This window comes from Triticum aestivum, chromosome 2B, assembly GCF_018294505.1.
Source record: "Triticum aestivum cultivar Chinese Spring chromosome 2B, IWGSC CS RefSeq v2.1, whole genome shotgun sequence".
Classification (NCBI taxonomy): Eukaryota; Viridiplantae; Streptophyta; class Magnoliopsida; order Poales; family Poaceae; genus Triticum; species Triticum aestivum.
In genome coordinates this window covers 56050628-56122120 of record NC_057798.1, presented here as the reverse complement: position 1 = coordinate 56122120, position 71493 = coordinate 56050628, and the positions used below count along the sequence as shown (strand labels likewise).

At 44.6% G+C, this 71493-nt stretch overlaps 4 protein-coding genes across 4 annotated transcripts; all 4 read right to left on the bottom strand.

Annotated features, from left to right (window-relative positions):
• Nucleotides 1-16821: 16821 nt before the first annotated feature.
• On the bottom strand, nucleotides 16822-18067 carry LOC123040386 (two-component response regulator ORR42-like). The gene is made up of 3 exons (XM_044463249.1): nucleotides 18005-18067; nucleotides 17255-17476; nucleotides 16822-17155 (listed from the first exon to the last, which is right to left on the bottom strand). The coding sequence occupies exons 2-3, from the start codon at nucleotides 17468-17470 to the stop codon at nucleotides 16967-16969; spliced, it is 405 nt and encodes a 134-aa protein (XP_044319184.1). The 5' UTR covers nucleotides 17471-17476; nucleotides 18005-18067; the 3' UTR covers nucleotides 16822-16966.
• An 11159-nt stretch (nucleotides 18068-29226) lies between these two features.
• On the bottom strand, nucleotides 29227-32592 carry LOC123043444 (thylakoid lumenal 15.0 kDa protein 2, chloroplastic). The gene is made up of 6 exons (XM_044465894.1): nucleotides 32282-32592; nucleotides 31446-31549; nucleotides 31073-31163; nucleotides 30243-30311; nucleotides 29545-29654; nucleotides 29227-29459 (listed from the first exon to the last, which is right to left on the bottom strand). The coding sequence occupies exons 1-6, from the start codon at nucleotides 32553-32555 to the stop codon at nucleotides 29367-29369; spliced, it is 741 nt and encodes a 246-aa protein (XP_044321829.1). The 5' UTR covers nucleotides 32556-32592; the 3' UTR covers nucleotides 29227-29366.
• Nucleotides 32593-33039: 447 nt separating this feature from the next.
• On the bottom strand, nucleotides 33040-50705 carry LOC123043443 (vacuolar protein sorting-associated protein 54, chloroplastic). Its single transcript, XM_044465893.1, has 19 exons — nucleotides 49877-50705; nucleotides 48763-48825; nucleotides 48500-48579; nucleotides 46955-47072; nucleotides 45929-46003; nucleotides 45304-45460; nucleotides 45123-45211; nucleotides 44781-45031; nucleotides 44443-44614; nucleotides 44264-44347; nucleotides 43400-43749; nucleotides 42953-43106; nucleotides 41891-41972; nucleotides 41088-41167; nucleotides 40807-40968; nucleotides 35047-35114; nucleotides 34220-34300; nucleotides 33813-34057; nucleotides 33040-33532 (listed from the first exon to the last, which is right to left on the bottom strand). The coding sequence occupies exons 1-18, from the start codon at nucleotides 50654-50656 to the stop codon at nucleotides 33922-33924; spliced, it is 2982 nt and encodes a 993-aa protein (XP_044321828.1). The 5' UTR covers nucleotides 50657-50705; the 3' UTR covers nucleotides 33040-33532; nucleotides 33813-33921.
• On the bottom strand, nucleotides 38141-39498 carry LOC123043445 (uncharacterized). Its single transcript, XM_044465895.1, has 2 exons — nucleotides 38841-39498; nucleotides 38141-38559 (listed from the first exon to the last, which is right to left on the bottom strand). The coding sequence occupies exons 1-2, from the start codon at nucleotides 39496-39498 to the stop codon at nucleotides 38513-38515; spliced, it is 705 nt and encodes a 234-aa protein (XP_044321830.1). The 3' UTR covers nucleotides 38141-38512.
• Nucleotides 50706-71493: the final 20788 nt, after the last annotated feature.

The following is a 71493-nucleotide window of genomic DNA, read 5'->3' as shown; positions in this document are numbered from 1 at the left end:
CTGCTCGCACGCAGCCCGCCGCCGCGCTCCCGTTGCAGACTGCCGCCGTCCTTTCGATGGCTTGCTGCCGCCGCCACCGCCCCGCTCGCTGCTGGCCACCTTGCTCGGCGCCTCCCAACGCCACCTCCCCTGCCTCCGTAATGGCGAAGGGTCCGGTTCCATGGACGCGGATCTGGTAGAGTGGTAGTGTTGAGAGGAGACCAAAGAAGGAGTAGGCGAATCAAGAAGTGGTAGTTGCATCAAGTCTACTCCAAGTCACAGGTACACTAATTATCTGGATTTTTGTCAATCCTCCTGATCGTGCTTACGCATTGGATGCAACTTTTGCCTGGCCAGGTGAATTGAAACTGATTTGCGACTGGAAGTAGTAAACCAATATAGCTTCATAGTTTTGGCGTACTCAGATGAAGCGACGGGTTCAGCAAACATGCAGTTGCAGAAGTTTCTTGGCTGCTGGTGGTGTGGGGTTAATTAGCGCATGCATTGGCACAGCCATCCAGCTGCAACGGCATGCTTTTTGTTTGGAAAATTTTCTTTGGTCAAATATGAGAATGCTCTTGGTGACCAAAATGCACTACTTCTCAATCTCTAGCTGGTTTACCTGTGTGATGTGTAAGTTTAGCTGACATGATGTTTGTTAAACCCCAGCGGGATTATATGACTGTCATATATATAGATGAACTGTTTGTTAAAACACACGCACAAAAGTGGAGCTTCTTAGAGGAAGTCATTATCTAATATATATATATATATATATATATATATATATATATATATATATATATATATATATAATATTAAAGAAATGTTGCTACATTGCCGTTTCACACACAACCATTAATGCAAAAACAATTTAAAAACCAAGTGCTGAATCAATTTCAAAACCAAGCCATTAATGTAATTAGTTAGTCAGGCAGTTAATTATGCGCAATTAATTAGGTCTATTTAAATAAGTTTTTTTTCGCGCTGAATCAATTCAGAAACCGGATCATTAATTCAACTAAATAATTATACATCCGGTTAATTAGGATTGTGTACAATTAGAAATAGGGATTTTTTTTTGAATTATACAAATAATTAATTAAATAGGCATGCATGCAAATAATTAGGCATGTTATTAATTAATTAGGCAGGCAGTTAATCATGCCGAATCAGTTTGAAAGCGTTTGTGGGCGAGGACGGCCAGTAGCTAGGCTATCGCTGCCATTGGTGACTGCCAACAGGCTCTCAACGACATGGTTGGCCAGCGTTTGCCAACATAGATAACGGCCACCACGCCTCGTGACATGAGCGACCAAGCATTCGTAAAGATGGATGATGACCGTCGTCCATACACTGATGGTTGCCGAAATGTTTGTGGACGAGGATAACAGATGCCATAGAACAAGGTCAAACGGTCGCGGGCTTGAGGACGCCCAAGCACTAACGGTCGAGGGTTCCGACCGCACCCTATTAAATAGTTTAACCCACTCTATTATATCGTAAACAAGAAAATTTCATCCTTACTGCAATGCATGGCGAAGATGAGTTGAATGTCATCTGCTTTTAAAGGAGGTGGCGCCAGTGAGAGAAAAAATGAGAAATGTCTCGCTACGGCGGAAAATCGGTCAAGAATAAGAGGTTTCAACAGAAAAAGGAAAGGTGCGTCATTGGATAGAGTTTTTTTGTTGAACCCGGATGTTACAGATATTGCAAATAGCCCGTAGCAACGCACCGGCGTTCTGCTAGTGTGTGTGTATATATATATATATATATATATATATATATATATATATATATATATATATATATATATATATATATATATATATATATATATATATATATATATATATACACGTAGTAGAATATTATTCTGTTACCCTTTTTGAACTGATGAATTTCACGGGTTGAACTGATGAATTTGAGACGGTTGAACTGATGCTTTCGGCTAACAGAACAATAAATCCCCCCTCCGCCTCCCGCCGACCACCTCGCCCGCAACTTAGCCGCGCCGCCCCACCTCCCCGCACGAAGCTTCCGGCGGAGGCCTCTACCAGTTCCGGCGCTCCGCTGTCGTGCGCCGGCACACAAGGACGTCGCGGTGTCCAAGGCGGCGGGCTGGCGGGTTTGGCTTTTCCCCCGCACGCGCGCGGTGCGTAATCGCTCGCTCCGGCGACCTCCGCCTCGCCTCTTGCTACTTTTCTAGAAGCTTCGACGAGGTTCTACAGCTCCCCCCGCTGAGCTTCTGGTCTCATTCTAGGTCACTGAGAGCAGCTCGCGCCGCGGAGCGCGCTAACTTTTCCGGAATTCCGGGAATCTCACGCACGGGCTAGGCCTGGAGCTCCGTTTTGTTTCCAGGCGATTGGTGGAATTGTTTGGGAAATTCAGTTCCTCTCATGCCCGAATTTTGTTGGTGGAATCGGTTGGCCAGAGGAGCAAGGTAATGCCCCGCCTTCTAGAACCTTCTGGAGCTATCTCGATGTACTGTATGCTCAGCTCCGCATCTATGTGTGTGTGTGTGTATGTGCGCGCCCGTTCAGGTTAGGCCAGTGATGGGAAGAGAGACTGATCGCGATGACGTCCCTGTCGCGGACGCTCTCCCGGGGTGGCCCGATGCAGCCGTCGGGGCCTCACCGGATTCTGAGGGCGCAGACCACCGTCAACCTCGGTGAGCCCATCTTCGACAGTGAGGTGGTGCCGTCGTCGCTCGTGGAGATCGCGCCCATCCTCCGTGTCGCCAACGAGGTCGAGGCGGTCAACCCCTGCGTCACCTACCTCTGTAAGCTACCATTTCTCTCCTCTGCTTTTTTCAGCACTGCTACACGGATACTGTCAGTCAAGACAACACTCTGATAAACTGTACTACCTTCTTCTAGCGTGAAAGTTAGTCTGTGTTACGAATTTCTTTTTCTGTAAAATGAGTGCAGAAACCTAATCATATTTCGTGCCTACTTATGTCATGCCTCAATAGTCAATACTAGTCATGTCCATCAGCTTATTGGCCTACAATTGCTCATTTTTTATATAAAGCTCTACAAATCACACACAACTTTTGGCAAAATTACTGCTAGAAACCCACATTTCTCTTTCCCGAAGCCACACTTCTGAACTTGTGGTACGACACTCTTTGAACTTCTTGAGCGCTGCAGCGTGGGGTTGTTGGGGCTGAACGGCTTGAGCGCTGCAGCCTTGAACGGGCTCTGGTGACCATGGTGAACGGCCTGGGGTGGCGTAGGTGAACGGCCTTTGCACTGAGGCGGCGACATTCCGAGGAAGCCGTGGCTCACTAGCCTGTTCGGGTCATTGAGGATCGATGTTTGAACTCGCATATGTAGAGCATGTATAACGTCCATGTGCAATGATCTGAGCTATTTCACGGCTGGAACAAACAGAATCAATCCTCGCGTACGTAGTCGCTTGTGATTTTTGAAGAAACAGAACCAGTCGAACTTTAGCTTTCATTAGAAGCGAACGTCACCTGTAAGTGAATAGATACAGTTTTCTGCAAATCTGGCCAGACTGCAAATTTGGACACAGGAAGGCTGGGCCAAAGAACTGACTATGTTGCTTTCTTTATTATAGTTTTTCTGGCAGTTTGGGCCTTTTCTAATTAGGAAGCTCAACTCGTACTGTGCATGTTATTTATCCCTTTTTTATATCAAAATAAATTTATCTCTTTTTGTGTTCTTTTTCAAATATAATCTTGCAGCACATTGTGCTAAATAGAAAAAAAAGTGTTATAATTTGTTTCCCTAATTTTTCAACTTTTTTGTGTGGCTGTGGCCGTGGGATAGTTGTGTGAGAGGGCAACATTTTTAATAAACAATAATTTTTTCGTGAAGTTAAATTTTTTAACACCATTTTTTCTGAACCTTAGAACTGTTCCACCTAAAGAGTTCAAACGTTTGCTGGAATTGAGCAAAAATCTTTTTTCAAACTTTTCCAACGCTTCAAATAGAATCTTTTTTTATTTTGAACTTACTGGGATTTTGCATTAAAATCTTTTCAAAACACAGAACTGATCATTTTTTAATTTCAGACTTCTATGTTTCTATTTATTGAAATCGGTTTTTCTTGTTTTTAATTTGAACATATCATTGTTTTTAATTCAAAATGTTTCTTAATTCGAACTGGTCATTGTTTTTTATTTGAACTGATTATTCTCTCTAATTTAAAATGATCATTCATTTTTTAATTCAAACTAATCATGGGTTTTAATTCAAATTGACCATTTGTTTTATTTCAAACTGATCGTTGTTTTTAATTTGTACAGATCAATGTTTTTAATTCAAACCATTTTGTTCATTCTTGTACACACATCAAACTGTCATGTATACCTTCTTTCAAGAAGTAGCAATTATATCATCAGACAGAAAATTTTCCACATATACACCGCACATACCGCACATTTTCATACATGAATGACATAACATGCTCCCTATTGTTCAGATTGATGCGGAATTTGATGCACCATAGTGTACATGATGCACCTTCCCTACTGTTCAGATTAGGTAGATCGTTCGGATCCATAACACGCTCATCCACGCAGCGCACGGAGGCAGACACATTGGTCACCTGGAAGGCAGAGCAGGAGCAGCTGCGCAAGGCGGAGCTCGGGAGGACGCCGCGCCCAGCGGACCGTGGGACGGCGTGCCTTGGGGGGCGGTGGGGTGGCGCGTCGCGGGTGCCGGCAAGTGCGGCTGCAAGTGGCTTCTAAGGTCTGACCACCTGCAATAATTAATAATGTATTAATCCTGCACTCATGTATCCAAAGTGATTTTCTCACAAATTACTGGAGTTCGGCTGCTCCCTTACATAGCAAGACTGCTACTACTACTACAGATTAAATGTTGTATACATGTAGCCTATACTAACATAGAAGAGATTAAACATTGTCAATTTGTTGTAATTTTTTTTTGTTCTATGTACTGACATAGCAGTAATATAAGGCAAGACATTTGAAGGACTGCTCACACTAAAATAAGAAATTGTACTGAACTTAAAATAAGATTTGCACTGAACTAAAACTAGAATTTGAACTGAACTAAAATAGATCTTTGTTTAGGCATTTAAGCAAACACCTGACGGCAAAAAAAAGTGACTTACATTTAGAAATAAAGACGATGGTATAGAAAAAATTCATTCAAGAATGAGAAGTGCGACTCCGACATTTTAGCAACAAACAAATGACTAGGGTAGCAAATGTTCAAACTGAAACAATTGAACTTGCAGCACATGTGGACAGTACGGACTAGAACATTGTGTTTTGTGCACCCGCTCGAACTGAAACAATTGAACTTGCAGCACATCTGAATGTGGACACGGAGGCAGTGATCCTGTGGGTGACAACAAAACCTCAGCGTCACCACAACAATTCAGAGATGAGGCAGCATCATGAATTAATAGAGCTAGAGAGATTTGAGAGGAGCAGCAACATCATGCAAGAGAGAGAGAAAGCAGAGGAGAGCAGCAACCGTGCACATGATGGAGGAGTACAGGAGCCGTGAGCTGCACTGGCAACCGGAGGCGGAGGCCTACTAGGGGCACTGGCAACATGCGCATGTTGGACCTTTTATATTCTTCTTTCATATTTGAACCACTGCTTTTTGCACAGTAAACTTATATATTGCTAAATAAACAAGAACTTGATGCGGTTTATTTGTTGAACTTGCCTGGATTTAATACTTGAACTCCAGTCCCCAATTCAAGAATCATGCCAACAATCTGTAAACATAGAAGATGCAGAGTTTAGAAACAAAAAGGTTAAAACAAAAGTTGAAACAGCGGACAAACTCTGAAGTAAATAGCACAAAAATGTTTTGAAACTCTTTTCCTGAACATATGAGGTTTATGTCTTTAAACATACAAATTTTTCAAAACATGTACTTCACTTTTTTTTCCTTGTGTGTGTGCTCGACTTGGCCGGTTGCGCAGTGCTAGTAAAAATGGGCGACCACGCAGGAGCTTCTTTGTACTGAAGCTTCTCTGTATTGAAGCTTTTCAAGAAATCATATCAATGGGTTATTAAACACATGCAGGAACGTCGAAAGAGGAACACTAGAAAAAGAGGATGCCGCTATACAGGAGCTATAGTGGACAGACCAACAACATAAATTCTCAAGCAAAGCTCACAATCTCCATGGAAGATGCCTATGATTTCACCATGGAAGGGCCTCCCACTCCCCTACTCTATCTGCTCCGACTCCCTGCATACACACACGGAGCAGAGAGAGGATGAGAGGGAGATGACAGAGGCGGATCGAGGACGGAGCACCGGGTGGCCTGCACACACCTCTTCTCGTGACCGGCTGGGGAGCGTGCTGTTGTACTGACGAGGCAAAGGTTCAGATATATCACCTAAATAAGTTCAAAGATTTTTACAAAAACAAGCAGGCAACAAAGAGAAAAGTCATGTATGGCTATCAGACACAACTTCTATATGTAGGACTAGTAAGGGTCTCAGGAATCGACTACATTATTTCAGTCAACTCGATCTTCATCAGTACTAGAATGACTGGACAAGAAGTTTAGATTTGTAGCAGCACACGCACCAAAATTACAGAATTTTCTTCAACTTTTTTAGGTGATTGCATCAGTACTAGTATGATTGGAAAAATATTTCAGATTTGTAGAAACACACACACAAAACTTACAGAATTTAATGGAAATGCACGAGTTTTGATTTATCAGTACATTTTTTAATGGAAATGCATGAGTTAACTTCTTCTAGGCACTATCTGGACATGGTGAAGACTAGCTAATGTAAGGATAGGCAGAGAACACTTAGTATTGAGCTCTTTTCCAAGTATGTATTGAACTGATATTTTTTTGTCAATGAACTGTTGTATTATAGGTACTAGAGCTACCAACATCTTTATATATATCATGATAAAAAGCAAACGAACATGCATCATCTCCACCAGACCATTCTCTCATCATCTTCAGAACATACATACTAGAGAAAATTGAACTGACAATAGAAGAAATTTATACTTTTTTGGGACTGATATCATGTAATGCCACATCCAGAAAGCATGCCAAGCAAAATGTATATTTTTTTAGTTGAAGAACTAGTAGTCTTGCAGCACAAGAGGCACAGCATGGTGCTATTAACTAACTTACAGTGATTCTTTCTGCTTTGTAGTAGTACCTGAGGTTACAAGTGTCAGAAATTTACCATTTGGCGGCTTTCACGCCACTAGCAGCGCCGGAGGTGACCTCATGTCTCCTGCTGTCGACGGGGAACAGGAGCTGGATCCACGGGGAAGAAGGTGGCAGGAGCGCCTTGTCCGTCCGATCTCTCATAGGAGGGCAGTGCTCGACGTCGAGGTGCAGGGCGGCCAAGGAGACGGTCACACGATGAGGAGGAGCGGGATGGGGCAGAGGTGGTTGTTGTCGACGCTCCGCCCTCAACCGGCGACCGCCCCTACAGCGCGTCGTGGGAGATGGGAGGAGAAGCCATGGCGCGTCGCCGGAGGTGGAGGCTCTACGTTTATGTTAATAGTACCATAATATCATCGCACAGTAGTGGTTGTCAACTGAATCTTGCAAGTCCAAACAAACCCATAGTTGAACTTGAAGCCTGACGAAAAAGAATAAACTCACACTGAAAAATGGATGAATTTAATCTAGAACACCTTTCTCCTTTAGACGGTTGATTAATGCCACACACATGGACAAGACAGTGTGCCAAGAAATCAAACTGCACAAGCCAGAACACACAAATTAACACCATGATAGCTGCTCTTGTCCACGGAATGGACGGAAGCACAAGACGATAAAATACAATAAGAATTGGCTTGAACTTAAACCAAAATGATAATTGAACTGAACTAAAATTAGATACTGGACTGAATTAAAATAAGAAACATATAGCGAAATTAAATTCTATAAACACAAGCATTTTCAGCAATCAAATTTTCCTCTTGAATATGTAGAGGGACACACCTTGTTTTTTCTATCAGATTCCTACATCCAGGCAAAGAAGTGGGTATAGGACAAGGTACATCGGCCCAAGTTTTTGTACTTCTCGTTGCATTGCTTTAGTTTGGTTCCAAGAAAACTATGCTTAAGTTTCGGTTGCAGACCTAGTCGTCACGGCGTGCGGGGACCATGGAGGAGGAGGATCTGGAGCAGAAGCTCTCACACGATGAAGTTGTGGATGGCGCCGAGCACGTCAATGGACGCATGTTCGGTGAAGTTGTAAAATATCTGCAGAACTGAAGGATATGCTTTTTGTATTATCTCTGATCACAATGAACAAAGTATTTAGAACTGATGCATATATAATACTCGATCAATACTAAAATGGACAATATTTGTTAAGTTTCTATGTATGAACCTACCAACTTTCTAAACATGAACTTCTCACTAGGGTTATTCTTCGGTATTGAAAAATGTTCAGGCAGAGCACAAATATCAGTAATAGTTATATCGAGAGGGTTTACTTCAACCCCTACATTTTCAATCAGTAATAGTTATATCAGTAACTCGTTATTCATCAGTGCTAGTACACCTGGACAAGAAGTGCAAATTTGTAGCAGCACACAGATTGAACTTACATAAATTTTCTTTGAACTGTTTTTTAGGTTATATAACTAAAACTTACATAATTTTGAAACATGTACTGATGATATTTTTGACTACATTATTTCAGTCAACTCGATCTTCATCAGTACTAGAATGACTGGACAAGAAGTTTAGAATCAGCATGTGTACCTGTGACTAAGAATAGAAGTCAAAAAGATTTTTTTTTTGGAGTTAGAATAAGATGTCGGAGATCAGGTGGACGGGCTACACCTCCTCCTCTGGACTGATTGCTCCGGCCAAGTGGAGCTGATGGAAGCGGTGATCACGAGCAGCGCTAGGTTTGGCCGTTGAAGGGAATCTATCAACGAGCATGCATCATAAAAGCAAATGTTCAAAGCAAAATGAGATGGCTTTCTCACTGTGTGGGTGCTCAATGGGTGCAGCGCTTGGAGGCGGAGGTCATGAGCGGCGCTAGGATTTGGCCGTTGGTCCTATTTTTTATACTCGCAACGGAGATACTGAATCTGAAACAAAGGGGCTAACCTTAATAACAACTAGTCTCAACTCTGACCTTTTCTACAGCGTTTTGTTGAACTGATAATGACTGGGAGCAGGACATGATCGGGGGGTTCAGAGGAAGTTGAGCAGCATCGGATCACATGTTACATTCAGAGAGCTACACCCATCCATCCATCTATCCATTGAACAGAATATGCACAAGAAATCCGCCAACTCCATCTCTGATCTAATAACAAATCAAGAGAAGAGTAGAATCGAAAAAGTGAACTAATGCCTGTTTACTGCCATTTTTTCAGATAAAGTACTTCTCCCTCCACTAGCACGAACGGAGGCTACATGAGAGATCCATAGGAGGCGACCTTGTCGCTGGGGATGGGATAGATGCGGGGCATGCCAACAGCAGCGAGATAGAACGGCCGGGGATTGTGGCATTGAACTTCCTGCACGCGGCAGTGGCGCATCGATACAGTGCGGGCGGCCATCCTGGCGCAAAGAGCTGCAGGGGGTGGAAGCACGGGGTAGCCGCCGGCGTTGTTGGGGAGGAAGGCGGCAAGCGGCGGCGTGGGGAAGGGAGGTGGCGGCCCGCGGCATGGAGGCGGAGGCGGCGGCCGGAGGAGTGGGGGCGGAGGCGGCGGCCGGCGGCGTGGGGGTGGAGGCGGCGGCCCGCGGCGTGGGGGTGGAGGCGGCGCCCGGCAGCATGGGGGGCGGAGGCGGCGGCCCGCGGCATGGGGGCGGAGGCGGCGGCCAGAGGAGTGGGGACGGAGGCCGCGACCCGCGGCGTGGGGTGGAGGCGGCGCCCGACGGCGTGGGAGACGGAGGCGGCGGCGGTGGAGTGGTGAGTTGCGAGGGACTGCAGGAGTGATGCGAGGGTTGCGGGCCTTTTTCTTTCTTTCTTTTTCGGTGCATAGTGTTTGGGCATTGCAAAAACGGATTGGGCCCTATATAGAGCAGGGAGTAACAGAATAATATTCTGTTATGGGTAACAGAATAGTCCAGCCCTATATATATATGCAAATTTTAACAATTTGACATTAATTTAATTCAGATAATTAACTAAAACTAATTCTAAAATTTCTAACATTTCTGATTATATAACTAACATTTCTATAACATTTCTAATATTTATAACATCTATAACATTTCTATATAACTAACATTTGTATAACTAAAAAACAGAGAAAAAAAATTATAACATTTCTATATAACTAACATTTCTAATAATATTTCTATAACTACAAAACAGAATAATTTCTAACATTTCTATAACTAAAAACAGAAAAAATTCTATAATTAAAATTCTATAATGTGTGTGTGTGTAGTGTGTGTGGGGGGGGGACATGGCGGCCGGGGTGAGCTCACCGGCGAGGCGATGACGAGGCGGCGACGACGGGGCGACGGGACAGGGCGGCGACGACGGGGTGACGGGACGGGGTGGCGACGACGGGGTGGGCCGGCGATGACGGGGCGGGGCGCGGCGACGGGGATGACGGGGACGGGGACGGCCGGGGCGGCGATGGCGTCGATTGGGGCAGGCGGCACGTGTCGTCGACGGTGAGAAAAAACAGAGAGGGAAACTGAATTTTTAGCAAGTGTTGTATATATAGGATGGACATTTAGTACCAGTTGGAGCCACCAACCAGTACTAAAGGTCTATTTTGGCCAGGCCAAGCGGCGGAAAGCGCCCCCCTTTAGTACCGGATCGTAGCACCAACCGGTACTAAAGACCCCCTCTTTAGTACCGGTTGGAGCCACGACACAGTACTAAAGAGGGTGCGCTTGCTCTAGGCGTTGCTTAAGTTTAGTCGCACCTCGCTAGCCGAGGGGCTACCGCACTGGTTTCTAAGCCCCAGTGTGGTAGCTCTCTCGAGCTCCTCTCCTAAGCAGGACTACTGGGCCTACCTGTTTTGTGCTACCTTGTGGGCCTACTGGGCCTTTGCGGGCCTGCATCCTGGCCCAACAAAAGGTTGGGTTTCTATTCGTATGCAGGCCGCTTTGGCCCAGTAGGCGGGCTTTTTTATTTTCTTATTTTTTTTGCTTTATTTATTTTTGTTTTATTTATTTTTGAGTTGTTTTTTGCTGTATTAGAGTTTCTTTGTGAATATTTTTGCTTTAGGTACAAAAAATTACAAAGTTTCTGTTAGTGCCGATAGTTTTCAAATTTGAATAGTTTAAATTTTGAATTATTTAAAATTTGTGTGAATCGCTAGTTTGTGAATAACTTAACTAGTGTGTTTTATCATTATATTCAATTTAGTAATGCTTAGGTTATTTAAAAAATGAAATACCTTTGTAACAGATAAGTTTTCGTCCGAAACCCTGATACTTCGAAAGAGATTGTCCATTTTGTACACAAAGTGTATCTAGTTTTTGCCGTAACCCTCTCTACTTTTTTGCACATTCTCTGTGGGAGAATTTATGATACCATGCCAACTTTCAACCTTTTTCGAGTTCATTTGAAATGCTTTTCAATTTCAGGGTCATTTAGCTGAAAAAATCAGTAAATGCATGAAAGAATTTGTTTGCACATAAAATTTCTTCGCGTTTCAAATGCCAAAACACATAACTACCCTAACTATTACAGAGATTCCCTCCTGGGTGTGAAACACAGAAGAAAGTGATGATAGTGAAGCCAATCACATCCCAGATCTTTGGGTGTGAAACTTTTTCTTCGTGTGTGTCCCTTTGCGCCGTAGCCATGGAAAATCTTCATCATTTAACTGGATGCTCGGGTCAATATTCACTGTGAATGGAGCAATTTCATCAAACTTTTCATAATCTTCTGACATGCCTGTCTTGTCATCCACTCCCATGATGTTTCTTTTCCCTGAAAAAACTATGTGGCGCTTTGGCTCGTCGTATGATCCATTCACTTCCTTATCTTTTCTTTTTCTCGGCCTGGTAGACATGTCTTTCACATAAAAAACCTGCGCCACATCATTGGCTAGGACGAATGGTTCGTCTGCATACGCAAGATTGTTGAGATCCACTGTTGTCATTCCGTACTGCGGGTCTTCCATTACCCCGCCTCATGTCATATTGACCCATTTGCACCGAAACAAAGGGACCTTCAAACCACCTCCATAGTTAAGTTCCCATATGTCCTTTATGTAACCATAATATGTTTCCTTTCCCATGTTGGTTGTTGCATCAAAGCGGACACCACTTTTTTGGTTGGTGCCCTTCTTATCTTGGGCGATCGTGTAAAATGTATTCCCATTTATCTGGTACCCTTTGAAAGTCATTATATTCGAAGATGGTAACTCGGACAGCGAGTACAGGTCATTTTGAATATCGCCATCATTCATGGCACGTTTCTGCAACCAACCGGCGAAAGTCCTCGTTTGTTCACGTGTAATCCAGTCGTCATACTTCTCCGGGTGAGTGAAGTGTAGAAAATTCTTGTGTTCCTCCATATACGGAGCCACCAAGGCAGAATTCTGTAGAACTATGTAGTGTGCTTCAGTGAGAGAATGCCAGTCCATACATATTATTTAATGCCCTCCTAGTGTGCCTTTTCCATCCAGTATGCCCTTATGCCGTGATTCAGGAACACCAATCGGCTTAAGGTCAGGAATAAAGTCAATACAAAACTCAATGACCTCCTCATTTTCATGGCCCTTCGAGATGCTTCCTTCTGGCCTAGCACGGTTATGAACATATTTCTTCAAGACTCTCGTGAACCTCTTAAAGGGAACATATTGTGTAGAAATACAAGACCCAAAACGTTAATCTCTTCACAAAGGTGAACTAGGACGTGCGTCATGATGTTGAAGAAGGATGGTGGGAAAACCAACTCGAAACTGACAAGACATTGCACCAAATCATTTTGTAACCTTGGTATGATTTCTGGATCGATTACCTTCTGAGAGATTGCATTGAGGAATGCACATAGCTTCACAATGGCTAATCGAACGTTTTCCGGTAGAAGCCCCCTCAATGCAACCAGAAGGAGTTGCGTCATAATCACATGGCAGTCATGAGACTTTAGGTTCTGGAACTTTTTCTCTGTCATATTTATTATTCCCTTTATATTCGACGAGAAGCCAGACGGTACCTTCATGCTGAGTAGGCATTCAAAGAAGATTTCCTTCTCTTCTTTGGTAAGAGCGTAGCTGGCCTGACCCTGATGTATGCCGTCTTTTCCGTGCATACGTTGCTGGTCCTCCCGTGCCTCTAGTGTATCTTTTGTCTTCCCATACACGCCCAAAAAGCCAAGCAGGGTCACGCAAAGATTCTTCGTCATGTGCATCAAGTCGATTGCGGAGCGGACATCTAGGTCTTTTCAATATGGCAGGTCCCAAAATATAGATTTCTTCTTCCAGGTTGTCCGTCGGGACTCTTTCCAAAGATTACCTTCAAATCCTTGACCATATCATGTACATCAGCACCAGTACGGTGGTGAGGCTTTGTCCGATGATCCACCTCACCTTTGAAATGTTTGCCTTTCTTTCTTACGGGATGCCTGCTCGGAAGAAATCGATGATGTCCCAGGTACACATTCTTCCTACAACTATCCAAATATATACTGTTGGTATCATCCAAACAGTGTGTGCATCCGCGGTATCCCTTGTTTGTCTATCCTGAAAGGTTACTGAGAGCAGGCCAATCATTGATGGTCATGAACAACAACGTCTTTAGGTCAAATTCTTCCTGTCCGTGCTCATCCCACGCACGTACACCTGTTCCATTCCACAGCTGTAATAGTTCTTCAACTAATGGCCTTAGGTACACATCAATGTCATTGTCGGGTTGCTTAGGGCCTTGGATGAGCACTGGCATCATAATGAACTTCCGCTTCATGCACAACCAAGGAGGAAGGTTATACAAACATAGAGTCACAGGCCAGGTGCTATGGTTGCTGCTCTGCTCCCGAAAAGGATTAATGCCATCTGTGCTTAGACCAAACCATACGTTCCTTGGGCCACCTGCAAACTCTTCCCAGTACTTTCTCTCGATTTTTCTCCACTGCGAACCGTCAGTGGGTACTCTCAACTTTTCGTCTTTCTTACGGTCTTCTCTGTGCCACCGCATCGCCTTCGCATGCTCTTTGTTTTGGAACAAACGTTTCAACCATGGTATTATCACCTTGGCAGGAATCATCTTCCTGGGGCACTCACCCTCGACATCACCAGGGTCATCGCGACTGATCTTATAACGCAATGCACCGCATACTGGGCAAGCGTTCAAATCCTCGTACTCACCGCGGTAGAGGATGCAGTCATTAGGGCATGCATGTATCTTTTGCACCTCTAACCCTAGAGGGCTGACAGCCTTCTTTGCTTCATACGTACTCTCGGGCAATTTGTTGTCCTTTGGAAGCATATTCTTTATCATTACCAGCAACTTTCCAAATCCCTTGTCAGATACACCATTCTCTGCCTTCCATTGCAGCAATTCCAGTGTGGTGCCCAACTTTTTTTTGTCAGCTTCGCAATTCGGGTACAACAATTTCTTGTGATCCTCTAACATGCGCTGCAACTTCTTCTTCTCCAAATCACTTGCGCAGTTTCTCTTTGCATCGGCAATGGCACGACCTAGATCATCAGTGGGCTCATCTGATGCCTCTTCTTCAGCTTCTTCCCGCATTACCGGCTCAGCTTCTTCCCCCATTGTTGTATCATCGTATTCAGGGAACCCATGGCCAGGATAGCCGTCGTCGTCCTCTTCTTCTTCATTGTCTTCCATCATAACCCCTATTTCTCCGTGCTTGGTCCAAACATTATAGTGGGGCATGAAACCGGACTCAAATAGGTGGACGTGAATGGTTCTTGACGTAGAGTAATTGTGACCATTCTTACAGCCAGCACATGGACAAGGCATAAAACCATACGCCCGCTTGTTTGCCTCAGCGGCAAGCAGAAAAGTATGCACGCCATTAATGAACTCGGGAGAGCATCGGTCATCATACATCCATTGTCGGCTCATCTTCATTACACAACACCGAATAGACCAAATTAATACAAGTTCATACATAAAGTTCATACATAAAGTTCATATACAACACTTAATTAAATGCAACATACAAAATAACTCTCTAGCTAAAGAATTTAAATGCAACAACAAATGCGATCAAGATCACAACTAAGGTAACAATTGATCCAACAGCATAATGATACCAAGCCACACTATCAATGGCATATTTTCTAATCTTTCAAATCTTCAACCTCATTTTCTCCATCTTAATCTTGTGATCATCGACGACATCGGCAACATGCAACTCCAATTCCATCTTCTCCCCCTCAATTCTTTTTAATTTTTCTTTCAAATACTCGTTTTCTCTTTCAACTAAATTTAACCTCTCGACAATAGGGTCGGTTGGAATTTCCGGTTCACATACCTCCTAGATAAAAATATCTATGTCAACTTGATGGGCATAATTTGTCATGAACACGAAATGCAACAACTAGTTTTAAAAGAGAATATACCACATCCGAATCATAACAAGGACGAGGGCTGACGGGGACGGATATCAAAACCATGGCACTATGTATAACAAACAACATACGGGTAAGATAATTATATGAGTAAATGTATATCCAAATCACACAAATATCAATTTGGTAATGTAAAACATTCATGAACAAGAGCCTCACCATAAGGTGGTAGCGGCGACGGGACGGTGCGGGCGATCGACGGTAGTTACGACGGAGATTTAGAAGGCACTAAGTAAACCACACCTACATATGCAAACTAAGTGTTATTTTTGACCTCAAATTGCATATAAATCAAATGCTAGCACATATAATTCCTCCCAAATTACTAAACTCACAAATTAATCACTATACAAAGCATTGCAAGAGCTAATCTAGCAATGAGAGATGAAAGGACAAAGTTGCTAACCTTTGTGATCATTTGAATGGATGGGGGCCTTCAAATCTTGACAAATTTTGGGCAAAATTTATGATGAGCTCGAGGAAGAGAGGAGAAGAACAGAGGAAGTGAGGGGAAAGGGGAAGAATAGAGCGAGCTCGGGTGGATAAAGAGTTTAAGTACGACCTTTAGTACCGGTTCGTGCCATGAACCGGTACTAAAGGTGCTGGAGGGGCCCCAGCCTGACAACATCCTGCCACCACTCTCTTTAGTACCGGTTCGTGGCACGAACCGGTGCTAAAGGTTCGCCATGAACCGGTACTAATGAGAGCGGACGGCTAGCCGTTGGAACCGGCACTAATGGACACATTAGTGCCGGCTCAAAATCAAACCGGCACTAATGTGTCTCAGATTTGCCCCTTTTTCTACTAGTGCTTCCTTAAAAACCTCATAGTAGATTGTAAGATTTGAAGTGTATAACTCATCGACACCAGGGAGGCTGAATGGTGGGGCTAGAGCCAAATGCCAACGTTTGTGCTTGTTGATGTTACAAGAGGAGAAAGGTCGGGAAATAAATGTGCTAATGCCATAAATGCTAAGATTTCGAATAAGGGGTCTTTGAACCTTGATGCAATCCATAGATTCACTAGTAGTGAAACCTTTCTCAAGCAGATGGATGGGTGCATGGAAAGTTAATTTAACTTACATGGACATGGCAGAGTTATGGGGGTGTATACCAATAGTTTTATATAAAGGATCAGTGATGGATTAATAATAGTGGACATTAATTGGATACACCACACTGACCATTTACTGGTAATCCGGACCATATAACAGTTACAAAATATTGATAGCCGAGTAATTTCCTCTCAAAAGAGTACACGACTCACAACATGAATCTTGAGTTAGTGAGAAGCCTTGGCCAAAAATAGAAAGACTTGTAGATTATATCGATCTAATATATCATAAGTACCTTATTATTATGGACAATGATGTCTTTCCATTAACATGAACTTCTCAAATCAAATGATACAATTGAACAAGCAACACAAGGAGATTGAAGCAAACATAGATCAAAAGGTTATACATTATTATTTCCTCCATCACTTAAGCAAGATGAATGGTGCTAGACCATGTCATGCATCTTCTTGTTGATGACATCCTGAATGATAGGACTGAGGGCCTCCATCCTTATTGGTTTGGGCACAAATAAATCAGCACCTGCACTCATGAACGCCTCCATGGCATGATTATCGGCAGAAACCCCAACAATCTTCACATCAGTTTCCCCCATAGCACGGATCTTCACAATTGCCTGTCGAGCAATATAAAAATTATATTGTCTTTTTTGTAAATAAATGGATTATATTTATATAAATACATGCCAAATACTTGATGATATAGAATTAATTACCTCTGGACCAGTCATGACGGGCATATCCTTATCGAACAAAACAATGTCAAACTTTTTTCCCTCAAGGAACAAATCAACAGCTTCCTTCCCATTCATGGCTAGAGTAACCTCACAGTGAAGTCTGAGCAGAAACGTTGAGAGGACCAACCTACAAACTTGAATGTCCTCTACAAGTAGTGCCTTGATAGAGGTGGATCCTTTGGCCTTGAGCTCCATGATCACCTAAACAAATAACAAACACATGAATATATTTTATTCTTGATCCACGCATGCCAAATTAGTACTTCAAGCATATTGTTTTTCTTGAAAATAATCAACTAACAAAATCTTAATATATTACTAAACTCATAGTTTAACTAATCGAGGACATCGCATAACACAATGAAACAAAATTGTGTATTTCAAATGAAAACAATGATAGAGAACGGTCGATTGTGCTATGCATGTAAAGTTTCCCATGATCATTCCTTTTTATACGATATGTAGGACTAAAAGAATCAAAGCCCCTAGATAACATCAACATGGAAAATAAACAATGAACATGCCAACAATTATACATAAATGCATATAGATGGGTGCTAACAACAACAACGAAGATATTGATTAAAAGATCAAACTAAAATGCATACTTCCACCCTATACTGGTATAGATCCACCTCTAACATTCTCCTGTATGTAAAGCGTGGACACTAAAATCACAAGAAGCCTGATGATAAGACAAGACAGGAAAACAAATAATGGAACATGTACCTCAAGGTTAGAGCCAGATAGTGCTGGAGGAGATTGGGGGTCTTCCTGCTATTCCCGCTAGATAGTCTGGTGGTTGGGTGCTGGTATGCCTGGTATGACGAGGTATTTATAGCTGGGAAAAGGTAGGTGTGGACAATGGACAACCTATCTCCACCGCCTTCACACACGCAGGAAATCTGCGCCGATCTTCGCCCAAGTATAAATGGGGAAATCAATATTAGTCGCGAATATTTGGTTATTAGTGAGTCATATCCACACATAAATATTCTCGACTAATGTTTATATGCAACTTAATGCTTCATATCTAAGGTCATGTATTAAACTATATCTCCTCTGGTTATTAGAACTTGTATGAGTTATAGTTCCAAATTTTGAATGTTGGCCAATATACCACTACAAGGAAATACCTTATAGGTAGATACTTAGCAGTAGCGCTGGGTAAGTGACCCACACTGTCATTAAGTAGTAGTAGCGTGGGTCAAAACACCACGCTATAGGTCTAGTAGTAGCACGGGTGTATACACCCAACGCTGTTGCTAAGTGGGCCCCACAGTACCCCCGGGTCGAGCCATAGTGGCAGTGTTGGGTATAAGACCCGCATTACAACTAGGGCTTATACCAAGCGCTTCCACTACTAGTACACAGGGCTAGCTGGTCGGCCCCATTTAGCAGCAGCGCTGGTGCATGATAGAGCGCTACACGTAATGGGCATAGCAATAGCGCGGGTCTTCTTCCCCAATCTACTGCTGTGGCAACCTTATCCCTCCTCCAACAACGACCCTCTCACTCATTCATGCTTCTTTCTCCTCCCGTTGTCGTCGCCGCCCTTCTCCTTCCTCGGTAAGCAGCCTCCCTCCTCCACCTGTCGCTCACATCCCTCCTCCTTAAAGTTGCTCTCCTCCCTCCTCCTCCTCTCTCCTCCCTCCTCCGGCCGCCATCCTCCCTCCTCCTCCTCTATCCCCTCCCTCCTCCTTCCTCCCTCCTTCATCCTCCTTCATCCCACCTCCCTCCTCCCTCCTCCCTCCTCCATCCTCCCCCTCCTTCGGCAGCCATCCTCTTCCTCCTCTCTCCTCCCTCCTCCCTCCTCCTCTCTCCTCTATGTTTCCAGTAAAAAATAGAAAAATATAGAAATTTTAGTAATATAATAGAAAATTTTAGGTATAAAATAGGTTTTTTTAATATAGAAATGTTTTGGGTAAAGAAACAGTAAAATATAAAAACTAGTAATGGAATAGAATATAAAAAGTAGTAATAGAATAGAAAATTTTCAGTAAAAATAGTAATAGAATAGAAAATTTTAGGTGTCGAATAGGTTTTTTGAATGTAGAAATTTTTAGGTGTCAAATAAAATATAAAAATGTTGTTGCCACTTATATTGTGAATTTCGTTATCATTTCTTCATCAAAGAATGTTATATGAGATTTGATGATGTAAATTTTTCACTCGATGGAATATGCAGGCTTTCTCGTGTCGCGTCCCCCTTTCCCATTTGGTCCCGCCCCGTCCACCATGAGCACCTCCTCACCTCTCTATTTAGTTTTAGGTTTAGTTTTTTATAATATATATGTAAATGGATGTATGTTCGTTAGATGGATGGATGCATGGATGCATTTTGCAGGGAACAAATCCGAGTGCCTATGTTTTATCGGAATGTTGATTCATTTCCATTCCCGCAAATTTCAGGCACTCGATATGTCATGTTCTTAGCAAAGGTCATGCGAAATTTTCCTTGAATTTTGGCATGACTTGTTGAAAGGATTGAGATGGACCCCTAGAGGGGGGGGTGAATAGATACAATTACAAATTTTAATTATCACTTAGCAATTTTAGGCAATAATGCGGAATATGAAGGTAAGCCTAAAAATTGCAAAGATTATGCAATGAGCTAAGCAAGGTGACTAAGTCATACAAGAATATGACTAGGCAAGCACAATATGGAACAAGTAAAGATAAAGAGACAAGTAACCACAAGTAAGGAGCTAGGGTTAGGAATAACCGCAACTCCGAGAGACAAGGATGTATGCTGATGTTCACTTCCTTGGAGGGAAGCTACGTCACCGTTTAGAGAGGTGGATGTTACCACGAAGGCACACCAACGCCACGAAGGTTCGTCTTATTCTCTCTTTGAGATATCACCACGAAGGCGATTCTCAACCACTAGTGGTAGACCTTGGGGTGGTCTGCAAACCCTCACAAACTTTCCGGGGGTAATCACAATGGTTTGATTCCTCACCGAAAGACTCCTACCACCTAGGAGTGTCCAACCTCCAAGAGTAACAAGATTAATGGAACTGCTCAAGACTTGCTCAAATCATGAATTCCTTTGGTTGAAAGGAGGAGAGAGGGACGACACTCAAGAATCCTCACAAATGCTCTTGGGATCTAGGATTTGGTGAAAGCAAGAGAGAGTAAGAGGGAAAGGTGTTCTTGGAATCTTTGCACTGTGTTGGACAAATATCACACGAGGTGGAAGAAGGATATTTATAGTCATAGTGTAAGAGTGGCCGTTGGAGGGCACTTAAGCTGCGCAGACGTCGGACGCCCGACAGGTACCGGACATCTAGTCAGAAAAGACGGATCGGACGTCCGACAAGCATCGGTTGTCTAGCCATCAGAGAATGGAGTTGTCCAGCGCAGTATTAGAGAGGATAAAAGCACAGGGAGAAGCACTACAAAAAAAGACACATCCATGACATTTTGGGCCGAACGAAAAAAAAATGTCATACATATGACACTTCTATGACGATAATTGTGATAAAACCCGGTATCATCATAGATGTGGTGGGCTCCTACTTCTATGAAAAAATCAAGACAGAAAATGAGCTTTTCGTCCTGAGCGGGCCGGAGACGCAGCTGCATGACATTCTTTGGGCCGTCCATGACGGAAAAAACCATGGTAGAAGTGAGTGGGAGGAAAATTTTGGGGAGTTGCCGGTTACGGTGGGAGGTCGGGGGCGTAGTGATGCGCATTTCTCTCGTACGTACGCGCGTGTTTGCGAGGCGTTGGCTCTAACTGAAGCCGAGCAAGGCGTTGGGCTCTAACTGAACCCGAGCGATTGCACTGCAGGCTACGCGTTACTGAACCCGAGGGATCGATCGATGGCTGTTAACTGAACCCGATGGAGCGATTCCTTCGCTACTGCTGCTAACTGAAGCCGATCGATTGGATGAACAATGAGTGTTGCGGGGGGTTTGGATGAACAGTGAACGGTGGCGTTGCCTCTGGATGAACAGGAACCCGTGGTGTGGAGGGCTGGATGAACAGTAGACGGTGGAGGGGTGGACGTGGAGGGGTGGTTGAACAGGACCCCGTTGTGTGGAGGGCTGGATGAACAGTAGACGATGGAGGGGTGCCCGTGGAGGGGTGGTTGAACAGTAGCCGGTGGAGTAGCGCGCGGTGGAGGCTGGATGAACAGGAGCCCGTGGAGGCTGGAGGAGGTCGACGGTGGAGATGAACAGTATCCCGTGGAGTCCCGTTTTGCGGTACGCCACACCCCTCCCCCCCCTCCGTTTCGACCGTAGCGCTCCAAAACAAGTCCGTTTCGTCCGTTTTGCGGTACGCCACACCCCTCCCGATCAACAGGACCCCCGTCCGTTTTGTTCCCGTTCCACACTAGCAAGCACCCTATCCAACTTCTCATATGTTGGAGTGGGCAATGTATTGGCCCAAGTATACTGTCTACCTGTGAGCTCAATTTCTCTCAAACTAAGACTCTCGATAATCATGTTAAACATCATAGACCAACGTCCATCAAAGTTGTCATTGTTCTTTTCATCTCTCCTCAGAATTATATTAAAATCTCCTCCAACTAGGATTGGAAGAGTCTCGTCCCCACAGATCCGCACCAAGTCGGCTAAAAAGTATGGTTTGAGTTCGGGTTGTGCTGCCCCATATACAGCTATGAGAGACCATCGGAAACCATCCAATTTTGATCTCACCCGAAACTTGACCGCAAAGTCACCCCGAAACACATTAATTACCTCAAGCGTTTCGCACCGAACCCCCAGCAATATCCCACCGGATCTTCCTCTAGGAGGTAAGCAGTGCCAATCAAAATCAATTCCTCTGGATAATGTTCCAAGGAATTGTGATGTGAAATTATCCCGCCCTGTTTCGAGTAGAGCCATGAAATCTAATTTTTGCTTTATCGTTGTCTCTGCCAAGAACCTTCTTTTAGCCAAGTCTTTAAGACCTCTGCTATTCCAAAAGATTCCTTTCATAGATCACCATGGAATTTTTTTCTTAAGCTTAACCCTAGCACTTCTACGAACCGTGGAAGTAGGATATATTTTCCGTTTCCGGGGTCTCTTGGGCTTCTCCCCATCACCCTTCGGGAATGCATGATCGGCAAAACTTGAGACATTACCCTTCGTCATTAGAGGCTCTACAATGGCCGCGGTCTCCGACCCCTCCTCATCTTCGCCATCTGCATTAGGCAAGAGATTATTACAAATGTTTTCAAGAGCGGCCATTCCTAAATTTTTCATGTCATCGTCATTCCTAGGTATGAATGATGCGAGATTCTGAATTATTTCAGAAGCTCTCTCCGCTTCTAAATCTAAAAGATCATTCACCGATTTCGCCACCTATTTCTCATTCGACCCCAAAGAAACTCCTAAGTCGTTTTCCTTCTTGATAATTTCATTCCCGGTGAAATGCAAAATTGAACAACTCTTATTAAAAGACATACCTGTAGTTGCCTCGACATCTCGAAGCTTGGCCACCCTCATGGCGCGCCCTAACTGCAGGTCGTCGGCATCTGGTTGATCCTAGATCCGGTCACTCACATGCCTGCCAGCCGTCACCGGATCCATGATCCCACCAAAAGCGATAAGCTCCTCCGTAGTCCTCTCCCAAATATACATTTTCCAGGAATGGCAGGGCATTCGGTGATTAATTCGCCAGATCTGATTTCTTATTTTGTCATCTATCATTAATTGGATACCGTACGTGTGCATGGGTCTAATATATCAATCGAGCTGGCTTAATGTGAACAAAATATATAGGAATTCTACTCATTTATATATGTACTGCGACTAAGGGTATCTCTAACGACACTGTAAACGTCCGTGGACACCTTTGTACACGTCCAAAAACAAGTATACGGCCTGTGCACCATATGTCCATCCCAAGACTAGCCTCCTCTATTTGAGGCATGCATATGTTGAATCAATAGCATTTTTTGCATGCGGAAAATAGTTCCAAATATATGCATCAGAACCAAAGGCATTGGATCTTCAATAAATTTTTACATCCAACAGATCCCAAAAGTTGTTAGTCCAGTTGTCTGTGCAAAAAAGTCATTTTTTGTGTGGATAGACGGCTATGTGTGGCGAATTCTTCACTTCAGCCAGCTACTCCTCATCGGTCGGCTCCTCCAACTCGGCTACCATGTGCTTCAACATCCTTGGATGGTAGGTTTACACGATCTTTGCCGCATTAAGATCCAAATTCTCCGTCTTCAAGGTCAACATCTTAGCATCATCTGAGTTGGCCGCGAGCTCATCTCTCTTCTCTTCGAGCTTGATCTTCTTCTTCGTCGCCACCATGAACTTCTTAAATCTCTCTGCCTTCTTTTCCTCATTCATGTCATCGCGCTTGACACATGGATCCTACGTCTTCGCCATGATTCCTCGAATTTCTCTCTCATCTTGGTCCTCGTCCCTTCTTAGTTCTCCTTCTCCTCCTCCCACTTCCTCCCCCGAAACCCCCTCTTGACCTTCTTGGCCGGCTCAAGACCTCCTTTTGTTGGGTCGGTTGGATCACCATCTTCGTCTTCATTGGCGATGCCGGCAGTCTTGAAGGGATTGGCAATGGATAGGAGCCATTGTGGTGTGCATTCAACTTTAACCAACAATGCAGGAAGAAGAAATGCATCTTCTCTACCTTGAAGAACAATGTGTACGCACGATATGGCTAGCAAAAAAAGACATGTTCAACTAGTTGCATATCCGGCAAAATGACCAACACGTAGAGCATATCCGGACAAGTGACCAACACATATAATTATTTACTTGCTCGGTGATTTACGCACCACTTGGCCATCGGCCTTGGAGTTTTCTCAAATGGCTGCAATACTTTTTGACGGCCTCTTGAATAGTGTACTATCGATGGGTGAGCGACTTCAGACCACGATCCCGGATCACTTTCGTGCGATAGGGATTAAAGTGATTGTGCTCATGGAAACAAGCATGAACATCCAACCAAAAGGTTGAGCCATTTTGGTTCATGCCATGAAATAGACCAATGTTGATGCCCAACCAAGCTTCACAATAATTCGTCCTCCCTCAAATTGAAACTTTCTCCCCTACCCTTCTTCTTTGTTGGGTCGGCACCGGCCAGCCAATTGTCATGCTCAAGGTCCGGCTGTTGGGTGTACTTGTGGGACTGCTCGCGGTATATGCCCATGCCCATCTTCAGCTAGGAGCCATCCACTTGTCTGTCCTCGAAACCGCCTTCATCGTGGATGATGCCCAACATGTGACACCCCCGATTCTACCGTACACTAATCATACACGCAAATGTGTACGATCAAGATCAGGGACTCACGGGAAGATATCACAACACAACTCTAGACACAAATAAAATAATACAAGCTTGATGTTACAAGCCAGGGCCTCTAGGGCTCGATTACATAAGCTCGATACACAAGCGTCAGCAGAAGCAACAATATTGAGTACAGACATAAGTTAAACAAGACTGCCTTAAGAAGGCTAGCACAAAAGCAACACGATCGAAGAGGCAAGGCCTCCTGCCTGGGACCTCCTAACTACTCCTGGACGTCGGCAGTCTTCACGTAGTAGCATCCATCGGCGGTGGCATCTGGCTCCAAGGATCCACCATCTGGTTGCATCAACCAGAAAGAAGAAAGAAGAGGGAAAAGGGGGTAGCAAAGCAACCGTGAGTACTCATCCAAAGTACTCGCAAGCATCAGATATATACTATGTATGCATTGGTATCAAATGGAAGGGTTGTATATGTGGACTGAACTGCAGAATGCCAGAATAGAGGGGGGAGGCCTAGCCTATCGAAGACTAGCATCTTCAAGCAGCTCCAAGCATCTTGCAGCATGAAGAAGAGTAAAGAGTAGCAGTTTATAATTAACAAGCATGTTGTAGTATCAACGCCCAGAGATCCTTCCTCGACTCCCTACGAGAAAGCAATCCCGGATCCACATATCCATCACATATCAAGTATCCATTTCTAGTTGTATAAGATCAGGATACAAGTCTAAATGTCCATTACCGTGGACACGGTATTCGAATATATATCTTCCCTGCAGGGGTGCACCACGTTACCCAACACGCTCGATCACTCTGGCCGGACACACCTTTTTGGGGTCAATGCCCGGCCTCGGAAGATCAACACGTCGCAGCCCTACCTAGGCTCAGTAGAAAGGTCCCCGCCGGTCTACATCATAAGCGCTCCGGGGTCTTGGGCCCATCGCCCGCAGCACTCCGGGTCATTGCGCGCAGGGTGAATACCAGCACCGCCTCGGATGGCCAGCACGATCCGACCGTGCCGCACTGCTGAACTGGACGTCTGACAAAGCTTCGGCTGATACTACAACGTCGAGGCCCATATCTATTCTCGCGTGGTGGTTAGTGCGTAAAGGCCAAAGGCCAACTCAGAACAAATACCCAAACCATAGCGTATTATTAGCTTGCGGAGACGAGCAGAGACTCACGATCGAAAGTGACCCCGTCGCCCCGTCTCGTGGACTTACGACAAGGGCCTAGAATGCCCGGCCGTGCCACGTAACCATCTTGCGGGTGCTCTCCGGGCCCGCTCGACTTTCACCAAGGTCTCAAGTAAAGTCAAGGTAACCGTGTGTCCAAACATCAAGGGGAAAACATGAGGAATCACCCCCGGTGGATTCCACTCAATGTAATCATCAAGGTGAACGTAAGAGGGACCACCCTCGAGGTTCACACTTGAGGTGTTGCACGACAGAGCCGTATCGGGAATGGTGAACGAGAAACCACCCTTGTTGACCATGACCGAATAGCTACACTACAGAATTATCATCAGGAGTGTGTTATGAGGGATCACCCTCGGCACTCGATAGTAGCTCTGCAGAGCGGAGCAACTAAAGGGGCGTGATATGATGTGAGGTGTCGGGATCTGGTCGTCGATCACGTTGATCGAGTCGTCGAAGATGCAACAGGGGCAACAAGGACATGTGGGGGTCACTGATGGATCACTAACCAACCTATACTAAGCAGTTTAGGATAAGCAGGTAGGTAATAATAAGCAGGTACAAAAGCAGGCTATACATCAGAATAGGAGCAAACAATAACAGTAGCAAAATCTAACGCAAGCATGAGAGTATAGATGGGCGATATCAGGATGATCAAAGGGGGGGCTTGCCTGGTTGCTCGGGCAAGAAGGAGGGGTCGTCGTCGACGTAGTCGATCACAGCGGCATCGACATCCGTCACGGGGTCTACCGAAGAGAAGAGGGAGGAGAAAACTGTAAATACATAGCAAGCAAGAGCATAACAGGACAACAGGCAGAACTAGACGTGTTCTAACGCGGTGCTACACAATACCGGCGAAGGGTGATAACATCCGGGAAGTTCTCCCAGAGTTAGGCATTTTCGGACAGATGAAACGGAAGGGAAAGGTTGCATGTTTGCTATGCTAGGGACGTGTGATAGACGAATGGAGGGCGTATTCGGATTCGTCTCGTCGTTCTGAGCAGCTTTCATGTATAAAACTTTTTCATCCGAGCTATGAATTATTTTATATTAATTTTCAAAGTTTTAACTGTTTTTCTAATATTATTATTATTTAAATTAAAACAGAAAAAGGAAGGTGATGTCAACATGGCGTCATCAATGCATCAGCGGTCAACCAGCCAGTTGACTGGTCAAACCGACGGTTGGGGACCCGCCTGTCATAGACAGTGGGTTAAACAGAGCTAAAAACTAATCTAAACATAGTTAGTTAAACTACTGGGCCCACCTGTTAGTGTCTAAGTAAGTTAATTAATTATTTTTAAAACATTTTAGCTAAAGAGGGGAAGTGGGCCCCAATTGTCAGCGGCTGGGGGTCGGTCCAGTCAGCGGGGTTGACCAGGTCAATTGGCCAGACGGGCCCCCGGGGCCCATGGGTTAGTGACCAGGGGGTGGCCCCAAGTGGTGCCATGTCAGCGGTGACGGAGCTTCGCCGTCGGCGACAAAAATCACGACAGCGCGTACAGGGGGGCACCGGGATTCTGCTATAGGGCACGGGGGAGGTCGTGGTTAGGGGCGTTCGAACAAGCGCACGAAGGCGCATCGACTACGGGCGGTGGCGTCGCCGGAGTTGGCTGGAAAAGGCGTCGGCGTCGAGGCCAGCGGCGGAGCGGCTTCGTCCGACGACGGAAACGGTGAGGCAGCACGCTATTGAGCAAACGGGGAGGAGCTACGCGGTGCGGCGAGTCCAATGGGCACGAGCCCGTGACCAAACGGTCACCGGAGACGCGTCGGCGACGAGCTCCTCAGCGATGCGTTCGACCTCGTCGTGAGAGCTAGCTAGGGTGCGCACGAGAGCAAACGGAGAAAGGTAGGAGGTAGAGGAGCTCACCGCGCGGCACACGGGGGCCGGTGAGAGGCTTAGTAGCAGCAGCAGTCGCCGGAGTCGAAGAAGACGACGGCGGCCCGAGGAAGAAGGTGACGACGTTGGGGCGATGCAGGGGATCCCGGCACGAGCAGGTGGTCGAGGAGGACGTAGCGAGGGTCGTAGAACCGATCTGCCACGGGGACGAGGCGAGGTGGCGAGGGTGGCGGTGGCAAGGACGGGGCCATGGCGACGGGCGCGCTCGGGATCGAGCGAGAGGAGACGGGAGAGGTGGATCTGGCAGAGGGGAGGCGCAGAGGCGAGCGAGAGGGGGAAAGTGGGCGAGTGGGGGAAGGGTTCGAGGCGTCGGTGGGGGGTGGCGATCTTACCGCCTCGGCGACGGGGACGGCGAGGTGGTCGAGCTGCGGCCGACGGGCGCGAGCGCTCGGTCGGCCGAATAGGGCGGGGAAGACGACAGGGGGAGGAGTGGGCTGGGCCGGCTGGCTTGTGGGGCTTAGCCCGGGGGGGGGGGGTTAGGCCCAGGGGGCAGGGGCCTTTTCTATTTGTTTTTTTAAAGCTTTCCTGTTTTCCAAACTTTTTAAAACGAAACTAGTTATATTAAATAGAAGACTTGCACCTAAAATAATATTATAAAATAGGCTACTGCCGCATATAATTTGGCATTTTAAAAAAAAGTAGTTTGCATTTGTTTGATAATTAAAAGCATTTAATAATAGTTTTAGCCCCTGTTTTATTTATTTTAGGGCATTCAAAACACATTTTAAAATATAGGTTTCAACATGGCAAATAACCAGAGATTATTTGTCATGCTTTGAACATTTTAGTTTTTATGTTTGAAAACTTTTGCTGTTTGACTTAATTCTAGATTTTGAATTCGAACGTGATTGGATCATCGCGAGGTTACCAACAGTAATCGCGGTGATGTGGCATCATTCGTAGGGGGTTACTGTAGCTTAAGTATCCAGGCGTCACACAACATCTCCCCGTCGTCAGCCGCCACCGCTCCGCTTCAATGCCGCGCTTCCCAAACGGCATGTTGTAGACCGGTCGCATCCGCTTTGGACCTGTATGAATGTAGGGAGAGGATTTTGGTTGGGACCAGGTTGTCGGATGCATATGTGGCATGAGTCCGGACGCCCGCAAATCTCCACCGGGTTTGGTGTCGGTTTGCAAGATTTAGACATGCGGACGCGTCCATGAAGATATACGGCACCGCATTGGATGGCATAAACCGCATTGGATGGCATAAACTGTTCGGACGCGCGGTTCCGGACATTTGCGGGCATTTTGAGGCATGTCGTTGAAGATGCCCTTAGGTACAGTGGGCACTGGCATGTCCTCAATTTTATTTTTCCCAACGTAGATATGCTTATCCTCGTGTCAAACACCAAGTCATGTTCGAAGTTGAATCGAGGATGAAACTGGTATTTTCCAACTTGAAATTAACATGAAAAATAGGTGCAGACCAACCAGAATCGATCGAATCAGCCAAAAAGATGACCGAAAACGATGTTGAATCAGTACTGTAGATAGCCAGTTCAGATAGCATATCTTGGTCTTCTTGGTCCGCACTGGCTATAAAAACGGGCGGGAACTGGCCCAGATTATCAGATGCCAGGTGGTGATGATTTTGTATCTTTGCAGCATTCTACCGAGGATAAACGAATGTCCTTTGACTTTAGAAAATTGAGGCAAAAATATGTTCAGTTCATGTAACTGACATTTCGATTATGTACATATAGTATTCGCTGGTCTTATCTTCGTCATGTCACAGTCCTTCCACGATGAACTTCCACCTCTAAAATACCTCCGAACAATTACTTGCCCCTGTGGGCTCTCTCAGACAGCGCGATATTGCCATCACAGCGCCTTCAATTGATGCATCCTCTCCCTGTTCCATGTGCCATAAACAAAGGCATGATCAGGAAAAGCTACAGGAAAACTACGCAGCATTACGAAGGTTATGCCGTGTTAACCTTTTCTTTCCAATAGAACATGTTTCCATACTTCCCTGCAACACGACTCCAGAAGCTCTGAGGAATGTCTAGATCAATCAATGAACCAATGTTGAAATTTATGATGTTACCTACAGAAACAGAGCCACGCTTGAGCATTTCTGTCCTGCCAGTAAGCACGAGTGCGTGACAACACTTGTGTCTCAAAACTTATCTAGCAGAAATAAAAATACTGTAAACTGAGTTTTATTGCAAAATTGAAGGCGCTATGATGTAACAAATCTGGAATTCTAGATCAGGATCATGTGCATGGCATTGTACACACCCTAGTGCATGCACTTGTGTGCAATAGTGCAGCCTACATCAAGAATCGTGTGTTGTTGCAAGATAATATTATGCAAACCCAAAATGTATACACCAGGAGTTAACATCATTGAGTATGCCCTTAGGCTTAAACGACATATCAGCTGCATGGATAAGTGAACCGAATGGTTGTCATGATCATTCCTGCATCATGCTTCACCCCAGCAGTGTTCAGTTTTCTTAATTCCGGAACTACAATTTGCAAATGATCCATATCTGAACTTTATTAGAGTAGTATACTAAAATTTGCAATCAATATGGGGGATCGGTTCCGTTATTCAGATAGCAAAATAGCCATGGCAAAGGAAAAACTAAGTGTAGTGTGAATATTATCTTTAAAACAGAAGTATCATTACCGAAGGTGGGATCTGCAACGAAGACAATAGTTCTGTCATCAACTTGCCAAAAATCCTTGATAGCCAATCCTGTAACACAGAGCATTAGTCAATTTTTATGTGCTACGATACATGTGCACAATCATGAGAGTGCGAACTAATGACTCCTTTTAGCTATAACAGAGAAGAATAAAAGATTATATGATAATAGCTTAATAAAAGATTACATGATAATAGCTTATATTTCTTTACAGAGGGAGTACATGTCATGTTGGCCAATGATAATCACAAGTACAAGCTCTACATTGGTTTTGAGAGTAAATGTTTCCCAGATAAGGAGAGAATAATCCTACTGCATATTACACGAGGTTTCTGTACATTAATCAAGAAGACATACAGATTGTCGAGTAAAAAGAATCAGCATAGATTCACAAATTAGTCTTAAGTCCAGCAAACTCAGGACATCAGCATTCCCGATCCAATTGAATATACGCAGCTGCCCTCATGGGCCAGACTTGCATTCCCCATGGTCAAAAGGTGATATCTTAGGATCAGCAATATATCTAAGTGTATGACTTCTATAATGATTTTAACCATTAAATTTGTGACAGTATGTGACAAAACTGAAAACAATTGCTTACTGGAAATAATTTCAACAAAAGATAATATGTACTATGTTTTTATGTGGCCAGTCAAGAAAATTTTACTAGCTATAGTCATATTAATCTTCAGCAATATTTGACCACAGACATACCATCCTTGCATATATCTATGCACATATGAACTGAAGAAAAAAAATAAAAAAAAATACAATGCAACTCATACAAATGTGAAAAAGAAGCAAAAATCACCTGGTGTATCTGGATAATTTTGTGCGAGAACTCTCAACTTATATCCAGTGTCCTTCTCTAGGTCTTCTATCTCTTGACGTAAACGATTTTCCTAAGAACAAATCAAAATAGTCAGCAACTATGAACATATGTAATCCAATTATCAACACCTAATAAAAATAAAAGGTAGAGAGACTAAGACTACCCTCTGGAGATAAGAACTATTTGTAGTTGCACCCTTATGGAAGTCAATACAACAGGTTAAAGAAAATTATGCACAAGGGAATTTGCAAATTTTCTTTTAGCGTCACTCTGTTTCTCGCGGACACCAAATTTGCAAGGAGTTGTGGATCATCAGACAGCTCATGGTGCAAGATCTGAGGTCTGGATTTACCTGGCCTGAAGAGAGGAAACCGGCGACGTCAATGACGGTGGTGAACTCCTTGGGGAGCAACTCGGGCTTGTTGACCCCAGCCTTGGCATTGACCAAACCGACAACTGCAAGCACGTAGTATCGCCATGAAGGGGAAGTTTCCACTAAGAAAGCACACATATGATCCTTTTTCGTTCAAGTGTGCCATCGAAAATATGATATTGTTCTCGCAATAAAAAAAATGATAATGCAAAAAAAATATTGCAAAATGCCACTCCAAAACAACAGCACATCTTGTATTTATGCCACAGCCCGCAATTTTCACCACTTCACCAAGGGATTAGATATTTTTTTTTCTCCGTTGCAGAACCACGATGGAGGATGCAAAAGATTTTCAATTGCGCGTGGATGCAACTCATCAGCCGCCTCTGCCTCTGCCGCCGGCACTACTGTTACAGCAAAGGGGGGCAATTGCTGAAAACTACTCTTTCTGGAAACATGGACTATGGATAAAGAGCGTCCAAAGTCCAAACACGCTGTACACTCTGAATGAACTGGACTGAGCTTCGCCTTTCGGGTTCAGACTCGAGCTTCGGTCTCGTGTTGATGGTGCATTGATTCGCATAGCGTTACCATGCAGCACACCAAAAAAAATAAAAATCAGATGACAAATTTGTTGATTTAGCAACGAGTCACGCAACATTTCGTTGTTATAGATGAGGGCATGGTCAGAAAAACTAAACGTGGAACTGTTCTAGACCTCCAATTAACCGGAGCCTGCCGTGCTGCCTGCTAACTGCGAGCAAGGAGCAACTGCCTCGACGGAAGGAAGATGAAGAGTGAGACTGATGGCTTACAACAGGAGAAGGACAAGGTGAGCGCGAGCGCGCCGGAGACGGCCGCCTTCCATGGCACGGCGCCGGCTAGCTTGCCGGCCCAAGAAGCAGCAGCCGCGGTCTCCCTGCCGGCGGCTGCGTCGGTGGGCGGCGGAGTCCGGCGAGCGGAGCAGCGCGGGACGGCGAGAGCATGCCGCCTTGGGCGCGGGTGAATGGATAACGGCGTCGGCGACGATGTGGACGCGGCTGCTCCGTAGGGTGCCCGTGGGAGTGTGGATGGGACGAGGAGAACCATTTTTTCTCTTCTTTTTCTTCTGAAAATAATGCTCTGGCTTTTTTATCCGTTGAGTCGAAGAAAAACGGTCCGAACGGATTAGACCCGTGAGTACACTTTGGATAGTGTTTGGACTTTGTTTTCCTTATTGTTGTTATTTGTTTGAACTGGACTTCTATTCCACTTTGTTGTGTTGATCATTAAAGGGAAGTACAATTTGGACCGTGTAAATTACTCACTCCCAAGGTGAAGAATTGTCCGATTCATTTGAAACACGGCAAACACATCCCAACTTAATACAAACCTTGGTAATCTTCTTGACAAGATATTCAAATATTACAACAAAACCGATTAGCACAGACCATGGTTTTTGCTCACGAATTCATCGCTTTCATAAATTTCAAACCCATTGGTTTGTTCTGCCTACTATTCAAGAATACATTTACAAAAAAATTCAAATTTCTGCCCAGATAAAAGATCACCATGTTTAGTTGATCTATCAGGCTTTCAAAAAAAATAACTCAAATTCCTGTTAAATAACCATGTATAGTATGAATATCTGCATGTACTAAACATTTCACAATTACTTATTACTGCACTGACAAGAATAGTTATACAAACCTTACAGGAACAAGATACACTCGGCTGCATCAACGACACGATATCCAACTAATAACACACTGCACCAAACGTCAGGGCAATATGCAAAGAATGGGCCGTGCTGCCGAAAATGTCTTTGTCAGGTTCCCTCTATGGCTCTTCTATACCCAACATCTAACCAATATCAGCTTTTCCCACAAAAAGGGTTGAAATACTATCAGAACAAGCAAAAGATGAAACGCGGCCTAACATGGCGGAAGTACGGTGCAAAAATTTCGGCTCAGGTCAGGTGTGGAAAACCATTGGCATGTGATCCCACAAAGCGCTATTGGATGTATTGACATGGTAATTCATTGCCATCAAGAGCGCTTTGCTTCCGATACCCTCCGCAGCAATACCTGCATGGTTGGCAGCATTGCATATTAGTTGCCAGGACATTTAGTTGTCAAATACACGTGTTAGATACATCCGTATTTAGACAAATCTAAGACAAGAATTTTGGGACGGAGATTAAAGGATCAAACTAACTCAAATATCTCTTAGGGAAGATCAATCTACATAAGTTGCTCCGGAAGGCCATGAGAGACAAACCAGGATTGAATTTTTCATTGGAAGATATCTAGTTGTCTACGACGTGAGAAAGCAAACAAGTCACAAAGGTATGAATCCAAATTATACCTGCATAGGATTTTATGCCAACAGTGGTGTCTTTGATAACTTCACATTTGCCATATTTACCACCACTGAACATTTGCAGACAGGAGTCAGTTCCTAATGTACATGTCAATCACTCGTCAACTTTTGTCCCGAACTTCTCAGCCAAGAACTCGTCAAGACCATAATTTCGAACAGGTTCTGAGCTGAAGTTCTGAGCAGGCAACTTTCGAATACATACAAGAATATGCTGAACATCTCGACATAATCTGGGTTTCATCAATCATTAAAACAGCAGTGTTAAAAAAGTATAGGTATAGAATACATACGACACATACGAAAAATTAATCGATTCTTCTTCTTTTCTTTTTTTTTTTTGCATGTGGGGAAAAATGGCATAAGTGTAGCAGTGCGATTTATTGGTACTGTACCTGTTCTTTGCCTGAGGACTACTGACTTCCAACTTCGAAAATGCTTCTGTAATATGGGAATGGAATATCTGGACTACTTGCCTGCATTGCATAAAAGGGTCAAACGATATTAAGAGTCAATAAGACATTGCAAGGGAACAAATAATAACGAATTGTCATTCTATGGATAATATTTCAGCAAAATCATTATTAAACATAAAAATCAAAATTAGAAATAATGGTGCTACTTGCATTACATGAAGCCCATTAGAGTATTGTTCACGTGGTTACTTCAGCTTGAGCAGCGTCACTACCACCACATGCTGTTTTTAACTCGGTTTGCCAAAGTTGCATTACCCCAGGGGGGAAATCATTGAAATTATTTAGTTAGAGACAAATAGTTTGACTTATATTTAGATGGCTTTAATTGGTTTATCTCTAGGCCTAATATGTTAGGACCTCCTTATAAATAAGGAGGCGTTATCATCATGCTCAGTTAAGCAACAAGAAGAATGAATTAGTCTCTCAAGGTTCTTATCTCATATGGTCTCAACTTCCCCTACGATCTCTAGCCTTCAGCTATGCTGAATGGCCCTCGTATGGTTGCTACCCCAATGAACTGAGCTTCATCTTAGAGAACAGTAACACCTTACAAATTGTTCTCAAAACTTCAGTGCTCCAATTGTTTTAAAGCGATGTAGGTTTGGTGTTCCACTGAGGGTTTTCTACATATCATGAATAAGTTTACCAGCTACATACACTGAGTAATAGCCGAAGCTGATAACCTCACCATTCTAAAAAACAGATATGGTCCAAAGATTCTAAAGATACAAAGGATACTTCTTTACCTGAATATTGCTTGCAGATCTACCTCAAGCAGTATTTGAGAGAGGATGCGATGCAAGTAAGTGACTTCCTGCAAAATTGTTTATGTACAAAAATTTCAGCAACAATTAACTAAACTGAAAGGAAAGCCTGAGTCAGAATTCAAATAACATAAATAAGTGAAAACATCTGAACAAGATTCCAGGAGAATAAAGGACGGTAAATGGGGGTCAATAAACGAGTTAAGATGTTGTTTCCAAGTAGCAACAAATGAATTTGCATTTCCATTGAACAATCACAAGGAGTGTGGCTACAAATCATAATTAAATGATACACCCTCTGTTCCTAAATGTAAGACATTTTTGCAGTCCAAACTGTTATGAAGTGAGCCTATATTCCATCGGGCCAACAGGCCAGCACATATACATGAAGGGAAATAAGCAAAGAAGCCCCTATACAATATGATAACTACACACACAGCACAACCCTGTTCTAACACCCCCCCCTCAAACTCAAGGGGGATCTTGGACACCGAGTTTGGACAGGAAAAAGCTGTGTTGGGACCGTGTCTGAGCTTTCGTCAGAAAATCAGCAAGCTGAAGCTCCGAGGGCACATACTGAGGGGCCACAATTCTGTCTTGCACCTGAGAACGAGTGTAGGAGGCATCAACACCGATGTGCTTGGTGAGCTCATGCTTAACAGGATCACGGGCAATGCTGAGTGCCCCAGTGCTGTCGGAGAGCAGAGGGGTCGGTGTAGCAGTGGAAACACCAAAATCCTGAAGAAGCCATCGTAGCCAAGTAATTTCTGCAGTCACGGACGCCATAGCTCGCAGCTCAGCCTCAGCACTGGAGCGAGATACAGCATTCTGCTTCTTGGTCTTCCAGGCAATCAGGGAGGAGCCAAGAAAAACACAATAGGCAGAGAGAGAGCGGCGATCAGTGGGATCGCTGGCCCAGGTAGCATCACAGTAGGCCTGAAGCTGAAGAGAGCTGGAGCGAGGGAAGAATAAGCGACGAGTCACGGTACCACGAAGGTAACGAAGAACACGAAGAAGGTGACTGTAGTGAAGTTGAGTGGGAGCAGAGACAAACTGACTTAGAATGTGCACAGCATAAGAAATGTCAGGACGAGTGATGCCTAGATAGACAAGGCTCCCAACAAGATGGCGGTAGCGTGTGGGATCTGCAAGGGGTTCACCCTCACCAGGACGAAGATGGAGACCAAACTCCATAGGAGTGTCAATCGTGCGCTGATCAGTGAGGCAGGCACGAGTGAGAAGATCTTGGATGTACTTCTCTTGAGAGAGATAAATACCCTCAGGGGAAGAAATGATCTCAAGTCCAAGAAAGTAGCGAAGAGAACCCAAATCAGTCATCAAGAATTGCTCATGTAGACGTTTCTTCACAAAATCAATGAATTGGTGGTCAGCCCCTGTGATAATCATGTCATCAACATAGAGTAGTAAAAGGGTGCGACCGCGAGGAGAAGTGTGAATAAACAGAGCAGGATCATGAACACTAGCAGAGAACCCGATCCTTGTGATGACGGCGGAGAAACGCTCAAACCAGGTACGAGGAGCTTGTTTCAGCCCGTAAAGAGCGCGCCGAAGGCGACAGACAGTGCCATTAGAGACAGTATAGCCAGGAGGCGGCTGCATATAGACCACTTCCCGCAGCTCACCATTCAAGAAGGCATTCTTGACATCTAATTGAGAGATGGACCACTGCCGAACAGCAGCAACAGCCAAAAGAGTGCGAACAGTGGTCATGTGAGCAACAGGAGCAAAAGTCTCATCATAGTCACGACCATACTCCTGCTGGAAGCCACGCGCAACAAGACGAGCTTTGTAGCGCACGAGAGAACCATCTGAATGTGTCTTAACCTTGTAGACCCATTTGCAAGTGATGGGTCTAACGCCTGTAGGCAGGGGTACAAGGTCCCAAGTGCCTGTGCGCTCAAGAGCATGAATTTCCTCTGCCATAGCATGCTGCCATTCAGAATGAGCAGCAGCCTCACGATATGTAGACGGCTCAACAAGAGTGGTAGCAGCAGCAACATAGTACGCAGGAAGCTGGAGAGTGTGGCGATCACGCAGATTATACCGAGGAGCAGGAGGGGTAGGTGGTTCTAAAGGAATGGGACCCAACAGGGAAGGAGTGGAAGTGGAAGTGGGCGCATCCGAGGGAGAAGGGTGCCGAGCACGACGGGAGTAGACAAAAGGAAGCGGAGAGAGAGGGGAAGTGGAAGGTGGCGCATCAGAGGGAGAAGGGTGTTGAGCACGACGGGAGTAGGTAAAAGGAAAAGGAGAGAGAGTGGATGGCTCAACCCGAGTAGGAGAGTCAGGAATAGAAACCTCATCCTGTGTAAGCTGAAGCTCATGAGCAGACACAGGTGAAAGGCTAGGAGTGGACCTACCAGGTGACGATAAAGGTGAAGAATCAGGTAGAGTCAAAAAAGAGAGAGGCTCGGCTAACGACTCGGTTGTGGCAGTAGAAGAATGACGAGGGTAGAAGGAGCGAGACTCATCAAAAGTGACATCTTTGGAGATTCTCAGTCTTCAAGCAATAGGGTCCCAGCAACGGTAACCTTTGTGCTCCAAACTGTAGCCAAGGAAAACACATTCAACAGATTGAGCAGTCAATTTGGTGCGTTCATGAGGGTGGAGAAGAACAAAACAGGCACAACCAAACAGGCGTAGACCACTATAATCAGCTGGACCATCACCTAGATGATCAACTGGTATCCCTCCCTGAAGAGCAACAGAAGGCTGAATATTAATGAGATAAACAGCGGTAGAGACAGCCTCAGCCCAAAAGTGCGGGGGAACAGCAGAAGATAAAAGAAGAGCCCGAGCAGTCTCAAGGACGTGACGATGTTTGCGTTCAGCCACCCCATTTTGAGCGTGTGCACCAGGACAGGAATACTGAGGAAGGGTACCCTGTTCAGCAAGGAAACCACGAAGCGCACGAGATAAGTACTCGCCAGCCGAATCAGCACGAAAAACTCGAACAGAGGAATCATACTGAGTGCGAACCATGGTAGCAAACGACTTGTAAATTTGAAGCACTTGACTACGAGATGACATAAAGTAGATCCAAGTGTGGCGAGAAAAATCATCAATGAAAATTATATAATATTTGTGACCCCCTTTCGAAACAAAGGGGGCAGGACCCCATACATCAGAGTGAACAAGTTCAAAAGGTCGTTGAGAAACAGAATTACTAGAGGGATATGGAAGTTGTATCTGCTTGCCAAGCTTACAACCCATACAAGTTAGTGAACTATCACCAGATACAGACCCTAGAACACCACTCCTAACCAAAGAAGACAAGCGGGAGCCACAAATGTGACCCAATCGATGATGCCACTGAGCGAAGGATGTGGTGGAGGTGGCAGCTGAAGCAAAAGGGGTGGTGATGTCCGACTGGCTAGAGGACGCAGCGGAAGGAAGGCGCAGCCAATCGAGCTCCCAAAGGCGCTGAGAGTCATGGCGCCGAGGACCGATCCCAACTAGAGTCCCCGTACGACGATCCTGAACACAACAAGAGTCAGAATCCAGAAAAACACAACAACCCAAGTCAGTAAATTGACCAGCAGATAGAAGTTGCATAGTCAGTTTAGGAACATGAGAAACGGCAGGGACATGAAAAGAAGACGTGGAAAGAGTCCCTCTTGCGGCAACAGAAAGAGAAGTGCCATCTGCAGTCTGAACTGTAAGAGGAGAAGGCACGGAATTGACAGCACAAAGATGATCTCTGTGTGGTGTCATGTGGAAGGAGGCCCCCGAATCAAGAATCCAGGGCAAAGATGTACCTGACGAAGAGTGCGGTGGTGGACCAGACGTCTGACCAGCAGAACCAGCAGAACCTGAGGATGGTGCAGAAGCAGTAAGGCGGCGCAGCAAGGTGAGCATCTCCTGGTGAACCTTCTCAAGGGAGCCCTCACGAGAATTAGAGGAGCCTCCCGAGTCCTTTTGAGGACGGCCACCACGGCGACCCTGTTTCCTCCTCTTGATGCACTCCGTGATCATGTGACCATCCTGCTTGCAGTAGTTGCAGAAAGCACTAGTGGAGGTTGCTGCCACATGTGTAGAAGAGGGCACACCAGGCAGCGGTGGTGGAACGTGGGCAGCCAGGACTGCTGAAGAGGATGGCAATAAGCCCGTGCTCTGTAGGCGCACCTCCTCAGATCGCACCTCAGCAAGGGCCTCCAGAGTAGAGAGCCGAGGATGGCGTGCCAATAGCTGAGCACGACTCTGCTCGAACTCCGGCCGGAGGCGAGTGAGGAAGTCGTAGAGGCGACGAACCTCCAGCTTAGCTTGTTGCTGCACACAACACTGACATCTGCGACAAACATCAGCTCCCAGAGAGTCCAATTGGCGCCACACCGCCGACATCTCCTTGTAGAAATCATCCACAGTAGCATCTCCCTGTTGTAGTTGTTGCTCTTGACGAACAACAGAGAGATACATGGCATCCCCTGTAGACTCATAGCGATGGCGAAGGTGCTCCTACATCTGATATGCAGTGGTAAGGGCCACCACATCCATGGTGAGATCAACATCCATGCTGTTCACCAAGATAGAAGAGGCTCGAGCATCATCATTTGTCCATTGCTTGTATAAGTGGAGTTGATTTTGATACTCTTCAGTGGCCTCTTCAAAAGCATCTAGCATCTCACGTTGCTTGGTTTCATCGGCATCAACAGGGAAGGCCAACTCAGCTGGAGGAGTGGGCAGCAGGGGACAAGGCAGAGCACCAGAGAGGTGCTCCCAGACCAGCTGGCCCCTCATGTGCAGCTTCATGTGCTGCACCCAGTCCCTGTAGTTCTGTCCGTTGAAGATAACAGGACATCGTGGGACTGGGACAGCACCGGTGGTGGTGGAGGGCGCCATTGCAGCAGAGCAGCAACAGCAGCTCGTTGAAGACCAGCAGCAGCAGGAGGCACAGCTTGATGGCAGCAGCAGACCAGGAGGAGAAGAGCAGCAGCAGCCGCACTTTGAAGAGCAGCAGCAGCAGCTCGTTGAAGAAGAGCAGCAGCAGCAGCTCGTTGAAGAAGAGCAGCAGCAGCAGCAGAGAAGAGGAGCAGCAGCAGCAGCAGCTCGTTGAAGAGCAGCAGCAGCACGTTGAGGCGGCGGCGCCGGCCGGGAAGGACGGCGGCAGCAGCGGCCTGGACCAGCAGGCGGCAGCAGCTACCAGGAAGAAGAGGGGAGAGGCTCGATGAAGAGAGGAGCGGCGGCCGGCGGCGGCGGCGACCAGAGGCGGCCGCGGCGGCGGCGACCAGAGGCGGCGGCGGCGGCTGGGGAACCTAACCCTAGCTCTGATACCATGTTATGAAGTGAGCCTATATTCCATCGGGCCAACAGGCCAGCACATATACATGAAGGGAAATAAGCAAAGAAGCCCCTATACAATATGATAACTACACACACAGCACAACCCTGTTCTAACACAAACATCTTGACATTTAGGAACAGAGGTATTAACAGAGTGATTTCCATTGATACTCCATCCATTTCTTTTTACTTCGCATATATGATTTCTCTGAAGTTAAACTTCATAAAGTTTGACCATGTTTATAGGAAAAATTATCGACATTCACAATACCAAATCAATATTGTTAGATACATCATGGAATTAATATTCGTATTATATAACTTTAATATTGTAGATGTTGATATTTTTAAATATAAATTTGGTCAAACAAAGTTTGACCTCAGACAAATCTTATATGCGGAGTAAAAAGAAACAGAAGGAGTAATGTGCTAAACCATAACTACCTTTGTAACAGCTTTGGCGAATAGACTTGGCTGAGAATCATTATCATCTGGTCCATTCCAACTTTCCACGATTTGCGGTAATTTTCTAAGATTTGCTAGCAATCTCTCTCTCATTATCTGGACTAGCTTGGTGTGAATTTCATCTCGATGAACCTTATAGTCCTGTCATTTCCGAGAAACTTGTAAGAAATGAAATTCATGCAAGTACATAAAACAGGTTGGTGCCAGTCAAGAGTTACCCTAATCCATGAAATGTCAAATAAATAAAATAGAAATCATACCTGAGTAACTCTATCCAGTTCAGACATCAACAGATGTTTGCGTGCTTCCGGTATTTTCAGGAAAAGTACTCGACGAATATCTGCAATTTCAAACAAAAATGGTTTGGCCAAGCAGTGATCAAAATCACAGATACTTCAAGGATTCCCAAATAGTTCATCCTAGAAAAATTGGTTCAACATGGCCATTTGCATTTTCTTTTCCCTAAGTAAATATTGGGTGCAGCAAGAACAGGATGGCTCTTGGGATATATGTTGCATATTTTGTGAATTTATTAATTAAATGCAATGTTAGTTCTGGTTGGCTGGAAGGCAGTTTACTTGTACCGAAATAAATCTATTGCCTATCAGGCTATCACCATCACATGAAAGTTACTAGAGTACATGAATCAGGCTCTAGATAAACAAAGCGGAAAAGCACACCTGGTACTGGTCCCTAAGCTGGAAACTATCTATTGCTTCTACTTTTTCAAGTTTGTGTTGTTCCCTACCCTTCTACATCATATAGCTACTCAAATACCAACAGTTCTAGGGAGAGACAAAAGCGCTTCAGCTTATATTTCTGTAGATATCTTTTTAAGGACCCTGGTTTCCAGTTTTCCAACCCTTCATCCCACCAACAAATCAAGACACAAAAATAATCAACTAAAAACATATAATAAGATAAGATAATGCAACCCACAATCACTTGAAGTGACAGGATAGTCAGCCTTCAGAACTCTATGTTTTGGCAAAATTAACAGAAAGTATGGATACAATAAATAACAGTGCAGCAAAAAGACAGAAGGTAGGTAAAAAATGCTTACCTGGAATCAAAGAATGTATGAAACTGATAATTTGACTTGCTAAAGCTAAATGCTTAGAAGTAATTGATTTCAGACCAGATACCTGAAAAGGAACCAAAGGAAAATAAACCAAGCAGTCCAGACTTCTTGATATATAAAAAAAGAAGTGTGGCAGCACATGCCCACATTAAAGAGAATGGCGTTTCGGTGCCCGGGTGCATCTGCACCCGGTAAAAAAAAAATCGTAAAAAATTCAGAAAAATTCAAAAAAATTCCAAAAAAAAATTGGGTGGTAGACAATTTGATGCGTGAGGTACGCTCCAATTTTCAAAACATTTGGACTTCTGTGCAGCTCTCAGTAAAAAAGACAAATCGACCAGAACAGTATATGAGTACACATTTTTACAGACCTCCGATTTGTCTTTTTTGCTGAGAGCTGCACAGAAGTCCAAATGTTTTGAAAATTGGAGCGTCCCTCACACATCAAATTGTCCACCACCCAAATTTTTTTTGGAATTTTTTGAATTTTTCTAGTATTTATTTTGATTTTTTTCGTGAGCGCAGGTGCAGATGAGCTCGGGCTCAGATTCGAATTTTCGCACATTAAATAGCTATTTAGCTTGATTAAGATTTGAGGAAACTACTGGTGCATTGAAGTACTATTGTTCAAAAAAAAACAGAGAAGATTTTCGTCTTCTCTTAAAAAATTGTTGTGTTTCCATATAGCTAAAACACTATTGTGCAAATAGTGTCCTATACGATGATGAACAATGAGAAATTGATAGCAAGTTCATTTAGCAGACATCTACTTTTTTTAATAGAAAGACTGTACAGGAGACCCATACAGATACAGCATACATGTGAGCACCAGAATTATAAACCTGGTGGGTGGAGTCATGCCCCCACAGCTCCACCGCCACACCAAGAGGTGGTTCTCAGCAGAGACATATATTTATTCAAAGATTTATTAAAACAATCCACATTAAATGGTAAATTATGAGAAAATGCTAATAGCAAATTACGAGCTCTGTTTACATATTTAAACAATGAGGAATTATTGTTACCAATGGTAAACAATGATACCTGCATGGCACCTGCGCCAAGAACCAGTTGGCAAGTCCTGGTATTGAAATGCTTTAATATCTCAACAACACGTTGGACCACCTCAAAAGATAACGATGGCAAACATTTACTGATGTCAACATATTCTGATAGCATTTTCAACAATATCAGACCGCTGCCAAACAAAAATTGAAGCGTCATTGAGAAAAGGCAAGGATACATCTCACAGAAACACAGATGATTAAATGAGTAAATAAGATGACGAGAGAAACAGAAAAAAGACAGCATATATCACTATAGAAGAATAGCAGATGAATACAGGAACTGTTACTGGATGAATTCTTTGCCACACTTCTGGGTTAGTAAAGTGTGGCAACTGATCTAAAGTAATCCTCAACATGGCAAGTTTTAGAAAGAAGAAACAGTAACTTGTTTTGAAGAATTAAATGAAAGTTTTAGATGACTAACCAGTTCACCATATGATAGCCAACACCTCCAAGCACAATGGTTTGCGAGACTGGCCTAACATGGCCAGCAACACTATTTTCAGTCTGAGAAGTGGATTCAACCTTGTTTTCATTGCTTGTCGTTGATGTTCCATTGCTATTTTCAACATTATTTTCAGTTGAATGTGCTGATTCTTGACTTGTTGAAACCCCATCCTCACTGAGCTTTGAGTTGTTATCATTGCTAGGCATCTCCATGCCATTAACAGGAAAGTCAGTTGATGACAGTGACAGAACAATCGCTTGGAACTCTTCAGGAACATCAACAGCGATCCATGTCTCTTGGTCAAGAACTGCCTTAATTTTTGCCATCTTCAAAGGAATATTAAACGTTCAGAGCACAAAAAACTCTATAAATCATGCATCAACTATAAAATAAGATTGGTATCAATCCAAAATCTATATCAATTTTTTTAATAAACCGTAGTGTTATAATTTTTTAAGATAATTCAAATAATTTTGACGAGCAGCTTAGGCCTTTGTGTCCTCAGTTCCACTATCATTTCAACCTGAAGTTATTTGATGATGGTGAATACCAATACTATGGGTAATGTTGTTTGCAAAACAGAACTAGAAAGGAACCGCATTGTATACAAGCTATTGTACATCCATAGGCTATAACTGAGCGAGAAGGCTGAAGGCTTTATACTTCAGAAATAGCACCATTACCAATTCATGTTTCAGGCACAATGGTGTTGTAATTATCCTATAAGCTGTTGCTCGTACTAACAAAATTTAAAACAAGCTTCTGACTTTGTTCCATTATCTGATTGTAAAACTGTAAATCTAGCTTCCGTAAACTTCAGCAAAGTAATACATAACTCACCCGAACACTATGCTGATACTCAACAAATTGCTTTGACTGTTGCTGTAGAATTCCGCGAATGTTGTAACCTAACCTGCCTCCAACCTATGAGGACAAGAGGTGGAAATAATATCATAACTTGCTTTTACGCAATTAACATGGATATATGTGCATATAATTTGAACAGAGAAAATAATAACCTTTTCTGTAGCAGCTATAAATTCTTCTGTTATATTATAGATGATCAGGAACTCCTGAAGCCTTAACTTGGGATGTAGAGCAGCACGAACACCTAGCAGCTTAGCCCATCGTCCATGTGCAGCATCACATGCAGCAAACACTGCTTCTGTGCTTTCTCTCAACACATCAGCTCTACAGAAAATGCAAGTGCTCAAGCAAATCTGTGTTTGCGTCATCACATATAAAGGTTTGCAAGTAATGAAATAGTATATTTGCCAAAACTGACCACAGTATCACCATGATACCAGCAATTAAATTGGTTTTTACAGAACAAAGAGCAAGTTATAACTTAACTTACCGAATATTTTTTATTGAATTTATACTGGACATATCATTTGTCTTTCCTTGAAACAACGGAAGCTTAGTAGGAGTGCGTGTAACAGTATTAGAGACCCGTGAAGTAACATCATAGTCTTTCTCTTGGGGAAGATCAACTGAGCCACCATGTTGTACGACAGGATTTGTGTCATCAGGACTTATGTTCCCATCAAGGTTTCGCATGATCCACTGAACTATTTTTTTAACTTCAGCTGCTTGCTGTAGATGTACCTGGAAAGGAGGTACGGATTAAGATTTAATTTTGTAGACCATCTTCATTTAAAGGAAAACAAAATGATACCGTATTGAGAAACCAATTTACCTGAACTATACTAAAAATAGCCGATAAAAGCTGAACAAAACCTTCAGATGATAGACTACGCAGTTTATTTGCTAAAGACTGGCCTCCAGCTGCACAATTGCAGTTCAAAGCAAGTAGGAAGTTAGTGTGCAAAGTAGCAAGCTATGAAGACAGATATTGAATTAAGAAAAAAATGTAAGACCATCAGAATCGGCAGCTCTGTCCCCAGTTACTGAATCAGAATCTATTGGTTTGGAAATCAAGACTGGAAGCATCTCAGCAACTGTGGATTTGATTGAAGCTTTCATAACAGTAATAAGGGTATCCCGGTACATTCTGAGCACTGCAGGAACTTTGTCCTGCGAGATATAAATGTGAACCTTATTATTCTGTATCCCACAGACTAATGACTCTGAATATACCAAATATCCAGAAATAAATAAGCATGATCCTTCCACCACTTAGCTTTTTAAGCTCATAGGTGATTGACCTTTCAAAAAAAAATACTGAACTTGGTTTTCTGTATGCATGGAATTTTAGAGGGCATTTTATTACAAGTGCCCTGTTAGTGAGGGTAGTCTCTTATAAGGCCCCATAAACCCAGCTTATATGAGTGAGAAACTAATTGAATAATCACAAAAATTATTGTGCTCATTGTGTGCTAAATAGCGCATACAAATGTGAATAAGTGCTTCTCTGGAACTAAATCTATATGTCGTCTTACACTAAAGCCCCAATCGCTAGCTCTATAACAATTGAAAAGATTTCTGCACATCCACCCTCCATTTGAATATCTCAACTTAATGGAAATATCTGACAGAACTAACCGTTCTCAGCAGGCAAATAATGAGGGGGAGAAGACGATCTCTGAGGATGAAGCCATCCTCCTCATCAACGTTTACCTGCATTGAAATGATGAACATCGGTCGATAGAAGGAACAGAGCTGAAAACAATTTACTAGAACAACAGTGTAGCTTAAAAATGAAACCATAATCTAAACCAAAGAAGTACAGTACACATCAAACAATTGTTAAAAAAACAAATTAGTATTTCACCTTTTGGCAAATTGGAGAAGATCAAGAACTGATTGGGCCACAGTCGTGGTATATATGGTAACAGTGTGGTAACATAGTTTATGATCTGAAAACTGTAATTATTTCGGGATCACGTTTTGTGACGTGAGGATCCTATGGGTTTTTTTTAACCGGGCTAAACCCCTTTCCGTTGCAAATGAACGGAAATACAACGAAACCCCTTTCCGTTGCAAATGAGGATCCTATGTTGACACTCGACATACATCAAACAGAAATTTTGGTAAAATTATTTTAGTCATCAAGAAACTACATTGTTGTTTTGAACTTGGCCTCTTAGGAGGATTGTAAGCAAACTCTTTCCTTCTGGTCCTCTGCGTTTCCTTGAAAAAAATAAACTACATTGCTTGGGTACGCTATATGGATGCGACTCCAAAATACAAAAGTTTCCCAAAACAAGGATACAATGACAGAAATAATAATGTAATGTGATGAGGCTACAAAGAAATCAAAATAGCAATGTCCTTGCCTTCTTGGCATTGATTCATTTACAGAGCCAATGGTTGCAAGTGGAAACAGGCGCTGCAGGTACCACTAACTCAGCATGAATGATTGGTATTCCCCTACCAGTTCTTAACCTCTCTAGATCTCCCAATCACACTTCATTAGTGATGTTCATTCAATTTCAGTTAACTAATTAATATTATTTAAAGTTGCCATGAAAGGTACACAAAAAACTCAGCATGAATGCATTGCGTTAAAATCAGGTAAAGACAGGCCAATTATGAGATGGAGAATTGCAAAATTGAAAGCGCACATACTTCATGATCAGTCCCATTGAGGGGAGTAGAAGTCTTCCTTTTCACAGTTGATAAAACCATCGCATCGACAGTTTTTCCATCAGGAACAGCAGCCCGTACAAACTCTGCTGAAAGAATGCTACAAGAATGAATAATAAGTTAAACAGCAAGTTGCTGATGGAACAGAAAAGGCTGCAAACAACATCACTATTCTAGGGGGCAAATATAAAGAAAATAAAATTACAGGATTTTAAGGTAGCTTCAGATTATAATGACAAAATTGACCTTTATATTCTAGATGACGATAACGTACAATTAGCAATCAAACAATATAGAAGCTAAATTTAAAGGATATAGGTGGATCTAGGGTACATTTTCACTAAAATGTCAACAAACTCTGCTGAAAGAATGCTACAAGAATGAATAATAAGTTAAACAGCAAGTTGCTGATGGAACAGAAAAGGCTGCAAACAACATCACTATTCTAGGGGGCAAATATAAAGAAAATAAAATTACAGGATTTTAAGGTAGCTTCAGATTATAATGACAAAATTGACCTTTATATTCTAGATGACGATAACGTACAATTAGCAATCAAACAATATAGAAACTAAATTTAAAGGATATAGGTGGATCTAGGGTACATTTTCACTAAAATGTCACTTAAATGGATTTACTGATTAAGGCCTTAATATCCCACAAAACAACTGAAACATTACGCTGACTAAAGTCTAGTTGACATTTGAGTATCATTGGAACAGAATCATTCCATTTGACATTGGCTTGCACAATAATTAAGCATCAACAAATGTATTTCACTTAAAATATCTTATTGGGATCCATGTATATGAGTATATTGAGAAGCCAACAAAATGCTTTGGCTCATGTAGTAAACCTGTGACAAAGAAAAACAATGGCCCAGAACTATTCAATTGCCAATCATATCAATGGCTACGAAGGCAGTATTAGGCGCAAGGCACACTTGAGGTGCTACATCGGTAAATCAACGGGAAGTTAGGTGGCAATGATGAAAACTGGGGCATTGCATTGGCTTTATTTTGAACTTAGGACCTTCACATTAGGATTCAATGCACTCTCTTAATCTTGTTAACACGCAGTTTGACCAGGCATGCACCTTGCATCACAAAGGCGCTGAGCCCTGTGTAGCCTCGGGTACTTTTGCCTTGCTGCGCCTAGACCGACCACCTAGGGGTGACTTTGGCGCATTTGTAGCATTGATGTGTACTCTGATAGATCATACTGCTACGACAAGATACCAACAAAGGACTGCAGTATCAAGCCTCTATATGTTTCCACTTTTGTTTCAGATACTCAGATGAAATTGCAATTGAAGTTAAAACACTACATGGTTCCTGATCTCATAAATCAGCCTACCTACACTGATAGAGATTATGTCTCAAGCTTTCTGTCAGAATTCATAATGTATTAAGCATGTATAGGTATTTATTTTTCACACCAGAGATGTCATTCATGTGATGAGTATTGCCCCTATAAATAAGAGCACATCATATTGATAGGATGTATGTTTAGTTTGTACGAAAATACCTGTTCACTGAATCTAATGATGTTCCCAACTGATCACGAATATGTCGAAAGCAATAAAGCCCAGCAAGTTCATCAGTGTCCTGGTTGAAAGAATTTATGTTTAATAAACATAAGTTACACATACTGCAAATGTCGGCCGACTGCAGCCATTTATTGGAAATTTGCTAGGTGGCGTGTGATGGCAGAGAGTACCGGCATTACGTAGGAAAATTACGATAACACTGGCATCAGATCATGTAGAAGGTAATGTTTAGGTAACTTACTATGAGATTTTGCAAGTCATCAATGACATCAAGCGCACCAGCACAATCTGCCGCTAGCACTAGCTGCACATGTAGGACAAGCTTATAAACCCAGCGCACAGAGGAGATTTGAAGGCAGGAAGCACCTTTAAGCAATAGGTTACTATGATTCAAATATTCAGTACAGAAGCAAAACAAAAATCTAGTCGTTGCTTGAATATGAACAGTTCAGGTCAGGCTGTCAAATCAGACACAATAGATCATTGGACTACATAAATAGCACAGCAGTGATCTGGCAGAGAATAATGATAATTATGGACTAGCAGCAAAAAATGAAAAATGTGGTTGTATTTGCAGTTGGACAAGGAATGTCATACGCAGAAATTAGAACAGTAGTATGTGCTTATGGGGCATTTACACAAGCTCATATCCTCTCAAACAAAGACCGGTCATAATTTCTCTGCGATCAAATAAAGACCATTGTCCCTAATAAGGCAAGAAGATGGATCCAAAGACATCGTTAGGCTCCATTTCCAGGACGAGACTTGCCTGAGCCCCACGCGTGTGCCCATCCGTGCTCCCGCGTACGTGGCTTGATTTGATTGGAACAAAATAAGGCCCGGGCCTACCCCGTTAAAATCAGGGGGGGGGGGGTGATTAGATTAGAAAGGGAAAAAGACAGCCGTAGGATGAAGTGGGAGCACGGAAGGGAGCATGGGGAGGGAGCAGGCAAGCCGGATCCCCATTTCCCATGCATCCATTTTTCCAGTGTAACAACTCAAGAATGGACAGCATGTCTCCATGTCGACCTACAGTTGGCACTTATCATTTGTGACTTCCAAGGTACCATATGAAAACACTGGCATGCATATAGCGTAGCAATTCATGGTGTTCCATGCACAGCAATGGTTGTCAGCTAATCAATCAATCAGTTCATCAATATCTGTATGCGCATGGTTTTGTGGTTTTGCATACTTGGCACCTGACCTGACTATCAACCGACTCACGGAACTACCAGAGAAATGGTAACACACCACATCAATAAACAATGTGCAGTACATGTCCGGACCATTTCTGGGAGCAACATTGCTGATCCACAAGCAAACAAAACGCAATGCTCGGTAAGACCACTCACCAGCTTGAGGGCTGCGAGAGCCTGACTGACATAGAGGATGATGGTGAGCTTCTCCTGCAACGCGACGAGGTTCCCCCGGGTGGCATTGAGCTCCTGCACCTGCTGGGCGTCCCCGACGAGGTCGCCCGTGAGCACCCGGACGACCTCCCTGAGCTCCCGGATCCTCCCGACGGCGGCGACGATCTCCCCGTCGAGGCCGCGGAGCCGGCCCTGGGCCTCGTAGAAGGACTCGGAGCGGCGCGCGATCTCCTGCACGAGGTGCGCCTCGACGACGTCCAGGTGCTGGCCGAGGCGCTCCTGCAGGGCGGGCTCGGCGAGCGGGCAGGCGGCCTCGAAGGTGGCCCCCTCCTCGAGCGCGAAGTCCTCCTTGAAGAAGAGCGCGGGGACCTCGCGGAGGCATGCGGCGAGGCCGGAGGACGGGGAGGCGGCGGCCGGGGCGCCGTCGTCGGAGGCGGCGAGGGCGAGCTCGGCGGTCGCGTGGAGGCGGACGTCGGCGAAGCGCGCGAAGGGATCGGCGACGCGGGCGAGGTAGGGCGCGAAGTCGGCGCGGGAGACTTCGCAGGGGTGGGAGGGCGGGGGCGGGGCCTCCGGGAGCGCGGCCGGCGGGGGCCACGGGAGCCAGTAGGAGCCCGCGGAGGCCGAGGGGAGCGGGTTGTTGAGGAGCGAGGTGATGGACTGCGGGGCGCCGCCCGGGGGCCCCGCCGCGGCGGCGGTGGGGGAGTCGGTGGAGTAGGCCGAGGAGGAGGCGGAGGCGGTGCGGAGGGGCGGGCGCGAGGCCATGGCGGGCGCGCGCACGGGGGGGCTAGGGGAGGGGAGGCGGCGGCATGGGAGATCGGGATCTGGGAGGGAGGGCCGGGGAGCGGAGCCAACCGCAGGGGTGGGGGGGAGAGCTTGGCTGGTCAGATCTGTCGCTGGTCAGGTGGGAGGGATGGAGGGAGGAAGGGGAGAAGAGAGGGAGGGAGGGAGTGTGGTGGTTTGCTTCCCTGATTTCTCCCGGTTTTTTCCTCCTCTCTCGCCTCTGGTTTCTCTCTACAATAATCTTCTTTTTCAGCTTTTTGATTTGTGCTAGGATATCATGATCCTCTCTGTCTAGTCTTGAATGGAAACTACATCTTTCTCTGTGTACTTTTTTGCCTAGAGAAGAGAGTTTTATTCAGTGTTCATATAGTTGCGGTCGAGAGGCAAAAGTTTCTCGATACGTGTCGGTCCTCGATGCAACAACACGGTTGTGCTTCGCTTCGTATACAGCTATAATTTGTCAACCGATCGGCCACTCTGTTCCGGTCCCTGCTAATTCTCTGTGAAACAAACTCACTGAAATTCATCATAGTTTTGACCCCATGAACAAGACGCCTATAAGCCGTGCATACTAGTTCATCGTTAGAGAAAATGGGCCAAATCGAATCCCCAATGATCATCGACGGTTCTGTATGTTGTAGTGTGACAGCCATCCCCTGCATAATAGGATAAATCTCCGCTCCAAGGGCGTCATTGCAGTGAGACACATGCTGGTAAGCAGCGAATATAATGGATCCATCATGTCGCGGTGTAACCTTCTAAGAAGTGTGTGAATTGGACTAACAAGTGCTTAATAATATGAGGTGTGGGTAAAATGATAGCGCCAAACTAGCAAACAGAGAAATGATAAAAAAATAATTAAAAAATCATCCACATGCAAAAGTCATTAATACATAAATGCATATTTGATCATGTATGTCCACATAATAATGTAGTGTTAAGCTTACAACATTAGAAAATGCACCCGTCATAGAAAGTGTCCTTACAATCACGGTGGGTCTACCACTTCGACCGCACCCATGTCTTCTAAGCATATGGAACAAATTTAGACAGACGCATTTACCTCATCCAGCGCCTTCTCCTTGCTAAGTTGGAGAAACGCTGACAAGCTCAAGGTGTGAAGGAGAGTTTCACTTTCATGTTGAAGTCGAAGCCGGAGTCGCCCCTCACTCCAAAACAACAGTTGTCTTCGAGTGTCTGCGAGAGTTTCTCAAGGTTTCCCCAAAGTTTTTTTTAGAAAAACATGTAACTTTATTCATACTCATAACAATTACATGTACATTGATTTGGACCTAAGATCCAAAAAAATACAAAGTAACTCCTATGACTAAGAATTACAATGAAATCTCTTGAAAACACCTTCGTCACGGCGTCAATTTCTACTCGAAGAAATACTCCAAAAACTTCGGTAAACAGGCTGCAATTGGACTGGAGCAACGATGTTGTCACTCTTTCACTCGCACGAACATTACCAATAATGGTTTTTGAAAGCACCTTGAGTGGCCCATCAAAAGGATGGAAAGCCTTGATCGACGAATGTACTTGGGCCGGGGATTATCCCCTAGAAGCGCAGGCTGTCGAATCACTATATCTTTGATATGGTGTCGATGAAAGATTTCACCTCCACAAAGAATCAGACCAACAAAAAAGGAAAACTAGACGCGCTGGTGGGCCATGTATAGAGTTGGCGCATCTGGGCCCTTGTCGTGGCAGCACTCTGGGCCGGCCCTTGGCGACTATCGGTGTCAAAACCGGCGGATCTCGGGTAGGGGGCCCAAGCTATATGTCTGAGGACCGATGGTAACTATGGACAAAGGACACAACATTTACCCAGGTTCGGGCCCTCCTAATGGAGGTAAAACCCTACTCATGTTTGATTATATACGAAGGGTATAAGAGTTACAAGAGTTGATCTACCATGAGATCGTATTGGCTAACCCTAGATTGGATAGCCTAGCAATGTTGTGATCATGCCTCCGATCTTACCCTCCGATTTATATAGACATCAGAGGGGCTTAGGGTTGTACAAAGTCGGCTTAACAGAAAGGAAATAACATATCCGGACACCTATACTTGCCATCCACGCATACGGGGGTCCCTTCCGGACACGAGAGGTGATCTTCTGTCTTGTATCTTGACGGCCCATCAGTCCGGACCATATCCAATAGACCGGACGCCCGAGTGCAAGAGCATATTTATCCCTAAGGTGTTTTGGTGATTGATGACAATGCTATTGCGGACTAATCGTGTGCGTTGAGTTTTCAGAGATTCATCCTTTGGCACGAGATGATTCCCTCCCCTCGAAGTGTTATTCAAGACGGTGCAGCTCTTTCGTTTCTATGTTGGTGGACTAGTTTCGTAGGAGTCACCGTACTATCAAGAGGGGGTCTGCTTTGGTAAGGCTAGGGTGGAATCAACACGTACACATCATTGTCACACCCTCTGAGCCTTTCCGTTTCAATGGAGAGCTCTTCCCCCTTCTCTTGAGCATCGCTTGGTCCCAGCGGTAGTACCGCGGGCCACAGCGGTAGTACCGCTCGAGTGCATCAAGCGGCAGTACCACTCCTCAGCGGTAGTACCGCTTGGAGCCTCCACCGTAGTACCGCTGCGGCTCCATGCTCCTACCGCCTCGACTCGAGGACTCGTTTTTCGTGTCGGGTTTTGCAACACTAGTTGCGGTAGTAGAGGCGGTAGTACCGCTCCTAAGCGGTAGTACCGCCCTTACCACTGCGGTAGTACCGCTTTGGGTCTAGGTCCTCCTTTTGCTCCTCGCTCCCCTCTTCTGCACGACAGTACCACAAGGTGGGACGGTAGTACCGCTGGCCACAGCGGTAGTATCGCCCACCCCAGCGGTAGTACCGCCCTTTGCGGGGCTGCTTGGAGGGTAACGGTTGGATTGTTCCCCCCACTATATAAGGGGGTCTTCTTCCCCAAAGTTGACCTACCTCTTCCCCCAAAAGCTCCATTGTTGCTTCAAGCTCCATTTTTTCCCGATCTCTCTCCCTAGCCAATAAAACTTGTTGATTTGTTCGGGATTGGTTGAGAAGGCCCCGATCTACACTTCCACCAAGAGAAATTTGATTCCCCCACTAATCCCTAGCAGATCTTGTTACTCTTGGGTGTTTGAGCACCCTAGACGGTTGAGGTCACCGCGGAGCCATAGTCCATTGTGGTGAAGCTTCGTGGTGTCGTTGGGAGCCTCCAATTAAGTTGTGAAGATAGCCCCAACCTTGTTTGTAAAGGTTCGGTCGCCGCCTTCAAGGGCACCAATAGTGGAATCACGGCATCTCGCATTGTGTGAGGGCGTGAGGAGAATACGATGGCCCTAGTGGCTTCTTGGGGAGCATTGTGCCTCCACACCGCTCTAACGGAGATGTACTTCCCCTCAAAAGGAAGGAACTTTGGTAACACATCCTCGTCTCCATCAGCTCCACTCTTGGTTATCTCGTGCCTTTACTTGTGCAAGCTTATTTGTGTTGCATTCCTTGCTTGCTTGTGCACTTGTTGATTGTTGCATCATATAGGTTGCTCACCTAGTTGCATATCTAGACAACCTACTTTAATGCAAAGTTTAATTTGGTAAAGAAAAGCTAAAAATTGTTAGTTGCCCATTCACCCCCCCTCTAGTCAACTATATCGATCCTTTCAATTAGTATCAGAGCCTCGTCTCTTTTTTAAGGACTTTGTCGTCCGAAGAGTGTGGTTGACACCATAGACGGTAGGGAGGAGCACTCCGGTGTGAATCCAAGCTTGTCTACGGGTGATGGGGGAACCGCGGTCTCTCGTGAGGAATTCAATGTGTCTTTGGACACATTGAAAACCTCCATGACGACAGAGGTTGAAAGCATGTTTAATAAATTCTTAGAAGGACTTAAACTATCTACCTCGCCGATGAAAGTGGGTGATCCCACTAACAAGGTGACAGATGCTAGCTCCGACAAGGGGGGGGGCTAATAGTGAAAAGGGTCCTTCTACTAGTGGTAGAAATGGCACCGGCATCTTTGCCCATGTGAAACCTCCAACTTATGGAGGACTGATTCCTTCCACTCATTTAAATCATGTTGGCCCTCCTCCTAAGATTGTGAAAAATGAGGACTTTGATTCTTGGGTTTATCGCTTCAAGCGTCATTTAAATCATGTGAATACTAATCTTTGGAGAATCATTAAAGAGGGTTTCTATCTGCATGACCGAAGCAACTTCACCCCTAGAGAAGCCGTGGACAATCAATTCAATGAGAATGCTCTTTTCATCATCCAAGATGCAATCCCCCCCCAAAGATCTCCCTTATCTTCGACCCTATGCCATGGCCAAAGACGCATGGCATTGTGTTGTGTCTCTCTATCGGGGAAGCGTAAGCATTCAACGCTCCAACTATGAAGTGGTGCAAGATGAAGCCGATGAGTTTGCAATGAAAGAAGATGAAGAACCTCGTGAGCTCTTTTGGAGAGTAACAAAGCTCACGGTCTCACTCCAAGATCATGGGAGCAAGGACACGGATGACAATTGGATCAAGCGAAAGTTCCTCAAGGCCATGATGCCCTACAACGGCCATGTCCTCTGTCATCCGTCAAAGACCGGACTTCCACTCCATGACTTCAAATGAAGTGTTGGATGAGTTCATGGCAATGAGCATCTTGGACAAGACTGCCGACAACGTGGTGTGCGTTCTCAAAGAACAAAGAAGCCCAATCTTGCCTTGAAGGCCAAGGTTATTGATGAAGAAGAGGGAGAAGAGGAAGATGAGGAGAGCAACCCCGAAGATACAAAATATGATTATCACGAGCACATGGCCCTTGCTTCAAGGCAATTTTGGAGAAAGAAGAACACAAGGCCCAACTTCAACAAGAACAACTCAAGTGGCTTCAAGGGCAAGCAACGAGTAAGAACTTGTTACAACTGTGTCAATGTGAGCCACTTCGTTGTGGATTGTCCTTACGAGAGGCGGGAAGACAATGGTGGCAAGCTCATCCGAAAAGACAAAGCCAAGTCCTTCCAAACAAGAACAACTTCACCAAAAAGACTCCTACTCGAGGGTTGGTGGTTCAAGAAGAATACCATGAGGATGACGATGATGATGAACATAGTGAAGCAATGGCCATGGCCTCCGTTGCCATTGCCACAACTCCCCGGGTGTCTCTCTTCGATTCACCCAACAAGAACATCACCGCCAAGTGCCTCATGGCCAAAGCCTCTAACAAGGTAACCCCCAACATCAAAACCACCATCATTACTAATCCCTCCTTGACAGATTGCATTGATGAAAATGAGGGGTCTAGTGAGGAAGTAAATGAATTTGAGTCTTTTATGAGTAAGCTCAAGGGCAAATCCAAGAAGCACTTCGTTGCTCTCTTGGAACAACTTGGTGAAGCCAATGACATGATCGAGGCTCATGAAGAAACCATCTTTAAGATGGAAGGCCATAGTCATGACTATGCCGATGAGATATCGGATCTCTCTAATGCTATTGAGGAAAAGCATGGACATCGTTTGGCTCTTGAGGAGTCACACAACGATGACCATGCTAAGTTAAAGAAAGATCTTAATCATGCTCTTGTCGTGTCTCGTGTGCTAACTTCCGAGAAGGCTAAACTTGGCGTTGACCATGCTAGACTCAAGGAGGAGTTTGACTTACTCAACAAGGCCCACGAGGTCTTAAAGGGTGCTCATGCTAGCCTCAAGGAGTCTCATGATCAACTCCAAGTTAAGCTAACCAAAGAAAAGGCCACCTTTCCTCATATGGTATTAACTGATAATGCAAATGCCACTAACCCGTGTTGTGAGCATGTGCATCTTGTGGAGGAGAATGCCAAGTTGAAGGAGCAACTTGAGAAAGGACTTGTGACATGCATACAAGGTGAGAAGAACCTCAACGGCCTTTTGAGAAATCAAAAGGAAGTTGTGGCCAAGGAGGGAGTTGGGTTCACACCCAAGTCCAAGAACAAGAAGAAGAACGACAAGACCAAACGACCTACTCCTCTCAAGCAAACTTTTGTGAAGGAGGGAGAGGGTGCTCATAAGGAGAAGAAGAACAATGTGAAGGGTGGTGATGTCAAAAAGGGCAAAGCCACCTCTTCCAACAAAGTCGGCGACTTTAACCCTTCTTATGTGTTGTGCCGTGCTAGTGATGGGCATGTTTGTGCTAAGTTTGTTGGTTCTTCTTATGAGTACATTGAATGGTCTATTTGGGTTCCTAAGACCCTTGTTACTAACATCAAAGGACCCATTACTAAATTGGCACCTAAAACCAAGCATTGATCTCTTGTAGGTGTTTGCTTCTGGTGGGGGGTCATGGTTGCTCGATAGTGGAGCAACAAATCATATGACCGGGAGCAATGACTTGGTGGTGGACGTGCACAAGATCCCATCTATGCCCACCAATGTCGAGTGGGGTGATGCCTTGTCTTCTAAGGTATTGGATCTTGGCAAGGTTGTCATTTCTCATGATCTAACGATCAAGAAAGTCATGCTTGTTGAGTCCCTTGCGTACAATCTACTTTCTGTTCGTCAACTTGCACTCATGGGCTTTGCCACTTTCTTTGATATTGATACCGTGGCCCTCTTGTGGAGCAAGACTCTTAAAGTAGCCTTTGTTGGGCATGTCGAGAACGGTCTCTATGTGATTAACTTTTCGGAGCGACCCACTAAGACCGCGACATGTCTAATGGCTAAAGTTGATGTGGGATGGCTTTGGCATCACCGTTTAGCCCACATCAATATGAGATCTTTGCAAAGTCTTCTCAAGGGGGACCATGTCCGTGGACTAACAAATGTTAGTTTTGCCAAAGATCGTGCTTGCAGTGCTTGTATCGAAGGAAAGCTTCATGAAAAGGCTCACCCTCCCACGACTATCATCTACTTGAAGAGACCCTTGGAGCTCCTTCACATGGATCTCTTTGGGCCTCCATCCTTTGATAGTCTTGGAGGTAGAAAGTATTGCTTGGTGATTGTGGATGATTATTCAAGGTACACTTGGGTATTTTTCTTCAAGAGGAAGAGTGAGACTCAACAAACCGTCATCGACTTTGCAAATGAAGCTCAACGTTAACATGATGCAAAGATCTTGACAATAAGAAGTGACAACGGCACCGAGTTCAAGAACTACACCTTGGATGAGTTTCTTAGTGATGAGGGGATCAAACATCAATACGTTGCACCATATACCCCTCAACAAAATGATGTCGCGGAGAGGAAGAACCGGACGTTGATGGATGCGACAAGGACCATGATGGCAAAGTTCAAGTCTCCATACAACTTTTGGGCTGAAGCCATCAACATAACATGTCATGCATCCAATCGGCTCTATCTCCGCAAAGGATTGAACAAGACTCCTTATGAAATACTTACTGGTAACAAGCCCAACCTCAAGTACTTCCGGGTGTTCGGGTGTAAGTGTTTCATCCTCAAGAAAGGTGTTCGCTTGTCTAAATTTGAGGCTAGAGCTTATGAGGGCATATTTTTTGGTTATGCTACAAACTCTCATGCTTACCGTGTCCTCAACAAGTCCACCAGACTCATTGAGGAGACGTGTAACGTGGAGTTTGACGAAAATAACGGCCCCCAAGTGGAGCAAAGTGGTACTTGTGATGTAGGTGATGAAATTCCTCCCCAAGCCATAAGAAGAATGGGTGTGGGTCATATCCTACCCATTGAGGAACCCCTTGTGGCCGAAGGAGAAGGACAATGCTCCACTCAAGTGGAGCCATCACCAACCCAAGACCCACACGCTTCCAAAGAACAAAGTGAAGGCCCTCAACCTTTTGAACAAGACCAAGGGCAAGATTAACCTCAAGATGGTGGTGAACCACCAAATGATGCCCAAGGTCAAGTTATCCCCCTCGAGCAAGTTCAAGATCAAGAGCAAGCTCAAGATCTAGAACAAGCTCAAGACGGCGCTCAAGATAATCAAGTTAACCCTCCTCCTTCCACATCCAAGGAGGAATTAGAGCGTCGTGCCGCGAAGATTGCTTCCAAGCTCACCACCAAAGGTCATCTCATGGAGAATGTGGTTGGAAGCCTAAGAAAGGGGGTAAGCACTCATAGACAATTAGCAAACTATTGTGAACATCATGTGTTTGTCTTTTGTGTTGAACCCCAAAAGGTCTATGAGGCGCTCGAAGATTCGGATTGGCTCAATGCCATGCATGAAGAACTCAACAACTTCGAGTACAACAAGGTGTGGAGATTGGTGCCAAGGCCATCAGGGAACCACAATGTCATTGGAACCAAGTGGATATTCAAGAACAAGCAAGATGCTCATGGGAACATCATTCGCAACAAGGCAAGATTGGTAGCACAAGGCTAGTCACAATTCGAGGGTATCGACTATGGTGAAACCTTTGCTCCCGTTGCTCGCCTTGAATCCATTCATTTGTTGATTGCTTATGCTTCCCATCACAACTTTAAGTTACAACAAATGGATGTGAAGAGTGCTTTTCTTAATGGTCCTATTAATGAGTTGGTTTATGTCAAGCAACCCCCCGGGTTCGAGGATCCCTGCTTCCCAGATCACGTGTATCAACTCTATAAGACACTTTATGGCCTTAAGCAAGCCCCACGTGCGTGGTATGACCACCTTACCGAGTTGTTGCAAGATCGTGGATTTGAGGTTGGGAAAATCGATCCCACTCTTTTTACTAAGAAGGTCAAAGGGGAGTTATTTGTATGCCAACTATATGTTGATGATATTATATTTGGTTCCCCTAACAAAGCTTTCAATGAGGAATTTGCCGCTCTCATGACCTCTTAGTTCAAGATGTCTTCGATGGGAGAGTTGAAGTTCTTCCTTGGTTTTGATCAAGCAAAGAAGAGAAGGTACCTTCATCAACCAAGCCAAATACACTCAAGACATGCTAAAAAGATTCAAGCTAAGCGATGTCAAGCCGGCTTCTACTCCAATGCCCACCAAGTGCCAACTTGACATTGATCCCAATGGTAAAGCGGTGGATCAAAAGGTATATCGCTCCATGATTGGCTCCTTGCTTTACCTTTGTGCATCTAGACTGGATATCATGTTGAGTGTGGGAATGTGTGCACGGTTTCAAGCCGCACCGAAGGAAAGCCACTTTGTGGCGGTCAAGCGAATCTTCCAATATTTGGCTCATACCCCAAACTTTGGCTTATGGTACCCAAGAGGAGCAAACTTCAAGCTAGAAGGATATACGGATTACGATTGGGCGGGAGACAAAGTGGAGAGGAAGTCCACTTCCGGAGGGTGCCAATTTTTTGGTTGCTCTTTGGTGAGTTGGTCTTCCAAGAAGCAAAGTTGTGTGTCTCTCTCGTCCACCAAAGCGGAGTATGTGGCGGCCGGTAGTTGTTGTGCACAACTCTTATGGATGAGGCAAACTTTAAAGGAGTACAGTGTCATTTGTGACAAAGTGCCTCTTTGGTGTGACAATGAAAGTGCCATCAAGATTTCTCTCAACCCGGTACAACATTTCAAGACGAAGCATATTGAGATTCGGTATCACTTCATTCGGGATCACATTAGGCGAGGGGAGATCAAGCTCAAGTATGTTAATACTCATGATAACCTTGCAGATATTTTCACGAAGCCCTTGGATGAAGCAAGATTTCGTGAGTTAAGGCATGAGCTAAATATCATTGATTCGAGCAATGTGTTTTGAACCCATGCACACCCCACCACATTCAACTTGTTGTCTAGTTTAGGTGTAGGCATGGACATAGGGGGAGTGGTGTTCTCTCAATGAACTCTTCCTCCCCTCATTATGCATAAATTGATCGTGTCTTTCACATTAACCATTTTTTATGGTACTTGTGCTTCAAGGACGAGTTTTGGTCATGGGCCCAAGGTTAAAATCTTCGGGGCGCCATAGCTCTTGACTCAAACATAGGTGGCCTCGGCCACCGCCCTCTCTTGAAGAGGTGTGTTTCTTGTCCCCTTGCTAGTGTTCTTGCTGTCGAGTTTTATTTCCTCTTCTTGCAGTTGGTTTTCTCTGTTTTTTTTCGAGCAAAGTCGTCTGTTGTCTAGTTGTTGAGCCTTGTTAGGCGGTACTACCGCTGGTGGTGCGCAGTACTACTGCTTATGTTGACAAGCGGTACTACCGCCCACCAGCGCGGTACTACTGCCGAGGGGCGGGACCAGGGGGTTATGTCGGGGCAGGGGAGGTTTCATCTCCCCCATACCCATTCGCTCCGCCCCCTCGTTCCTCTTCGTCTCTCCAGCATCGCCTCGCCGCGGGAGGGCTCCGGCGGGCCGTCGTCTTCGGGCTATCCATCTCCATTTCCTTCAGTGGAGTCGATCCCCACCTCGTCCTCTTGCCATGGATGCCGGTATTGCCCCCGTTCCTCCTCTCTTTTTGTCTAGATTTCAGATCTAGCATCCTAGGGGCAATAGTGGTTGCATCTCTCGATTTTTGGCTAAATCTAGGCTTGAGTAGGTCGGAGAAGGCAACTAGACTATTTGGATTAGTGTTTGGTAGGAGTATTTTTCAATTTGGAAGGCCAGTAGTGCCGGATTTGACCACGTTAGTAGGGAACCGCCGTTTCCCCGTTTCGAGCGGTACTACCGCTCTCATTGGCGCGGTACTACCGCTCGGGCGGTATTGCCGCTTCCAGGTCGCGGTACTACCATTTCTTGCCTAGTTCCTTCATGTTCCTACCATTTCCTGATCTCGTTCGTTGTGTTTGTTGGCTTATGCTCGTTCTTTCTGGTTGTTTCGTGTGTTTGGTTCCAGGTGATGAACATCCTGAGCAGCAAGCCCGCCGTGTCAACCCCGGTCGTGCAATGTCAAAGCACTACCGCACATCTAAGTCAGCAGGTGGTTCATCTAGTGCTCCACCGCCTCCAGCGGGTGCTTCCTCAAGTGCTCCACCTCCGCCTCAGCTCAAGAAGAAGTCTGCCGTCAAGCTGAAGCCGAGGGGAAAACTGTGACTGAAATGAATGCCAAGGAGTTCTAGGCAAGGCGTCGCTACAACCCCTATGTGGAAGACCAAGAACCTACTTTGGTCAACCGTCTGTTCTGGAACCGCTTTAAGTTTGCCATCTTCTTTGATGTGATCAAGGCCAAGAAGAATCTCTATGTTGATGTGCGCTCCATCGACACGGACTTTATGGAGAAAGACCATGAGTACTTTGGTGAAGCCCTTCAGATGTGCTCTCAGTTGAACATTCTTAGGATAATGCAATTCAACAAGGACTTTGATGCAGATACAATGGCTCAATTCTATGCCACTGTCCATCTAGGAACTGATGAGGACAGGACTCTGACTTGGATGACAAATGGCAAGTTGCTTTCTGTCAAGTGGAAGGCTTTCATGGAGTTACTTGGGGTGGAAGATCACGGGCTTGAGACTCCAATCGGCTTCCGCCCTTGATATGTCTCCAATGTATCTATAATTTTTGATTGTTCCATGCTATTATATTACCCCTTTTGGATGTTTATGGGCTTTATTTTACATATTTATATCATTTTTGGGACTAACCTACTAACCGGAGGCCCGGCCCATATTGCTATTTTTTTTGCCTATTTCAGTATTTCGAAGAAAAGGAATATCAAACGAAGTCCAAACGGAATGAAACCTTCGGGAGCGTGATTTTTGGAACGAACATGATCCAAAGGACTTGGAGTGCAAGTCAAGAAGCAATCTAGGCGGCCAAGAGATAGGAGGGGTGCGCCCACCCCTCCTAGGTGCACCCCCTGTCTCCTGGGCCCACGAGCGGCCACCGACATACTTCTTCCTCCTATATATACCTACGTACCCCGAAAACATCCAGGGAGCCAACGAAAAACAATTTCCACCGCCGTAACCTTCTGTATCCGCGAGATCCCATCTTGGAGCCTTTGCCGGCGCTCCGCCGGAGGGGGAATCGACCATGGAGGGCTTCTACATCAACACCATAGCCCTTCCGATGAGTTGTGAGTAGTTTACCGCAGACCTTCGGGTCCATAGTTATTAGCTAGATGGCTTCTTCTCTCTTTTTGGATCTCAATACAATGTTCTCCCCCTCTCTTGTGGAGATCTATTCGATGTAAACTCTTTTTGCGGTGTGTTTGTCGAGATCCGATGAATTGTGGGTTTATGATCAAGTTTATCTATGAGAAATATTTGAATCTTCTCTGAATTCTTTTATGTATGATTGAGTTATCTTTGCAAGTCTCTTCGAATTATCAGTTTGGTTTGGCCAACTAGATTGGTAGTTCTTGCCATGGGAGAAGTGCTTAGCTTTGGGTTCATCTTGCGGTGTCCTTACCAAGTGACAGAAAGGGTTGCAAGGCACGTATTGTATTGTTGCCATCGAGGATAAAAATATGGGGTTTATATCATATTGCTTGAGTTTATCCCTCTACATCATGTCATCTTTCTTAATGCGTTACTCTGTTCTTATGAACTTAATACTCTAGATGCATGCTGGATAGCGGTTGATGTCTGGAGTAATAGTAGTAGATGTAGGCAGGAGTCGGTCTACTTGTTGCGGACATGATGCCTATATACATGATCATGCCTAGATAATATCATAATTATTCACTTTTCTATCAATTGCTCGACAGTAATTTGTTCACCCACCGTAATACTTATGCTATCTTGAGAGAAGCCACTAGTGAAACTTATGGCCCCCGGGTCTATCTTTTATCATATAAGCTTTCAATCTACTTTTATTTGCATCTTTACTTTTTGCATCTATATTATAAAATACCAAAAATATATTTATCTTATCATACTATCTCTATCAGATCTCACTTTCGCAAGTGGCCGTGAAGGGATTGAAAAACCTCTTTATTGCGTTAGTTGCGAGTTCTTCGTTTGTTTGTGTAGGTGCGTGGGACTTTTAAGGAGCCTCCTACTGGATTGATTCCTTGGTTCTCAAAAACTGAGGGGAATACTTACGCTTCTATTGCTGCATCACCCTTTCCTCTTCAAGGAAAACCAACGCAAGCTCAAGACGTAGCAAGAAGGATTTCTGGCGCCATTGCCGGTGAGGTCTTCGCTCAAGTCAAGACATACCAAGTACCCATCACAAACTCATCTCCCTCGCATTTACATTATTTGCCATTCGCCTCTCGTTTTTCTCTCCCCCACTTCACCCTTGCCGTTTTATCGCCCTCTCTTTCCCAATCTTCTCCTTTCTTTTTCGCTTGCCTTTTTCTGTTTGCTTGTGTGTTGGATTACTTGTTGCCATAGTGCAAGATAATACCAAATTGTGTGATTTCTCCAATACCAATAATAATGATTTCCTTAGTACTCCGATTGCTCCTCTTAATGATGTCGAGTCTTGTGAAATCAATACTGCTTTGCTGAATCTTGTTATGAAAGATCAATTCGCCGGCCTTCCCAGTGAAGATGCCACTACTCATCTAAACAACTTTGTTGATTTGTGTGATATGCAAAAGAAGAAAGATACGGATAATGATATTGTTAAATTGAAGTTATTTCCGTTTTCTCTTAGAGATCGTGCTTGTCACATCCCTAGCCTTGCTATGCACTTGGACTAGCTTGGTTGTTGCTTCATGTCTAAATTTTACTTAAGATTGAAATGGGGATGTTCAAACCCTAGCATTAAATCAACTCAACTAGGATGGATTAAAATCTTTTTCAATAAACCCAAAATGTCCCTAAGAAAAGTTCATGGTTTCTGGTTAAGGTGGGAACCTCTGCCAAAAATGATGAATATATTCTCAGATCATTTTTGGATTTTTGAATTAAATCATTTGTAATTGAGTTGGAGTTATAAATTTCTATAAATACTTTTATAACTCCAATAATTCTGGAAAATGTTGTGGGACTTTGTGTTAGTCCATTTAGCACCCACAAATAATTTCAGAAGAAATAAAAATGGTTTAGTAATATTTCTAAATCAAAACAGAATTGAAATATTAGAAAAAGTGAAACAAAACAGTAGAAATAAAACAAAATAGAGCTTACCTGGCGCCACCAACCGGCCCAGCACTATAGCTGGCCGGCCCAGCCCACCACGACCCCTCCCTGTAGATGGCTCCACTTGACTTGAGGCTATTCGCATATTACTTGCTTATGCTAACCATCATAATATTATCTTACAACAAATGGATGTGAAAAGTGCATTCCTCAATGGTAAGCTTGAGGAAGAAGTATATGTTGCCCAACCCCCGGGTTTTGAAGATCCAAAGAATCCTGACAAAGTCTTCAGACTTAACAAGGCCCTGTATGGCCTCAAGAAGAATTTGTTCCTCCAAGCTTAAAGTGCATTGAACGTGAATCTGCTAATTCTTCACCTGAATGTTCAAATGCTTCAACTGTTACAAATTCTTCTCCTGCCTCTGCTATCACTAATTCCTCATCTGAGGACATTGCTAGTACTACTAATGATGCAGGGCTGAAGGAATTGTACACGACATGCATGTACAAAAGCCTCAAAGGGCATCAGATTCTTTGTGATGTGCTCAAAAAGCAGATCCTCAACAGAAACCCTAGGAAAGAGGGTATTGCCTTTGAGAGGAAACTCAATGCTGATGGAACATATTGGAAGCCTGAGCAGTACCCCAAAACCTCATGGGTTGCTGCAAAGGGACCTCCAGTTGATCCATCCAACTTATCTGGCTTTACATGTGAATCTCCTCATTCTTCTGATGAGTCATTTGACTCCAACTATAAACTGTTCAAAAATCAGAATGGTGAAGTATTTGCTAGATATGTTGGGACTAACTGCAGGAACGGTTCCCCTATGAAGAAAATCTGGGTTCCCAAAAGTTATGTTGAAAGTCTTCAGGTGAATGTTCTCATGACACCACCTGTGAAGAATAAGAACCCCAGACCAAATTCTTCATATGGACCTAATTCTTCACATGGATCAAATTCATCAAATGGGTCAAAGTCTTCATATGATCATCATCGTGCTAACCCCTCTATTTCGCAGGGTAGAGCTAAGGGCTATGAATATGCGCATTATTCTTCAAATCATTATGTTCATAAGTCTTCGAAGAATTTCTCTACTTATTCATATGCTTACCCTAACCCCTCTTATGTGAAACGAAATGGATTGGCCTCTATGCCACCTTTCTCATATGGTGCTCGCAGAGTGATGAACTCTTTGCCACCCCTTCAGATGTGGGTGGTGAAGAAAAAGAACTAATCCTTTGTGCAGGGTCAGGTCTCCAGACGTGCTTTAAACGTCTGAAGAATTTGCTGGAGGCCTGACAAAGTGCCTGAAAGGACGCAGGCGAATCATGATGAAATGAACTTTCATTTCACACGTCCTCATACTGAAATATCTGTTTTACTGTTTGATGAAATTCATCTGATGAACTTGATACCATATTCTTCACTGATGAAGTATATGAGATCGTAAGTTGCACTAATTCATCTGCAGGATGATCAACCCAAAGTCAATGAGTGGGTTTTCGATAGTGGATGTACAAATCACATGACTGGTGACAAGAACCTATTGATGGATGCTCCCTTAACACCGTCGCATCTGAAGCACATCATCTTCGCTGACAAAGGCAAAAGTCAGGTATTGGGTCTAGGTAAGGTTGCGATCTCAAAGGATCGACACATGGACAAAGTCATGCTTGTCGAGTCCTTAGGATACAACCTCATGTCTGTCTTAATGCTTTGTGATCTTGATATGGTTGTTGTCTTTGGAAGATATCGATGTGTTGTGATCATGGAAGCTGACTATTCCAAAGTCTTCGAAGGCTTTAGGAGAGGAGATCTGTATACTGTTGATTTCTCTACAGGACCACAACCAACAATGTGCTTACTTGCAAAAGCTTCAGAAGGCTGGATATGGCATTGACGACTTGGTCATGCTGGCATGAGAAATCTGAACACGCTTGTGAAGAAGAAGCATGTCATTGGCATTGAGAATGTCAAATTCCTCAAGGATCACTTATGCGGAGCTTGTGAAGCTGGAAAGATGACCAAGGCCAAGCATCCAACGAAGACTATCATGACCACTACTCGTCCATTCGAATTACTTCACATGGATCTCTTTGGTCCTAATCATTATTCTGCTGTTTCAAATGATGCATCTCTATATGGCTTTGTCATTGTTGATGACTATTCTCGTTACACATGGGTACACATTGTCACTTACAAACATGAAGTGCAGGAAATCTTCAAACGATTTTCCTCGAGGGCTTCAACCAACTTTGGTGTGAAGATCAAGCACATCAGAACTGACAATGGGACTGAGTTCAAGAATTCCGGTCTTGATGGCTATCTTGATGAACTTGGTATTACTCATGAGTTATATGCTCCTTATATTCCTCAGCAGAATGGCGTCGTGGAGCGCAAGAACAGAACCCTCGTTGAAATGGCTCGCACTATGCTTGATGAATACAAAATGCCTCGTCTTTTTGGATTGATGCAATTGATACTGCGTGCCACATCATCAATTGGGTATATCTTCACAAATTCTTCAAGAAGACTGCCTATGAACTCCTCACTGACAAGAAACCAAATGTGAGTTATTTCAAAGTCTTCGGTGCTAAATGTTGGATTAGAGATCCTCATCACAATGCTAAATTTGCACCGAAAGCACATGAAGGTTTTATGCTTGGTTACGGAAAGGACTCACACACCTACAGAGTCTTCAACAACGTTGTTCACAAGGTTGTTGAAACTGTAGATGTGCGGTTCGATGAAACTAATGGCTCGCAAAGAGAGCACCTACCTTCTATGATAGATGAACCATAACCTGAGGATTCTATCAAGTTCAAGGCTACTGAGGATGTTATTCCTACCGAAGAATCTGTTGAAGAATTCATTCCAGAACGTGAAGAAAATTGAGCTGGTGCACCTGATGAAAATGCTGAAGAAAATGGTGCTGAAGAAAATGCTGATCAAATTCCTCAATGACAACCAGCTCATCCTTGCATTGCAAAAGAAGTGCAAGTTGAAAAGATCATCGATGACATTCGAGCGCCAAGTCCTCTCACACACTCAAAAGCTTCACATTTATCTAACTTTTGTGGGCACTATGCTTTTGTCTCTATTACAGAGCCCACTAAGGTAGATGAAGCATTTTTGGAGCCTGAGTGGATTCAGGCCATGCAAGAAGAATTACATTAGTTCGAGCTCAACAATGTCTGGGAACTGGTCAAACATCCAGATCCTCGCAAGCATAATATCATCGGCACAAAGTGGATCTACCGCAACAAGCAAGATGAAAATGGCCTTGTGGTGAGGAATAAGGCACGTCTTGTAGCTCAAGGCTACACACAGGTTGAAGGAATTGATTTCGATGAAACTTTTGCACCTGTTGCTAGACTTGAGGCTATTCGCATATTACTTGCTTATGCTAACCATCATAATATTATCTTACAACAAATGGATGTGAAAAGTGCATTCCTCAATGGTAAGCTTGAGGAAGAAGTATATGTTGCTCAACCCCCAGGTTTTGAAGATCCAAAGAATCCTGACAAAGTCTTGGGACTTAACAAGGCCCTGTATGGCCTCAAGCAGGCCCCTCGGGCGTGGTATGGCACTTTGAAGGAATTCTTCATGAAGAATGGCTTCACACCCGGTTCACTCGACCCTACTCTCTTTACTAAATCTTATGATGGTGAACTGTTTGTGTGCCAAATATACGTTGATGATATTATCTTTGGTTGTACTGACCAACGTTATAGTGATGAATTTGCCTATATGATGAGTAAAGAATATCATATGTCTATGATGGGAGAGTTGAAATTCTTTTTAGGTCTTCAAATTCGTCAACAGCACAATGGTATATTCATATCTCAAGAGAAATACCTCAAGGAAGTTCTGAGGAAATTCGGCATGCAAGACTGCAAAGGCGTCAAAATTCCTATGCCCACAAAGGGCCATATATGCACTGATGAAAATGGTATTGACTTCGATCACAAGGTATACCGCTCCATGATTGGCTCGTTATTGTACCTATGTGCATCTAGGCCAGATATAATGCTTAGTGTTTGCATGTGTGCCCGATTTCAAGCTGCACCAAAGGAATCACACCATAAGGCTGTGAAGCATATTCTTCGATATCTAGCTCACACACCAACACTAGGATTATGGTACCCCAAGGGCTCTACTTTTGATCTCATTGGATATTCTGACTCTGACTATGCTGGTGATCGTGTGGACCGCAAGTCAACATCTGGTACTTGTCATTTCCTTGGATGATCCTTGGTCTGTTGGTCCTCGAAGAAACAGAACTGCGTATCACTATCTACTACAGAGGCTGAGTACATCGCTGCTGGTTCTTGCTGTGCTCAACTGCTATGGATGAAGCAAACCCTCAAGGACTACGGCATCAACGTGAAGAATGTGCCTCTCCTCTGTGACAATGAGAGTGCCATCAAGATTGCTCACAACCCAGTTCAGCACTCGAAGACAAAGCACATACAGATTCGTCATCATTTTCTTCGTGATCATGTGTTGAAGGGCGACATCTCCATCATACACGTGAAGACTGAAGAACAACTAGCCGATATCTTCACAAAGCCCTTGGATGAGAAGAGATTTAGCAAGTTGCGGTGTGAGCTAAATATCTTAGAATCTTCGAATGTTCTCTGAAAAGGACACACATCCTGACACTTATGCAAAATTGATGACTTAGATGTGCAACACATGAAGAAACATTTTTCTTCAATAAATGAAGAATAACACTCTAAGTGTGAAGAAATTAATGAAGAATTTGATTCTCAGAACCCTACGACAATTGTATGCGGTGTCTGAAATCATCATTCTTATACGGTGGGTCACGCCACCACCAAAGTTGAAAATCTTCATTTTTGAAATTCCTCGGTTTTTCTTCAGTCTTTCAAATTCTTCAACTTTGCAAAATCTTCAATGTTTCCGTTGTTTTTCTTCATTGACTATATATATATAGGGTGGGTCTATTATGATAACACCCTTAAGAGTCTTATTCTGCACACCACTTTCTTATTCTGCTAACACCCGACCCGCCCCGAACGACCGAACCTAACACTAAAAACAACCGCCCGCCTTCCTAATAAGAAAGAAAAAACAGCCAGCCACCCCCACTTCTTCCTCCCCACCCACCCCGACCACTTCCTCCCCATTATCCACCCCACCTCCGCGACGCCCGCCGACCACCACCTCGCGACGCGCCGCCCGGCCGGCCACCCACCACCTCCGAACGCGCCGCCCGGCCGGCCACCCACCACCTCCGAACGCGCCGCCCGTCCAGCCACCCGACCCCTCACCACGCGCCGCCCGGCCGGCCACCTACCCCCTCACCACGCTCCGCCCGGCCGGCCACCGATCCCTCCCGACGCGCCGCCCGGCCGGCCACCCACCCCCTCTAGCTATGCCGCCTCCCTTCACCACCTTCCTCCTAGCCCCCCTCGCCTTCATCCTCATCTGGCAGCCCGACTTCCGCCAGATCCGCACCATGGCTGCCGCCCGGGAGCTGTGATAGCCCGGATCCGACTCGCCTCCTCCACATCGGGCAGCCACATCCTTCCACAACCTTCTTCTAGCTAGCGGCGTCCTCCCTCATCGTCGGCCACGGCGCCGGAGCCACTGGCTTTTGCTGCTGTGCATGATTTGTTTGCCCCAGGCGAGCATGCTGCAGAATCGGTGGCGATGGATGGATGCAGTTCGGGTGAGGCAGCAGCTCGCGCCATGAATTTCCAAGAGGGTGAGTTTGCATCTCGAGCCGTGCAGTTCATGGCAGTGTGCTATTTCCGTGTGCTTTTCGTAGTTTCAGTCGATCAGCGGCACCACGTCGTCACTCGTGGAGCACGCGCCTGCAGCTCTCCCCTCTACTCCACGCAGTTCGCCGACGGTGGGGAGACAAGTGGACTGCATCCGATCCACAATGCACTGCAACACTCGGACGACTATGTTGCATGAAGATCATGGCGCGAGCTGCTCTTCCTAGGTGTCCTCTGGAAACAACCGGTAGCCATGTCCCTTTGAATGAGGAGCATTTGTTGCTATCACCGGATCCGCCCCTACCTTGCCATTTCCTCCTCTCAATCTTGAAAACTAGGGATTCAGGCAGCAATATTTTCATCCCTCGCCTGCTCATCTTCGGGAATGGGACAGGGGAGATGCTGTCGGTAGCATTAGTCGGACTGTCAGATCATCGTTCCTATGTGGATGCATTTTTGTCTCTTTGATATACTCTGTAGTTTGTTTATTTGTCGATGTGTGTTTCAATTCTTCAACGACATCTTTCCTGTGGTTTACGTGCCGGAGCAGAGATGGACGGTGACGCCAACTACTTCGGTGGCAGCAACATGGAAGTCGCTGCGGCGCTTCTGCCCCTGGATGCCAGTCATGCATTTCAGCGGCGTGCGCGTGGCGGTGAAAGTCCCTCGCGGTCTGCGGCGTCTACGCGTGCAGTTCGGCAGGGTAGCGCATGCAGTGCCTGAAACCCACAGCAGCGCCACCTGAGCCTCAAATGTAATTTTCTTTTTGTTTGCACATGGATGTTCTTCCTATTTCCAAGCCGCATCTATCGTCCAGACCCCCTTTCTTGTGTGTGTAATGTGCAGTTTGATTCGGGCACGTCTGCAGATCAGTTATTTGTAGAAAAAAAGAGAAAAAGGTAAAAAAAAACTTGTTGAAAAATCGATGCAGTCCACTATGTGAAGCAGGTGGTTCTCTTTGTAAAAGACAAAACGACGGGGTTCACTCCTAGCACGCGTGGTTCTTGATGTTTAGTTTGTTCATTGCGGGATATAACTAGCAACAAAAAACATGTTCATTACCTTTGGATACTTGCAGTACAGAACGCCACGATACAAAATAGATTTAGTAAAAAAAGAGCAGTTCCCTTGGCCCCCGAGAGCCATCCAAGACACGGAAAATGTCTGGACAATGCCAACAAAGGTAACGTGGTTCACTTTCGAGAGTGATGTTGTTCACTTGTGCCCAAAAA

Excerpts from the sequence above, each read along its gene's own strand:
- LOC123043445 (XM_044465895.1), bottom strand. The coding sequence starts at position 39,498 with ATGTATCTCTCTGTTGTTCGTCAAGAGCAACAACTACAACAGGGAGAT. Across the intron at positions 38,560-38,840 it reads ACCACCGCACTCTTCGTCAG|GATCGTCGTACGGGGACTCT; the intron begins GTACATCTTTGC and ends TGTTGTGTTCAG.
- LOC123040386 (XM_044463249.1), bottom strand. The coding sequence starts at position 17,470 with ATGGAGCTCAAGGCCAAAGGATCCACCTCTATCAAGGCACTACTTGTA. Across the intron at positions 17,156-17,254 it reads CCGTCATGACTGGTCCAGAG|GCAATTGTGAAGATCCGTGC; the intron begins GTAATTAATTCT and ends ATTGCTCGACAG.
- LOC123043443 (XM_044465893.1), bottom strand. The coding sequence starts at position 50,656 with ATGGCCTCGCGCCCGCCCCTCCGCACCGCCTCCGCCTCCTCCTCGGCC. Across the intron at positions 44,348-44,442 it reads TTATAGCTGCTACAGAAAAG|GTTGGAGGCAGGTTAGGTTA; the intron begins GTTATTATTTTC and ends TTGTCCTCATAG. Across the intron at positions 41,168-41,890 it reads CATACATTCTTTGATTCCAG|ATATTCGTCGAGTACTTTTC; the intron begins GTAAGCATTTTT and ends TTGAAATTGCAG.
- LOC123043444 (XM_044465894.1), bottom strand. The coding sequence starts at position 32,555 with ATGGTTCTCCTCGTCCCATCCACACTCCCACGGGCACCCTACGGAGCA. Across the intron at positions 31,550-32,281 it reads CACCTTGTCCTTCTCCTGTT|TTGTCGGTTTGGTCAATGCC; the intron begins GTAAGCCATCAG and ends ACGTGCTTGCAG. Across the intron at positions 30,312-31,072 it reads AAATTATCCAGATACACCAG|GATTGGCTATCAAGGATTTT; the intron begins GTGATTTTTGCT and ends TCTGTGTTACAG.